The sequence below is a fragment of the Hyperolius riggenbachi genome, chromosome 9, assembly GCF_040937935.1.
Source record: "Hyperolius riggenbachi isolate aHypRig1 chromosome 9, aHypRig1.pri, whole genome shotgun sequence".
In the NCBI taxonomy this organism is placed as follows: Eukaryota; Metazoa; Chordata; class Amphibia; order Anura; family Hyperoliidae; genus Hyperolius; species Hyperolius riggenbachi.
In genome coordinates this window covers 30,154,964-30,227,052 of record NC_090654.1, presented here as the reverse complement: position 1 = coordinate 30,227,052, position 72,089 = coordinate 30,154,964, and the positions used below count along the sequence as shown (strand labels likewise).

General features: G+C 45.4%; 1 protein-coding gene across 2 annotated transcripts; it reads left to right on the top strand.

Annotated features, from left to right (window-relative positions):
- Nucleotides 1-28,700: 28,700 nt before the first annotated feature.
- On the top strand, nt 28,701-66,519 carry FCER1G (Fc epsilon receptor Ig). 2 transcript variants are annotated; one of them, XM_068252314.1, is made up of 6 exons: nt 28,701-29,304; nt 49,603-49,697; nt 51,461-51,517; nt 52,741-52,809; nt 62,924-62,944; nt 65,133-66,519. In XM_068252314.1, exons 2-6 carry the CDS (start codon nt 49,611-49,613, stop codon nt 65,193-65,195), a joined length of 297 nt encoding a protein of 98 aa, XP_068108415.1. In that variant the 5' UTR covers nt 28,701-29,304; nt 49,603-49,610; the 3' UTR covers nt 65,196-66,519. The 2 variants fall into 2 exon arrangements, with proteins under 2 accessions (XP_068108415.1, XP_068108414.1); XM_068252313.1 differs by having other exon boundaries at nt 28,704-29,224.
- The last annotated feature ends 5,570 nt before the right edge of the window (nt 66,520-72,089 follow it).

Genomic DNA, 72,089 nt, shown 5'->3' with positions numbered 1-72,089 from the left:
TTGTTGTGTGTTGGAGGCTCGGCTCCCCCCTCCTCTCCTTCCTCCACAGATACTAGCTGCGATTCTTCACCTGCAATCTCACAGACAGGGACATCTCCTCTACCACTGCCATGTCTGTGCTGCTGCCACTGCTACTCCTGTTCCAAGGTCAGTACCTGTCTCATTGCACCGGCATCCCCACCTGCCTGCACCCCAACACCCTCATCCCCCTGGGAAATTGTCTCTGGAAGGGTACTCGATGGATGAACTTAGTGTAAACTTAATTCCCTTCTTACCCTCTTCTCTTATTATCCAGACTTTATAATATAAAGGTGTTGCATGCAGGGTTGTAACTAGAAATCACTGGGCCCCCCTGCAAGACTTTGGATGCCTGGCTACCTATACTAGGGAAACTAGACCTGGCTAAGCTATGGGCACCTATTTCTTGCTCCACATGCAATGTTTACACCCTCGTCCTGGGTGCAATTTAGCCTAGAAACTGCCCTGGCCCTAGCACATCTTTTGGGGGAAAGTTAATATGAGAGAATCTTATTTTTGGGGAAACGGCATATAACTGTCTGAGATTCATGTTTTCTTTTAAAAGATTATGTATGTAAGTATAAAAGACTTTCATACTGTATTATTGTGCTGTTTTATATATATTGTAGATTCCTAGTGTGTTATTTTGCTGTGTCTGGTAGTGTTGTGTTGCGGTGTTGTATTTTGTGTAATAGAGATTTATGTTTTGTTGTGCAGTATTGTGTATGTAGTGTAACAAAATGTCATACGTGTTTTTTTTCATGTATGTGTACTATAAATTTGTGTTGTGTGTGTTCAGGGCCGGGCCGAGGCAGAGGCTGGAGAGGCTCCAGCCTCAGGGCGCAGTGTAGGAGGGGGTGCACAATTCATTCAGCTGTCATTTCCAATTGTGTTTTAAGCAGAAAGAAATAAGAAAAGGGGATACATGACAGTGACTGCAAGCCAGATAACTAGAGATTAAAGTGTTGGGGAGGTTGGGGGCCCTGTGGCCCTCTTAGTCTAATAGCAATCAGTGTGTGACGGCTGGGGTGGCAGGGATGGAGAGGCACACTTTGCTGTCTCAGCCTTGGGTGCTGAAGGACCTTGTCCCGGCTCTGTGTGTGTTAGAGGGTTGTGCTGCTGTGTGGTGCTGTATTGTGTATTTTAAAGCAGTAGGATTAGCCATACTATGCCAGGAAAAAAAACACACATATATAGGTAGATAAATACTTGATCTACTTACATAAAACATGTATTGTCCTGTCCACGTATTGATTTCAGTGAATGTTATATAGTAAATTAAGAGAATTCTGTTCCTGGTGGGGCCATGTCTTTTGCCTACAGTTTAGGCTAAATCCTGATGTCATTTCTGCCCTTTACTTTTTTTCTTTTCTCCTTCAAGCGCAGAGTCACCTCAGCCTTGCTTATAAACACAAGTGAGCAGAGGATCATGTTTCAGCTAGGCAGCTAGGCAGGGAAATAAATGGAATAGGAGGAATATATTATAGGTAAAAAGAACCCCCAGCATGCAACTGTTTGGCACTGACTACTAAACAGCCAGTGCTCCTAAGGTATATGATAACTCCAAATCATAACAGCAGAAAACGTTTTGAAAGTTTTGAATGCAGGATAAGCATCTTTATCACTTAACCCTCCTGGCGGTTTAAAAAAATCCGCCAGGGGGCAGCAAAGTAGTGTTTTTTTAAAAAAAAAATTCAAAGTCTCGCTACATGATAGCCGCTGCTCAGCAGCATCCCCCCAGCCCCTCCGATCGCCGCCGTCGGAGATCAGGAGATCCCGTTCAAAGAACAAAGACGGGCGGGATGACGTCACCGACGTCGTGACGTCAAAGGGGACTCCGATCCACCCCACGGCGCTGCCTGGCACTGATTGGCCAGGCAGCGCCATGGGGTCTGGGGGGGGGGCGGCTGTGGCGCGACGGATAGCAGCGGATCGGCAGGTAGCGGCGGCGATTGGATGCTACACGCAGCTAGCAAAATGCTAGCTGCGTGTAGCAAAAAAAAAAAATTATGCAAATCGGCCCAGCGGGGCCTGAGCGGTGCCTCCCGGCGGCATAGCCCGTGCTCAGCACGGGCTTACCGCCAGGGAGGTTAAAGAGGAACTCCAGTGAAAATAATGTAGTAAAAAAAGTGCTTCATTTTTTTACCATAATTATGTATAAATGATTTAGTCAGTGTTTGCTCATTGTAAAATCTTTCCTCTCCCCGATTTACATTCTGACATTTATTACATGGTGACATTTTTACTGTGGGCAGGTTATGTAGCTGCTCCTAGCTGTTTTGGCTGTTAGAGACAGCTGTAAACAGCTATTTCCTGTCTGTGAACATTGTTACATTGTGGCAGTTTGCCCAGAGTACCGCGGTACTCAGAGCTTCTTGTGGGAGGGGTTTAGCACAAAATCAGTCATACAGCGCCCCCTGATGGTCTGTTTGTGAAAATCATTATATTTCTCATGTAAAAGGGGGTATCAGCTACTGATTGGGATAAAGTTCAATTCTAGGTTGGAGTTTCTCTTTAATACACTCAGACTAGTTGCTGTTGAAATTTGATTTTTTTTATGGTGACAATCCCGCTTTAACCTTCCTGGCGTTATTTGGGGTCTAAAAGTCGTGCAATTTTTTCACAAGCTTTTAGACCCTAAAAACAATTAAAAATACCATAGAGAGATCTGCAGCAGCTCCTGCATATAATTCCCTTAGGCACGGGATTAACCCGCTCTGAGCTGTGGATTTCCGTCCCAAGCCCAACTCGGGATTACTGCTAAGGAGGTTAAGTTAAAAAAAAAAAAAAAAAAAAAGCACTTCAATTTATGCTTCATACACACTTGAGATAAAAGTCTTTGGAAAAGGCAAGATCACAGACCAATCTTACCCCCTTCCATGTAGTATGAGAGCCGTACCTACACAGTCTTTTCTATGGAGCTGAACTCCCCATCAGACAGAAATCTTTGCAGGATGCTGCACACACAGATGCTGTACAGACACAAAAGATCATTATCTGCAAAAGATCTGTTCCTACAATAGATCCATTCCTGCAAAATGCATTCATAGTCTATGATATCTGCAGATCCTCATACACACCTGGTTTAACAGACAATTATCTGCAGATCATCTGCAGATCAGATCCACCAGGATGGATTTTCAGATCTGCACATGATTGCCAGATATGCAGATGAAGTCTGTTAAACAAGGTGTGTATGATGATCTGCAGATATCATAGACTATGAATGCATTTTGCAGGAATGGATCTATTGCAGGAAGAGATCTTTTGCAGATACTGATCTTTTGTGTCTGTACAGCATCTGTGTGTGCAGCATCTTGCAAAGATTTCTGTCTGATGGGGAGTGCAGCTCCATAGAATAGACTGTGTAGGTATGGCTCTCATACTACATGGAAGGGGGTAACATTGGTCTGTGATCTTTCATTTTCCAAAGACTTTTATCTCAAGTGTATATGAAGCATTACCTGGGGCTTCTTGCAGCCCCCTTCAGTCATCCTGTGCCCGTGCTGTCCAACTGAGAACCAGAGCCGGAACAAGGTCCTCCGGCACCAAAGTGGGACACGACGAGGAAGAGTGTGGCAGGCCAGCTTTTAGGGGGTCACCACTGCTGGCTGGAGGGTCTCGGAAAGAAGGCCGCGGGCACAGGATGACTGCAGGAGGCTGCAAGAAGCCCCAGGTAAACTGTTTCTTTTTTTGTTTGTTTTTGTAGCTTTAGATTTCCCTTAAAATGCATTTTATTGATAAGAAGTGAAAATATTACCTAGAAGAAAACTGCTATACTTATTTCCTTTTAAATAATACATATTGCCTGGCTGTCCTGCTAATTCTCTGCTTCAAACACCTTCAGCCATAGCTGCTGAACAAGCATGCAGATTAGGTGCTCTGACTGGATCAGCTGTATGCTTGTTTCAGATGTGTGATTCAGACACTACTGATTCTAGAGAAATCAGCAGGACTGCCAGGTAACTGGCATTGGAGATAAACATGGCAGCCTCCATATTCCTCTCACCTTGCGTTCTATTTAAAGATCACATACTGTCAGATCAACATGGATCTTATCATTACATCGTAAATAAGACAACATTCGGAAAAACTTTGAGAATTGACGTTATGGGGTTGATTCACTGACCAAAATAGCGTGAGTAGTCTCCTTTTACTCACGCTATTACATCAGCGTGCCTTAAAGTGAACCTCCAGACTAAAAATCTACTCAGCAGCAATGAAAAGGCTTGGTGCTTCTTTAACAGTTTAACAGCATCAGAACTTTGTTTTTCTTACCCAAGCCTCATTTTTATCTGCACAGATGCTAAGCTCTGCCCCATCATAGAAAACTGCCGGGGCATTTTTCCCCTGATCCTGTGCAAAGCATGATGGGATTTTTGATGTTGTTCTCCTTGCCTAGCAACTGGGAGGGGTAATCAGGACACAGGTCAGTTGGAACTGTGTCTCATGCTCCCTGTCACCTCCTTTCAACCAAAAAGATGGCTGCCCCCATGAAATCACAAACGTTTGCCTGTTCTTTTAAAACAAGGTGGGTAAGAGATTATATTACCTATCTATTCTATCTATATATATAATAGAGTAAGTGCCTCAACCTTAAAGCAAGAAGAAATACTTTGCATGAGAAAATGTATGCGTGCTCAAACACCAAGTTTAACCCTAGCAAGTCTGGCTTTGAAAATCTGGCCTAATTGGCTATTCATGAGGCAATGCTCATGCAAATATGCATTTGCTTTCGCATGCCAAACTATGCACGGTCAAAAAACCGTGACCCTGCATAGTTTGGCATGCGAAAGCAAATGCATATTTGCATGAGCATTGCCTCATGAATAGCCAATTAGGCCAGATTTGCAAAGCCAGACTTGCTAGGGTTAAACTTGGTGTTTGATGTGCGCATAATTTTTCTCATGGAAAGCATTTTTTGCAGTTGTATCCTTTGGAGGCAGGTGGTGGATGGCTTGCTCTGGTGGTGTGAGTCCTGGAGTGAGTTGTCTGCGCCTGTCCTCCCTCCCCCTCCCTGGAGTGTTGTATGTGAGCCAGCCCTGAGCTCTAAACCCTGGGTGACCCATGCTTCACTCCTTTCTCATGTGGTGCCCCCAAGTTAATGCGCATTTAGCAGAACGCAATGGACGTTAAGGTAAGTGCCTGTTTTTAATATTGGGAGGTGGGTGCGGACGGCTCTCCCGGCGCTGGCCACGCTTGGGGGGGGGGGGGGTTGCCTGCGCCACCCAGCCTCCCCCTCCAGGGTGCTGTTGTGGTTCCCAGGCAGTGAGAGAGCCTGGGACCCCGTGGTCCACCGGTTGTATAAAAAAGGGGCATTGGGAATCCTCGCCGTGGCGCTCCTGGATAGTGATAATGTAGCATGAACTAATTCCCGCAGGGCGACCGCTTTGCAGTATTGGTTTTTTGACCCTGCATAGTTTGGCATGCGAAAGCAAATGCATATTTGCATGAGCATTGCCTCATGAATAGCCAATTAGGCCAGATTTGGAAAGCCAGACTTGCTAGGGTTAAAGTAGAACTGTAAATACATTTTAAGCACACCGCGCTGGTCCTGCCCGAGTCTCCGTTCTCCCGCCGCCAGCTCCATTCCTAGACTTCAAAGTCGACGCCAGCGCAGCCCTGCCAAGCGTATCTTTTCTTCGCGTTCCCCTCTGCAATAGCATGCGCAGTGGCCCGGCGGCGGAATCGAAAGTAGCTGGCGGCGGGAGAACGGAGACTCGGCCGGGACAGGGCGGCTGCTGGGGGCTTGCAGAAGCCCCAGGTAAATGAAACAGTGTGCTTAAAATGTATTTACAGTTCCGCTTTAAAGAGTAACTGTTAGCCCCCAAATTGAAATTTAAAACACTATTGCAATGTTTTATTTATTATATAAGTGAGCCTAAAAGCCAATGTAGAAGTTAAAAATCAATCTAATTTTGTTACTATGTAACCTTTTCCCCCAGCTCCGGACGCAAGCCGCATATCAGATACTGTAGCATGCAGAGCATGCCTATGTCTGGCCGACCCCCCTCTCCCCCCCAGGACCAGGTGCCAATATATTCTCCCCACCGCAGCTGACCGCTCTGACACGGAGAGAGAGCGGCAGCACTTCCAGAGCAGCACCGCAGAGCAGCCGCCGCCGAGTCACATGTGAGGGAATCACATGTGAGAGAGATGCACGGCGCCGGCTGCTCTGCGGTGCTGCTCTGGAAGTGCTGCCGCTCTCTCTCCCTGTCAGAGCGGTCAGCTGCGGTGGGGAGAATATATTGGCACCTGGTCCTGGGGGGGAGAGGGGGGTCGGCCAGACATAGGCATGCTCTGCATGCTACAGTATCTGATATGCGGCTTGCGTCCGGAGCTGGGGGAAAAGGTTACATAGTAACAAAATTAGATTGATTTTTAACTTCTACATTGGCTTTTAGGCTCACTTATATAATAAATAAAACATTGCAATAGTGTTTTAAATTTCAATTTGGGGGCTAACCGTTACTCTTTAAACTTGGTGTTTGAGCACGGATACATTTTCTCATGGAAAGCCTACTTCTTCTTCTTGCTTCAAGGTTGAGGCACGTACTCTATGAGGCCTGGAACCCACTACAATACGGTATCGCTAATCGCAATCGCTAGCGTTTTGTATGAGCAGTTTGTAAGCGATTTCATGAGCGTTTTAGGGAGCGATTTTAGAAAGAGTAATCAATTTGCCAGTGGTTGTGTAGCGATTAGCAATTAGCGTTTTAAAATCTGATTGGTCCTTTCAATTACTTTTAATTTTGTTACAGTGTACATTAACTTTAAAACGCTAGCAAAATCGCTCCGTGCAGGTTTTGATGAGCGATTACGCCAGCGATTATATACTTTACATTGAAGCGCAAACGCTAACAAAATGCTGCATGTCCTGCATTTGCAATTTTGGTAATCGCGATCGCTTCTGTGGAATTTGCACCATTCATTTACATTGGCAGAGCCTTTAGGGAAATCGCTAGCGATTTCTCACGCTTCCTAAACGCTCAAATCGCTCTAGTGGGTTCCAGCCCTCAAGGTTGAGGCACGTACTCTATTACTGTAGATAGATGCGGCGTATGCTACAATGCGGGTTGGCTAGTCTATTTTAATTAACATAACCAGGGCCGGATTTGTACTTACCAGTGCCCTAGGCCTGCTGTCACCAAGCGCCCCCCAACCCCCCCTCCCGCCACCACCACCACCAAAAAACATTCTGTCCAACTATCTGACTAGCGATCACTGGTTTGAATGGGCTCATTTCAGTTGTGCTGCTGTCCCCCTCATTGAACAAAGAATCAGTGGATGCTCTGTCCTCTCACGATGGAAATTTGCGCTCCTACTCGAATGTGCGCAGCAGCCGATAGTGTTCTGGGAATGCATACTTGAGAAATTACGCTGATGTATGATCGGTACTCGTCAAGAATACATAACACTGTACCGGCCTTGGTTGCTGTGCACATCTGGGCAGGAGCAGAAAATTACAGGGAGAGCAAGTGGCCAGAGCATGCGCTGCTTCTTTATCCTCTGTGCGGCTGACTGCAGTTGGAGCCACAAACAGGTGGCAGGGCAGTGCAATGGAGAAAAGCCCAAACAAAACAGAGAACAGGTAAGTAGCAAACATCCTGTCAAGACCCACTTTGGATGTTTGGTTGTAATTAGTGTGGACCTGAACTCAGAACTTCCTCTCTGCTCTAAAAGATACTCAACAACATAACCTTTAAAAAAAAAACATTTCTTTGTTACAGCTGATACAAATCCTGCAATAAATAGACAGTGTGTCTAATTCCTACTTTCATGGAAGCAAATATATTAACATCTTGTGCTTTAAAATAAGCTTATATGCTGTGGCAGTCAGGTGACACAGGGAAGATATCAAATTTGTGATTAGACACAGATGTGGAAAAATTCGAAAGGCTCTCTAAATACACACATGGTGCATGTCTCTGCATGGTTTCCTTCTGTCCTGTGCAAGAGTTCAGCTCCACTTTAAAGCATCTGAATGACATTTATTTATATTTGCCGAAAAATCTACGTATCTCTTTTGAATGCTGAATGTACATATGGCGGTGTGCTTTAACATATAGACAGTATACGGGGACAAAGTCTGAAGAAGGCTTATTAGCAGAAAGATTACTCTTTTTCTTTTAAGTCAATAAATGGTATCATCCTGATTCAAAACTCTCTGCTTTTGCTGATGGCTAAGATGGTACAATGCTTTACTGCTACAGGAAAGCAGAAGGATGCCAATTCATACACACTAGCATAGAGGTAGTAACAGCTCAGGCGACAGTGACAGTGTAGCAATGAAAGGGAAGCATACAGCATTTTTATTCCAGGCTGCAGCAGTTATCATAGATGGTCGGAGATGAAGGACAGAAAATGAGTCAGGAAAGAGTTAACTTAAGCAGAGAGGAGATCACTGGCTAGAAAGAAAAAAAAAAGCAATAAATTAGGCCTAGATAAGAAAGTGTAATTTACAACTGCTGGGGTCAGACAGTGTCACAGCTCTAAAAGAGAAGGCGAAGAAACTAGCAGAAATGTTTGTGAATGCCTGCATTAGAACTCAGCGGAACTTAGTTTTATCTTCTTTGTAATGTAAATCCCTGGTATTTCTCACATCCACTTGTACTGTATGTCGATCCATATAAATAATTGGATCATCAGGTGACAGTTATGATTGATCCTGATTGTTATAACACATCAGGAAGTAAGAGGTGCAGGGATTGGGGAACTCTGGAATTCCTCTATTAGTGCAGAGCAGGGCGCTGGCTGGCTGCGCTGCGGGAACAGAGGAGATGATTTACTTTGACATATGACCTCTTCTCTCTCCAAGTCATGCCGCCCTTCTGATCTTATCTGATTTTATCGCCCTAGGCCGTGGCCTCTGTGGCCTTTGCAGAAATCCGGGCCTGACGGCCGTGCTGGACTGGTGCGCACCATGGCACCATGGCGAGAGTGCAGGTTTTGGTGGCTTTACAGCCCATATGGTCGTCTGGCTGATGTAGCTGAATGACAGAACAGTGACTGTCCAGCTGATCAAATTTGGTCTGACCACAATGAAGCAACAACCTTATTATCTTTTGTGTGCCCCCCGAGACACTCATCTAGGCGCCGGTCATTGCTTCATTGTGATACGCAAGCCCCTTCACCACGGCAAGGTAATGATCACGAAGGGGAATGGGCGCATGTACATGCCTTTTCTTTTGTTGTTGCAGCTGCCCGCAGTGCAGCCAGAAAAATTAGGCAGTCATGTACACGCACCAGAAAAATTATTACAGCGGCCGCTGCTAGCAGCGGCCTAAAAAATTCAGCAATCCGCCTGGAGTCCCGGACCCTGTTGGTGGTGGCGGAGAAGGTAGTCAAGCGGCCTGCAGGCAGACATGCTGTGTGGAGGGACTGAGAGCGACTTAGTCTTCTTGGGGCAGGCCAGGCAGCCAGTCACACGGCGTGCAGGCAGAGATGCTGTGTGTGCGGGGACTGACTTAGTCTTGGGGTGGGCAGCAGCCCTCCGGGATCCATGCCTCATTCATTTTGATAAAGGTGAGGTACTTAACAGTTTTGTGACTTAGGCGACTTCTCTTCTCAGTGACAATGCCTCCAGCTTCGCTGAAGGTCCTTTCTGACAGGACGCTTGCGGCAGGGCAGGAGAGAAGTTGGATGGCAAATTGGGACAGCTCTGGCCACAGGTCAAGCCTGCGCACCCAGTAGTCCAAGGGTTCCTCATCGCTGTTCACAGCAGTGTCTACATCCACACTTAAGGCCAGGTAGTCGGCTACCTGCCGTTCCAGGCGTTGGTGGAGGGTGGATCCGGAAGGGCTACGGCGAGGCGTTGGACTAAAGAACGTCCGCATGTCCGACATCACCATGAGATCGCTGGAGCGTCCTGTCTTTGACTGTGTGGACACGGGAGGAGGATTAGTGGCAATGGTACCTTGCTGGCGTTGTGCTGTCACATCACCCTTAAAGGCATTGTAAAGCATAGTTGACAGCTTGTTCTGCATGTGCTGCATCCTTTCCACCTTCAGGTGAGTTGGTAACAGGTCCGCCACTTTGTGCCTGTACCGAGGGTCTAGTAGTTTGGCCACCCAGTACAGCTCATTTCCCTTGAGGTTTTTTATACGGGGGTCCATCAACAGGCAGGACAGCATAAAAGACGACATCTGCACAAAGTCGATTCCAGATGTACCATCCATCTCCTCTTGCTCTTCCTCAGTGACGTCACGTAAGTCAACCTCCTCCCCCCAGCCGCGAACAATACCACGGGAAGGTTGAGCAGCACAAGCCCCCTGCAACGCCTGCTGCGGTTGTTCTCCTGCTGCATCAGTGATTTCACCAATAAATAATTCTTGCGAAGTGTCAAATGCAGCGGAAGTGGTGCTAGTAGTAGCGCTGGTGGCTGAGCAAGATGATGAGGTGTTCTGTGTCGCTAAATACTCAACCACGTCCTGACAATCTTGGGAGGTGATGGTACGTGCCTTCTTCCGAGCACTGTACTGTGGGCCAGGTCCACACGAAATTACATTTACACGACCTCGCACAGACCTACCGGGTGGCCTTCCTCTGGCTCTGGCACTACCTCTTCCTCTACCTGTTTTGTCCATATCGGGTATGCACGGAGTGGTATATCACACTGCGTGCACTCACGTAGGTAGGTGGGTTCACTTAACTGCACAGGTATGCGCACTGATGCGGTGGATTCACTGAACAGAACAGGTATGCAGTGGCGGGTTCACTGAACACAACAGGTATGCAGTGGCGGGTTCACTGAACAGGAATACAGTGGCGGGTTCACTGAACAGAACAGGTATGCAGTGGCGGGTTCACTGAACAGTACAGGTATGCAGTGGCAGGTTCACTGAACAGGTATGCAGTGGTGGGTTCACTGAACAGGAATGCAGTGGTGGGTTCACTGAACAGGTATGCAGTGGTGGGTTCACAGAACAGGTATGCAGTGGTGGGTTCACTGAACAGAACAGGTATACAGTGGCGGGTTCACAGAACAGGTATGCAGTGGCAGGTTCACTGAACAGGTATACAGTGGCGGGTTCACTGAACACAACAGGTATACAGTGGCGGGTTCACTGAACACAACAGGTATGCAGTGACGGGGTCACAGAACAGGTATGCAGTGGCAGGTTCACTGAACACAACAGGTATGCAGTGGCGGGTTCACTGAACAGGAATACAATGGTGGGTTCACTGAACAGAACAGGTATGCAGTGGCGGGTTCACTGAACAGTACAGGTATGCAGTGGCAGGTTCACTGTACAGGTATGCAGTGGCGGGTTCACTGAACAGAACAGGTATACAGTGGCAGGTTCACTGAACAGAACAGGTGTGCAGTGGCGGGTTAACTGAACAGAACAGGTATACAGTGGCGGGTTCACTGAACACAACAGGTATACAGTGGCGGGTTCACTGAACACAACAGGTATACAGTGGCGGGTTCACTGAACACAACAGGTATACAGTGGCGGGTTCACTGAACACAACAGGTATACAGTGGCGGGTTCACTGAACACAACAGGTATACAGTGGCAGGTTCACTGAACACAACAGGTATACAGTGGCGGGTTCACTGAACACAACAGGTATACAGTGGCAGGTTCACTGAACAGAACAGGTATGCAGTGGCAGGTTCACTGAACAGAACAGGTATGCAGTGGTGGGTTCACAGAACAGGTATGCAGTGGCAGGTTCACTGAACAGAACAGGTATACAGTGGCGGATTCACTGAACACAACAGGTATGCAGTGGCGGGTTAACTGAACAGGTATACAGTGGCGGGTTCACTGAACAGAACAGGTATACAGTAGCGGGTTCACAGAACAGGTATGCAGTGGCAGGTTCACTGAACAGGTATACAGTGGCAGGTTCACTGAACAGGTATACAGTGGCGGGTTCACTGAACACAACAGGTATGCAGTGGTGGGTTCACAGAACAGGTATGCAGTGGTGGGTTCACTGAACAGGTATGCAGTGGCGGGTTCACTGAACAGAACAGGTATGCAGTGGCGGGTTCACTGAACAGTACAGGTATGCAGTGGTGGGTTCACAGAACAGGTATGCAGTGGTGGGTTCACAGAACAGGTATGCAGTGGCGGGTTCACTGAACAGGTATGCAGTGGCGGGTTCACTGAACAGGTATGCAGTGGTGGGTTCACTGAACAGGTATGCAGTGGTGGGTTCACAGTACAGGTATGCAGTGGTGGGTTCACAGAACAGGTATGCAGTGGCAGGTTCACTGAACAGGTATGCAGGTATCCAGTGGGCTCACTGAACAGAACCGGTATGGTGGGCTCACTGAACAGAACAGGTATGCAGCCAGGAACAAGCTAAGCCTAACTAATCTTTCCCTATGAGAGACAGTCTGCAGCAGCTCGCCCTACTCTCACTAACGCAGGCACACGAGTGAGCGTAATGGCCGCCGCTGCCTGCCTTTTATTAGGGGGGGGGGGGGGGGAGAGTGGCTCCAGGGCTAGTGTAGCCCAATTGGCTACACTGGGCCTGCTGACTGTGATGTAGAGGGTCAAAGTTGACCCTCATGGTGCATTATGGGGTGAACCCCCCCCCCCCCCCCCCCCCCCAAAATAAATAAAGGAAATTGTCAATTGCTGACAGAAAAAGTAAATAAAAAACTTAAAAACACTACATGACTATTTGAGCTTCTTAAATCATAAGGTTTAAAACAGTGTTGCTTGCAAATTTTCGCCTAAGTCATTTTCGTATCGAAAATCCCGTTTTCAAATTCAGCGAAATTTCGCGAAAATCTTCACAAATATTCGCGTTTTCGACCAGCATCGAAAATTGCATGCGGACGCTTCTGCGGAAAAATGTCCGCAATAATCCGCATGGAAATTCATTCTATGCGGACGCCTTTATGCGGAAAAATGTCCGCAATAATGCGCAAGAAACTTCTCTGTATGTGAACGCTTATGCCCTTATGCGGAAAAATGCCCGCAATAATATGCAAGTATTGCGAAAATGACGGGCATTAGGCAAAAATTAACGTGAAAAAATTTGATAGAAAAATTCGCCTGTCGAAACGAAATTAGGCGAAAATTCGGCAAAACGAATTTTTGCATTTTCGCTCATCACTGGTTTAAAAAGACTGTTTGATCCATTGATACAAGGGCATAAAAATGTGACAACAATATATTTAGAAGGTAGGGTATAGTGAGCGCCAATTGGTAGCCTATAGCTGTTGGTGAAGACATTGGGGTCTCATGTTTTTAAGTTGAACATAATTTACATATTGGAATATGCAATGGCTTTGAAAAGAAAAAATGTAACATAAACATATTACATAGAACTAATGTGTAAATAAAAAACCTATAATAATAGTGAGATGAAATATTTTTTTCTGATTTAGCATTTAATTTGTACTCTGTATGTATACTTGATTTTTTATTTCCTATTTGGACTCATGTTGATGGGATGCAGTCAGGAACAAGGAGGCATGGGTCTTGCCCTCAAAAAATATCAAAACAAAAAGAATAAAAACTCGTCCACCATGGCTATACTGTTCTCTACAACCCACAAAGCATTGCAGGTACTAATCCCCTTATATATCCTGCCCAAAACACTCATTAAAATAGTATTTTAATTATGAACAAATATTTTGGTAAGGGGCTCTTTAAATCTGGCCAAAAGTAAGCTAAAAAACGCAACCCCCCCCCCCCAAAAAAAAAAATGCTTAGAAAATGCGTGCTTAAAAATGCACCGCTCAGTCCCGGAAGGTGCTAAAAAAAACCTTGCATTTGTGTTTTCGCTTTTAGGTGTGAATGAGGCCTTAATATCTATTCCGGTCATCTAAAATTTATAAAAAGGAGAAAAAAAATTGAGGCATGGCAAGAGGAGAGCAGGGTACTTATTAAGAAATCAGTATACGAAAACAACTCGGCACAAAATTACCGTATATACTCAAATATAAGTCGGCCTTGTGTAAAGTCGACCCCAATATTTGACCCTCTTAAGCTGGAATTTTTTTAAAGACTCAAGTATAAGTCTGCCCAGCAAAGTTAATGGCTGAACTTGGGGGCCAGGAGGTGTTAATGACTGCACTGCATAAAGTATTGTAGCCATCAACCCCTCCTGGCTCCCAATGCAGCCATAAACTCCTCCAGGCCCTGCATCCCCCCTATCATTGTGGCCATACCAGGACCCCAAGTATCTGTTTCTCCTTTTCAAGCGAGACTGAACTCAGAACGTCCTCTCTGCTCTAACCAATACGCAACAGCATAATGACCTTTAGGGCTCTTTCCCACTAAGACGTTGCGTTAGATGCGACGTTAAGGTCGCATAACGTGCCCCTAACGCAACGCATGTGAGCTTTGAAGTTGGACAATACATGCGTTATGCATCTCTTGATGCGTACTTTTTGACGCATACTATCGGACGAAAACGGTGCATGCGGCAAATAAATAAAAAAAGCAGTACTGCGCATGTGCAAACATCCGAACGCAGCCACATACGAGTATAACACACAGCATGCTGCACTTTCATTTACCGTGCTGTGTTATACTCCAACGCAACGTGGGCACTGTGTACAGCCCATTCATTTAACATTGCTGTCAGTTGGGCTGCGTTACAGGCTGCTCTAAAGTGCGCCTGTAACGTCCCACTGTGAAAGCAGCCTAAAATAAAAAACATTTCTTTGTTACACCTGATACAATTCCTAAAATAAATCTGAACACTTTATTCTTCCTGATTCATGGAAGCAGGCATATTGTTGACCTCTGATGCTTTCAAATGTGCTCATCTGCCATCTCTGCCATGGCAGTCAGGTGATACAAGGGAAAGATCAAATTACAACTTGTGAATAGACATAAATGAGGGGTAATTAAACAGGCTAAACTCTCTAAATACATTCAGGGTGAATTTCTCTATGTTATCCTTCTGTCCTGTGCAAGAGTTCAGCTCAACTTTCAGTGTGGCCAGTCCCCCTGCCTCCCCCACCCATCCCATTGTGCCCAGTGTTGTGGCGGTGCTGGGGTGATGTTTTACAATACAACACTGGAGGTGGTATAGTTGCATAACGCTGTGCGACGGTAAGGGAGTGAGAGAGTGGCAGCCCCCCTTCTCCCAATCCTGGCTATAGGGTGAGAAATGTATAACTGACTTGAGTATAAGGCGACCCCCCCCCCCACTTTTATACTTTGAGTCAGTCCTAAATTTCTTGACTTATAGTCGAGTATATACAGTAGGCTTTCTTTGGGTCATACATTTTGTTAAGAATTATTTTTTTCTAAATGCATTTCAACTGGAATAATAGGAAGAAAAATTCATCATTTCTCATTTCAGTTTTCGGCCATTATAGTTTTAAAATAAAACGCGCTCCTGTGGATAAAACCACAAAATTTTATTTGACCGTTTGTCTCGGCTACTACAATATTTAAATGATGTCCTTAGTACAATGTATGATGACAACATTTTATTTGGAAATTAGTCGTTGAAATCTCGAATCAGTTCATTTTGGCGCGCGGCTCTGAGAGCTAAGCGCCAAAACTGGGCGCCGTCATAGCAGCAATGCTACAATGCGCGCCCCACGTAATGGTAATTTGGGGCTCCGGCGGCTGACCCTGAATTACATCTCCCTCCGAGTTGCGACAACTCGGAGGGGGAATAGTATTTAACGCCGCCCCGGAGTTTAGCAGCAGAGGGGAGAGCCGTCATTCAGCTCTCCCCACGCCGTACTGAGCGGCGCCGATATAATATGCACCCGTTGAAATCTATGCCCTGTTTTCATGGCTATCTGGCTGGTAGGACGTAGATTTTAACTCACCGCTGCTGCGCGCATCCGCCGTTTTCGTTGCTCTCGCCTCTGAATCCCTGCCGTCTCCCGTCGCAGCACACTCACTCTGCCTGTCTCTCTCACTCGCTCTGCCTGTGGTTGTGGCGGGTATGTGCGGCGATCGCCGGGATTCTGCCGTTTCTGTACCAGCGGTCTCTGGTCCTTAACCTTCCTGGCGGTAACCCCGCCGCGGTAACCTTCCTGGCGGTAACCGATCACCGCTATCCGTTGCGGCGCGCGGGCCCCCCCCCCCCCCCCCGACCCCGTGCGCTGCCTGGCAAATCAGTGCCAGGCAGCGCCGAGGGGTGGATCGGGACTCCCAATGACGTCACGACATCGGTGACGTCATCCCGCCCCGTCGCCATGGTGACGGGGGAAGCCCTCCAGGAAATCCCGTTCTTTGAACGGGATTTACTGATCGGAGATCACCGAAGGCGATCGGAGAGGGCGGGGGGATGCCCAGGGGCGGACTGACCCGGGGGGACGGGTGGCATTTGCCCCCCGGGCCGCTGCCTCCTCACACATTCAGGGCCGGTGGGGCAGAACTAATTATCTACACAGGTGTCGGCTGCCGACTCCGAGCATAACTGCAGTGTTGCGACTGCTCGATATACAGACTAAGCCCCGCCTCCAGCAGTAGCTGTTCCTCAGTGTCCAGGCATTGGGTGAGACCTCCAGCTCCTCCCCGATGCAGAATGGTCCAGGATGGCTGCTCTGGAGTCTTAACTCCGCCCCTGGCCTGGAGCTGTCAGAGGAGAGGCCGCAGCAGTGCTAATACACGCCATGTGCTGAGGGAATTGGAAGAGAACCTTGGCTGCAGGGAACCTGTGAACATCCGCCAAAATCGTGGCGAAGCTCCGCCCCCAAAATTACCGCGAAGCTCCGCCCCCAAACCGGGTCAAAGCTTCGTTCCAAACCTTGGAGGTATTCTTGAACTCTGTCTGTAGTGGTGAGTTACATCACCCTTCTTTCACTTGCAAACTCTGTATTGGGGGGCTCCCTCTCTCCAACCACATAACCTGGGAGTTTCACAGGCTACCTATACTTGGGGGGCTTCCCGATGCCTATCCTGGGGGGTTTCCCTGGCTTCCTCTATGTGGGGCTCTGTGGCTACCTGTACTTGGGGGGAGCTCTCTGGTACCTATCCTGGGGGGTTTCCTTGGCTGTCTTTATGTGGGGCTTAGTGGCTACCTATACTGGGGGGGGGGGGGTGCTCTCTGGTACCTATCCTGGGGGGTTTCCCTGGCTGTTTTTATGTGGGGCTTTGTGGCTACCTATACTGGGGGGGGGGGGGGGGGGCTCTCTGGTACCTATCCTCTGGGGTTTCCCTGGCTGTCTTTATGTGGGGCTCTGTGGCTACCTATACTGGGGGGGGGGCTCTCTGGTACCTATCCTGGGGGGTTTCCCTGGCTGTCTTTATGTGGGGCTCTGTGGCTACCTATACTGGGGGGGGGGGCTCTCTGGTACCTATCCTGGGGGGTTTCCCTGGCTTCCTCTATGTGGGGCTCTGTGGCTACCTATACTTGGGGGGCGGGACTATCTGGTACCTAGCCTGTACCTAACGCTAACCTCACCACCGCTGCAACTAACGTTTACCTCATTGCTGCCTCACCACCGCTGTACCTTACGCTAATCTCACTGCCGCTGCACCTAACATTAGCTTCACCGCTGCACCTAACGCTATCGTCGCTGCTGCACCCAACGCTAACCTCACTGCCGCTGCACCTAACGCTAATCTCATCGCCACTGCACCTAACGCTGCTAGCCTCACTGCCGCTGCACCTAAAGCTATGGTCACTGCTGCACCTAACGCTAACCTCACTGCAGCTGCACCTAACACTAGCCTCACCGCTGCACCTAATGCTATCGTCACTGCCTCACCTAATGCTAACCTCACTGCCGCTGCACCTAACGCTAACCTCACTGCCGCTGCACCTATTGCTAATCTCACTGCCACTGCACCTAACGCTGCTAGCCTCACTGCTACTGCACCTAAAGCTATGGTCACTGCTGCACCTAACGCTAACCTCACTGCCGCTGCACCTAACACTAGCCTCACCGCTGCACCTAATGCTGTCGTCACTGCCTCACCTAATGCTAACCTCACTGCCGCTGCACCTAACGCTAACCTCACTGCCGCTGCACCTATTGCTAATCTCACTGCCACTGCACCTAACGCTGCTAGCCTCACTGCTACTGCACCTAAAGCTATGGTCACTGCTGCACCTAACGCTAACCTCACTGCCGCTGCACCTAACACTAATCTACCTAACGCTAAAGTACTCTATTAGATTGAGATCTGATGACTATGGAGGCCATAGAATTACACTAAACTCTTTATGTTCAAGAAACCAGTTTTAGATGATCTGAGGTTTGTGACATACATTATGCATTATTCTGCTGGAAGTAGCCTTCAAAAGCCATCAGGTGCACTGTGGTCATGAAGCAATGGGTATGGTCAGCAACAACATCCAGGTAGGCTGTAGGCTTTAAACAAAACCTAGGTGGTACTTAAGGGCCCAAAGTGTGCTAAGAATATATCACCCACACCATTACACCACTACCAGCAGCCAGGATCAATCTTATTGCTTTTTTAACCCAACCGCCCATCAGAAAGCGACCAAATGAAACCCCCCCCCACCCCAAGCAGCACCTGAAAGTGTATTCTGACCCTCATTTTAAAATGTTTGTTTTGCAAGAACTAGTTAATGTAACTGTAAAATGTATTGCGTTTTTACGCTACATATTTTTATACTACATACAGTGGGTTGCAAAAGTATTCAGCCCCCTTGAAGTTTTCCACATTTTGTCACATTACTGCCACAAACATGCATCAATTTTATTGCAATTCCACGTGAAAGACCAATACAAAGTGGTGTACATGTGAGAAGTGGATCGAAAATCATACATCATTCCAAACATTTTTTACAAATAACTGCAAAGTGTAGTGTGCGTAATTATTCAGCCCCCTGAGTCAATACTTTGTAGAACCACCTTTTGCTGCAATTACAGCTGCCAGTCTTTTAGGGTATGTTTCTACCAGCTTTGCACATCTAGAGACTGAAATCCTTGCCCATTCTTCTTTGCAAAACAGCTCCAGCTCAGTCAGATTAGATGGACAGCGTTTGTGAACAGGAGTTTTCAGATCTTGCCACAGATTCTCGATTGGACTTAGATCTGGACTTTGACTGGGCCATTCTAACACATAGATATGTTTTGTTTTAAACCATTCCATTGTTGCCCTGGCTTTATGTTTAGGGTCATTGTCCTGCTGGAAGGTGAACCTCCACCCCAGTCTCAAGTCTTTTGCAGTCTTCAAGAGGTTTTCTTCCAAGTTTGCCCTGTATTTGGCTCCATCCATCTCCCCATCAACTCTGACCAGCTTCCCTGTCCCTGCTGAAGAGATGCACCCTCCGAGCATGATGCTGCCACCACCATATTTGACAGTGGAGATGGTGTGTTCAGAGTGATGTGCAGTGTTAGTTTTCTGCCACACATAGCGTTTTGCATTTTGGCCAAAAAGTTCCATTTTGGTCTCATCTGACCAGAGCACCTTCTTCCACATGTTTGCTGTGTCCCCCACATGGCTTGTGGCAAACTGCAAACGGGACTTCTTATGCTTTCTGTTAACAATGCCTTTCTTCTTGCCACTCTTCCATAAAGGCCAACTTTGTACAGTGCATGATTAATAGTTGTCCTATGGACAGAGTCTCCCACCTGAGCTGCAGATCTCTGAAGCTCGTCCAGAGTCACCATGGGTCTCTTGACTGCATTTCTGATCATTTGCTCTCCTTGTTCGGCCTGTGAGTTTAGGTGGATGGCCTTGTCTTGGTAGGTTTACAGTTGTGCCATACTCCTTCCATTACTGAATGATCGCTTGAACAGTGCTCTGTGGGATGTTCAAGGCTTTGGAAATCTTTTTGTAGCCTAAGCCTGCTTTAAATTTCTAAATAACTTGATCCCTGACCTGTCTTGTGTGTTCTTTGGACTTCACGGTGTTGTTGCTCCCAATATTCTCTTAGACAACATCTGAGGCCCTCACAGAGCAGCTGTATTTGTACTGACATTAGATTACACACAGGTGCACTCTATTTAGTCATTAGCACTCATCAGGCAATGTCTATAGGCAATTGACTGCACTCAGATCAATGGGGGCCGAATAATTATGCACACACCACTTTGCAGTTATTTATTTGTAAAAATGTTTGGAATCCTGTATGATTTTCATTCCACTTTTTACGTGTACACCACTTTGTGTTGGTCTTTCATGTGGAATTCCAATAAAATTGATTAATGTTTGTGGCAGTAATATGACAAAATGTGGAAAACGTCAAGGGGGCCAAATACTTTTGCAACCCACTGTATATTTGTACACAAGATAGATATCCGGTACATTTGGGCTGGGGCTGCTGTAAAAGGGCCTCTAGGTTTTGTTTTCCCCCCAGGCTAAAAGGTCCCAGTCCTCCCCTGGGGATGCCACTGAACAGCGGCTATCATGTAGCGAGCCCAAAAAAAACAAAAAAAAAAAAAACTGCCGGGCTGCCTCCTGGCGGAATTTTTCATACCGCCAGGAGGGTTAAAGAAACACTGAAGCCAGTTTAAAAACGGCTTTTTACCTTTTATTTATGTGAGGCATGTATGCCCCTGTTAAAACGCCACCATCCCGCGGCAGAACGAGGAGTCTTTACCCCCCAAATCCGCCCTGCAAAATCCACAACTTTCTTGGTCGTAGATTTTGCGCTCATGGAAGCAGAGCTTCCGGCTGCAGCTCTGCCTCCATTCCTGTCAATCAGTCGCGGATCTCCGCCTCTCTCCCGCCCCTCTCACTGAAGGAAGACTGAGAGGGGCGGGGGGAGGCGGCGATCAGCGCTGATAGAAGCATGTAGAGGCAGGGCTACAGCCAAAAGCTCTGCCTCTCACGGAAGCGCTCCCCGCAGTGTGCCCCAGGGGATTTGGGGGGTAAAGACCCCTCCTTCTGCCGCGGGATAGCAGGGTTATAACTGGCAAACATGCCTCACATAAATAAAAGGTAAAAAGCCGTTTTTAAACTGGCTTAAGTGTCTCTTTAAGGGGGGCAGAAACCGCTGGTACTTAAGTGATTAAAGGAGTTATCAGCCTAAAATTAACAAAATAAGCGCTACTTACCCGGGGCTTCCTCCAGCCCCAAGCTTCCAGCATGTCCCTCGCCGCAGCTCTCCCTTCAGCTGTTCGCCGTTACTCCTTCCTCGTCTCCGGTGATGATGTCATGCCGACCTCCAGGCTTGTACTGCACCTGCGCGAGCGGCGCTGTCAATCACCGCTACGTTGACCTGGAATCGGGAGGGAGCTGCGGCGAACGGCTGCGTGCAGAGCTACGGCGAGGGACATGCTGGGAGCTTTGGGCTGGAGAAAGCCCCGGGTAAGTAGCCCTTATTTTGTTAATTTTAGGCTGATAACTCCTTTAAGGTGTATTTTTTTCCATTTCGTGTTTCTTTACTATATTACTAACTAGTTATCTAAGCCCGTTTAAAAACGGGCTAGGTCTGCCACTGCGCATGCATGAGCACGTGCCCGCCCTGTGCGAGCACCTGGCCGACGCGCGCAAGCACGCCTGCCCAACGCGCGCACGCCCAACGCACGCCCGCCGTGCGCAAGCACACCCACCCGCCTGTCCACCCGCCCGCCCCACGCGCGCATGGCACATCATCCCTTGCCGCACGTCACTCCCCCTCAGTGTCTCTGCATCCCTGCACATGCGCAGAGCGCATGTGGGACACGGGACGCAGAGACAGTTGGGTTTTTATATACAGAGATTACACGCCCTTATTTGAATAACTAATATATCCTCATGATATACATATTAAAAAAAAGTTTAGTACCTAAGGTAACTTTTTATGCTTTTTATTTAAATGTCAATTTTTTTTTTTTTTACAAGTATTTTAAATGTAAGTAGATGTAATTTTACTTTTTGACCACTAGATGTTCCCTACTTTATTCCTGTGCACTGTGAACAGTACACAGGAAGTTTTATTCGTGTGCTTTAACTTTCAGAATCACCACCGGCATCTTGCTGATGCCATTGATCCTTCGTTACAGGCACTCTGATCGGCTTTGGGAACACCAGTTCCCATTTACCGATCAGTGTCCTATCATACAGCGGTGAGAACGTGCACGGGAGCGCGCATACGCAGTGGGTAATTGCGGCGGAGTACATACAGTATATCTAGGCCCCTGGAGCTAAGATAAGGTCTCAAGGCATAGATATACTGTGCGCGGTGCAGAACCTGGTTAACCATCTTGTTGGGTTAATGCTAGGTTTTTTTTCCTACATAAGACTGGCGTTCCCAATTACAATGCATTTTGCTACAATCTGAAAAATCGCGGACAAACCTGGAAAATGATGCATGAAAAAATGCGATTGCAGAACGCTGGAGAGCCTGAAATCGTTAATACACTTGTATGTATGTGATCACTTCCTAATAGTATGAGTTGTTGTATGAGGTTCACATATGTCCCAACTGTCACGATTTCTCTGTGACACGAACGATTTGCTGGCTGTGTCACGGCGTCACGGGGCAAATGTCCCGACCTCTTCACAGAGAAGGAGAGTTTGCAGTGACTGTGTCACTGCCCAGAGCCTCTGCGGAGACCACTACAATACATGCTTGACATTACACTGTGCAGCCTTTCCTCACACTTTATCACTCAGTTCATCCTTATGCCTGGTACACACCATGCCATTTCCCATCAGATAGATGGGTCAATAGATAATTTCCTACAGATCCGATCGGATTTCTGATCGATTTTCTGATCACTTCTATGGGAAATTGCATAACATAAAACATCCACAGCAGGCTGAGCAAGGATTGCTTTTGAAGTTTACAGAGAGATCGATCTCTACACTGGCTATCTAGTCAAGACAAAGACAAGATAAATAACATTTATATTGCGCTTTTCTCCTGGCGGACTCAAAGCGCCAGAGCTGCAGCCACTAGGACGCGCCCTATAGGCAGTAGCAGTGTTGGGGAGACTTGCCAAAGGTCTCCTACTGAATAGGTGCTGGCTTACTGAACAGGCAGAGCCGAGATTCGAACCCAGGTCTTCTGTGTCAGAGGCAGAGCCCTTAACCATTACACCATCCAGCCACCACTAGTCACAGACCATGTGACTAGAGAGGTGGATATCTTATCTTTCAATTTATGTGCACAAATATAAAGTATGCTTGCAGTGGCATACTAGAAACCCTATACATAGCAATCATATTGGTTGCACTTGCGTGTGCCATTGCTGTTTTTAATAGCCCATGTGGTACAAGATCCTTAATTAGGGTTAGTTGTGTGATTTTATGCATTTACAGTCCTGGGACTAGAGTTATGCACTTGTATAGGGGCTAGAACTGTGTTAACATTTCTTATAGGTGGAGTTTTTAGCCATAAATCAGGTATTTAATATTTCGCACATATCAGTCTTCTATCTTATTACTTAAAGAGACTCTGAAGCCACTTTAAAAATCAGTTTTTACCTTCAAACGCAGCATTCCTGCGGCTGAACGAGGGTTTTATCACCCTCAAATCCTAGGGCAAAAATCCACGACTTTCGCATCAATCCAAAGCACATCGCTGCCTCTCCCCCGCCCCTCTCAGTGAAAGAAAACTGAGATGGGCGGGGGGAGGCGGAGATCCGCGGGGATTGACGCGAGTATAGGCAGAGCTACAGCGCTAAGCTCTGCCTCTAACAGGAAGCGCTCCCCGGGGATTTGGGGGTGATAAAACCCTAGTTCAAGTATTAAAAACTGATTTTTAAACTGGCTTCAGACTCTCTTTATATATTCATAACGCTTCATGTATTGCTCTAATTTATATACTTAAATACATATAGGGTTGATTCATTATAAAAAATAGTGCAAGTAACCTCCTGTTACTCACACTATTTCATCAGCATGCTTTGTCAGTTTTATCATGCTACACACACTATTGGCCGCATAGCGTGCATAATCAACCCCAGTGATAGGCGTGCACGCTATACTGCTGTATTGCAGCATAGTGAGCGCTAGTAACTTTATGCCCGCTCCACTCCTCTCACCCTGAGCCCCTTCGGGTCCAGTCACATTAAAGGACATGATCTCCGCACTCTGATTGGCCCAATAGGATGCCTGCTGTCACTTGACATGCAGCCTATTGGGCCAATCAGAGTGCAGGGATCACGTCCTTTAAAGAGGAGCTGTTAGGTATAAGGTCTCAGAGAAAATAAACACATATATCAGTAGCTAAAGATTGGCTGTACTTACATTACATATGCATTTCACTGTCCACGTTTGGATTTCACAGAATTTGTATATAGTATATGCAGAGATAGATGCTCCTGACAGTTCATGGCAGGCTCCATGTTTTTCTGTCAAATGTGTCTTCATGTCCTGCCTGCTTCCTGATCACAGATAAGCTCCTACTTGAACAACACAGTGTGCAGTGAATATTAATGAGCCATGTGGCTAGGAACAATAGCTGACTCCTGCAGAGTACTCTGCCCCGAGATTTATCAGTGCTACACGCTGGACTGATTAGAAGCTTCTGTAACGTCTCATTAGCAGCCGAGGGGAGAGCCCCAGAATGCTTTGCAGTTTAGTATGCGGCTTGCGTCCTTATGGTTCTATAACAGCCTTTCTGATAAGCACACATCAAAGGTAACTGAGATTTTTATCTTCACTAATGGCTTTTGGTCTTCCTTCTAAACTGTTTAACACAGGAGAATAGAGGTTTAAATTAGCTTCTGCAGCCTGACAGTTACTGACTGGACCCGAAGTGGCTCAGGGTGAGAGCAGTGGAGCGGGCGTAAAGTTACTAGCGCTCACTATGCAGCAATACAGCGCCTGTCACTGGGGTTAATTACGTGCGCTACACAGCCAATAGCGTGCATAGTGTGCTAACATTGACATTTAAAGCACGCTGATGAAATGGCATGAGTAGCTTAGTGAATGATCCGCATATGTGTGCTGTGATTATTCTTTAAATAACTTGCCTGCCATTCAGGGGTTGAGTCCTGGGTGAACTTGGGTGGACAACGTCCACCTACTTTTATTAGAGGGGGGACGTCTTCCACCCTAGCATGTGGAGGGGAGGCCTGCTGCCACAAAACTTAGTTTGGAGGGGGGGGGGGGGGGCAAGGAAGGTGGATCCCCAGGTGAGGAAAGGGGGGAGACGTCCCCCTTTCCCCACTGCTCCTCCTTCACTGAGCTGCCACCCCTCCCTCTGGGGACACCTATAACCTGGCTAGCTGAACTGGGGACACTTAAAGACTAGGCTACCTATTCTGGGGACACCTATAGACCTGGCTACCTATTCTGGGGACACCTATAGATCTGGATTAGAGATGGCCCAAACCGTTCGCCGGGCGAATCTCTATGTACCCTGTACTACTTCCGGGTCGCTATGACCCAGAGTAGTACGCCTGCGCTGGCCTGGCGATGCGCGTCCTAGATCGCGCTCCTGTTGCCGGGCGCTCTCTGTACATGTGCGTGACGTCACTCATGATATCACGCACATGCGCAGAAAGTGCCCGGCAACAGGAGCGCGATCTAGAATGCGCACCGCCGGGCCAGCGCAGGCGTACTACTACGGCTCATAGCGACCCAGAAGTAGTACAGGGCACATAGAGACAGAGATGTTCGCCGGCGAACGGTTCGGGAACCGTTCGCGACATCTCTAATCTGGATACCTACATTGGGGGCACATTTTTTTGGGAGAACTGTTGCCAGATTATCTGTATTTTTGGGGAACCACTGCTGCCAGAATAAGTGTATTTTGTGGAACTGCTGCCAGATTGTGTATGTTGGGGGAACCTCTACTGCCAGATTACATCTATTTTTGGGGAAGCATTGCTATGTTATCAGTATTTTGGAAGAACCCCTGCCAGATTACGTGTGTTTTTGATGAAATGCTGTAAGATTACATGTATTTTGGGGGAAAACCTTATTGCAGAGCTCAAACTTCCCTGGCAGACCTTTTACACCCCTGCTAAGGTCATGTATATTTGGCCCCACCCATGACCACATTCTGTTGTGTGACCACTCCCATTTTTCGGTGCGTGGGGGGGGAGGAGAGGGAAGGTGAGTCTCTGGGTCGGGGGTGAGTCCACTCACCTCTTCTCCCAGGACTAGAACCCTTCTGCCATTGCTCCGTGTGCCAATCTCTGCATAGGATGGAAGGGGAATTTCACAAGAAACTGGAAAACCGTATAGGGAGAGGGTCGGGGGTTTGAAAAATTGGGGCGTGGTTAGAGGCATGGCAGGGGCTTGTCTTAGTTTTGCTTTTTCCTGGCTCCAAAACTTGTGAGGTATGGGTTCACTGTAATATGTTGGCGCTTTATAAATACAATAAATAAATAAAATAAATAAATAATAGTGTTAGTAATTTTTATCTTCCCTTCTTCTTCTTACAGGAGTCATTCCTACTGTGGAAGGCTTCACTTTATGTGGATGGAGGAACCAGTCCAAAAATGGAAACCTGCTACGATATCGTGGCGGATATGGGGGCGAGGTGGTAACAGTTGAGAACTCAGCAGAGGCATTGACAGTCTCCGCCCCTTTCCTGCCCTCCAGTAATTTCACTCTGCAGCCACTGGTGGGATTATTTAGATTCTGTTTCTACTGGAAACCTTGTCAGCAAATCTTTAATGTCACATATGGGATCACCTTGTATTACTTGATCCACACCAAAAACACTGCCAGGAGTGATAATTCCCTTCCGCCACTCATTCTCCCGAGACAGGGTTGTGACTCCTCTAACCGTTTGATAAACGTTACGTTTAATGAGATGAGAGCACCATTTAATGCGTGCCACTATGTCTACCCCATCCCGGCCCAAAGATGCGGTAAGTGTTTTCATATTAACCACTTCACATCCAGCCCTTATTTCCCCCTTATGGACCAGAGCAGTTTTGACATTTTAACTATGTCCTTATTTAATCAGCAATAACTTTATTCATACTTATGGCACCTCAATGAAATATATATCATTTTTTTCAAGACAAAATAGGCTTTCATTATATGTCATTTTTCTCTTGAACACTTTTGTTTTCTATGCATTTTAATAGGAAAAAGAGGGAAAAAAAATAGAAAAAAAACATTTTTCAGCTTTAGCAATTCCAGTTTAAAGGACAACTGTAGTGAGAGGGATATGGAGGCTGCCATATTTATTTCCTTTTAAGCAATACCAGTTGCCTGGCTAGCATGCTGATCCTCTGCCTCAAATACGTTTAGCCCCTGAAGCATGCAGCATATCAGGTGTTTCTGACATTGTTAGATCTGACAAGATTGTTATTCAGACACTACTGAAGCCAAATAGGTCAGCAGGGCTGCCAGGAAACTGGTGTTGCTTAAAAAGTAAATAAATATGGCTGCCTCCGGATCCCCCTCACTTCAGTTATCCTAATAATAAAAATAAAAACTGCTACTGTAGACAAAAAACACACATTTAGTTTGGCTTTTTCTAACGTTTATCACAAAACCTAGATTATGTTCCTGTCACATTTATGGTGATGATATCTGAATCTGAAATAATACTACAGTGGGTATTTTTCCCTATGAACTGAGCAAAAAAAATATTTTTAATGGTAAAAAAACTTTTTATTGGCTCAGGGAACATATATTACCTTTCACCTATTAGTGCTGTATCAGATAGTGCCAGAGGTGTGCAAAGGAGCAATGCTCAACTGTGCACAGCTGTGTTTCAGCTACTAGACGTATATCTGCGTCCTCATGGCTTAGATGAAGTCACAGAGGACGTAGATATACTGTAGTGGTGGATTAATCATGTGACATCCTCAAGCTATCGCGAGAGATGGACGATCAGATGCAAATGATATGCAGCTTAGATTTGGGTGAGTTGGACAAGTTGCATTAAAGAGGCCCTATAGTGACCTGTAGTAGAATACAGTAAATTATTCAGGATACACAGTTTTATGGTTATTTTCCTAGTTTCAGCATCAGAAACACTTTCTATATCCAAGTACAGCTTTACTGTATGTTGCTATGAAGCCCCACCCTTGCAGCGATCTTTAGCCTAGGCTAATTAGCTATGTGGAATTCTCTACCCCAAGCACTCTGGAAGACCAGGTATTATTTGTACTGGCTTTGGAACACTGTGTGCAAATATTCCGTACAGATGACCTGCCAGGACTAAAGATATCACCACAAGTGATACATTGCAGAATGTAAATCAGGGAGAGGAAAGATCTTACAATGGACAAACACTGACTGTAAAATCTATAAATGAATAATGTAAACAATAAGCAATTTTCTTCATTACGCTATTTTCACTGCAGTTCCTCTTTAAAAATGCATGCAAGCTGCATCTCATTGACCTGCCTCTAGCAGACGTCAGCCAATAATGAAATTGGTAAGGTATGTAGGGTTCAGTTATCAGTTATCAGTTTTGCTTGTGAATTTTTGCCAAAGTTTTTTTTTTTCGCAACTAAAATGCTATTTTCGATTTCCAGAAATTTCGGTGAAAAATGGGCTTGTATTTTTGCATGTTTAGCGAAAAATCAATATTTTTACCATAAAAATGATAAAAAACGATATTTTTACCACAAAAAATCGTGAAAAGCGTGACCACACAGAAAAACAATGTTGTTACTGCTACAATATTCACTGTGAATACTCGATATTTTTACAGAGAAAATTCATGAAAAGCGCAAAAAAATAACAAGAATTAACATTATTTTTGCAAAAATGAATGCAAAAAGAATATTGGCATTTTCAATTAATGCAATTAATTCAGGCAGAGCTTACTAAGGCCTCTTTTCCATGGGCAGTTGAACTGTGTGCTCAGCAAGCAGTTACCAGGCAGCAGTGAGCAGTTGCCAGGCAGCAGCAAGCAGGTCACTTTTATTCAGGTTTTTTTTTTGTTTGTTTGTTTGTTTTTTTACTTGAGAACTCACTATTGCAGAGCTCTCATCATCACCCAAGACAGAAAAACACGTCAGCTGATTTACCCCTCCTTGTTCCACTAGATTAGAAGCTCCAATGCCACTTGTGGGGGGAGTGAGCCTTTTTAAGGAGTAACAAACATTTTTGTATTTGCTATAACTATGATCTGAAGGGGATTTTTTTTGTTTAAATTGTGGTTCCCTGACAGTAAGTGACCTCCCTAAAGTCCGTTGTTGTTCCCCAGATTAGCATTGAACTTCAGCATTGTTGTGTTTCTAAGCCAAAAAGGGAAGTGTCCATTTCCTGACTGAGAATGGTCATATCTTCTTGAGAAGTATCGGACAAGGAACCAAAAGTGAGAGAAGTTTGAGAAGTTTTGTGTTTGGTGGCCACGCTTAGCGCGAGAAGCGTTTCCTGTGCGGGCGGCTGGACAGTGCCAATAGCAGCCTCTCTGCATAGACTCTCTCTCTCCGGTCTGCAAAGCATCTGCCGTGCAAAACTTCACTCTCGTGTGTCGCCCAAACGTGAGTATCCAAGTCTGCTGGGCTGCAGCTTTCCTGTAGACTTTGTTTCTTGTGAGGAGGACCCAGAAAAGGGGAAGAAGGTAAATGTGACTTTAAATGAGGAAAAAAATAACAGACATGTATAGTTTTTAACTATTGGATAAATTACAAACAGATGTGACTAACCCTTTTTACTGGCTGACCCAGACCTTATTTAATTCACGTTTTCTCCTAAGTCTTTCCCTAAGAGATAATTTTTAATCTGCTATGATAAAGAAAACTTTTCTGCAACTGAAAAAGTACAAAAAATACTGTCAAAATTGGGGTTCTCTTACTTGCTGGTGGCTTAAAAGGTATTTTATTGGCAAAGTGTGAAAATGTCACCTAGAAGAAAACGTTGAATAAAGGCCTTATCTCTGTATGGTACTTATGTCATTCTGTTATGGTGGACGTCTTATTCTATTCTTATTCTAATTATTATTATTGATTTACAAAGTGCCAACGTAATCCGTAGCGTTATAAGAAACAAATAGGGTACATAATAATATAGGCAATGTACAAAAATACAAAATTGGTACAAAATAGAGAATTGGTAATTACAGAGACAAAAGTAAAATGACAAATAAAATGTATGACAATTTCCAAGACACAAAAGGGCGAGAGAACCATGCCCTTGCGAGCTTACGGTGTAATGGAAGGTCCGCCATATTATGTCTCTACATTAAATACAGACGTATGGGGCTAGGGGGTCGAAATACTGTAATGGTAATGCTGAATGAAGTTATAACTTTTATACTTCCAAGTTCCAGTGTGAAAAAATACATACTTTTTTTGTGTGTGTGTGTGTGTGTGGGGGGGGGGGGGGGATTGATTTGTTTAACCACTTCAGTAGGACGTTGGAGTACAGTCTGCAAATTGGGGCAATCTAATTTGTAAACGACGTGAACCGGCGGATAGTAGTTTAGACTGCAGATTGCAAGAAATTTAAGTTTAAATTTCATTTTTCCGCCTAAAACGTTTCTCTGCAACACTGACTGCTGGGTGTTGTAGTATAACAACAAGGCGAGAAATGTTATGGAAATAAGCTATTTTTCATCTGAATGTTGCACCGCTGTTATACTGTTGATGGTGAAGTTTTTAGGCATTGGTGTGCACTCGCTCTGTTGCTCTTTGTTTATGTGTGGGTGTTGTAGTATTATGGCTGACTGTAGTATAAATGCCTCAAGTGCTATGAAAACAGCGCAGGAAATGTGGGCGCAGCCGGCGCCACCACAGGCCGTAATAGGTATTACGGCTATAGCGGTGCTCAGTGAGCAATTTGGGCGCCTTCAAAAGACGGAGCTCAAATGACGTTTACAACACTGTAATTTAGCAGCTGAATTACATCATTCCCCACCATCCACGTGGACCTGGAGGGGGAATAGTAATTAACGCCCCCGGGACTTCTGCAGGAGCAGGGTAAGCTATATATCAGCTGTATCCTGTGCCCAAGTCTGCCGGCGGCTATTTCATAGGTATGCTGAATGCTGATGCCTGACTGCTGGGTGTTGTAGTGCGATGCCTGACTGCTGGGTGTTGTAGTGCGATGCCTGACTGCTGGGTGTTGTAGTGCAATGCCTGACTGCTGGGTGTTGTAGTGTGATGCCTGACTGCTGGGTGTTGTAGTGCGATGCCTGACTGCTGGGTGTTGTAGTGCGATGCCTGACTGCTGGGTGTTGTAGTGCGATGCCTGACTGCTGGGTGTTGTAGTGCAATGCCTGACTGCTGGGTGTTGTAGTGCGATGCCTGACTGCTGGGTGTTGTAGTGCGATGCCTGACTGCTGGGTGTTGTAGTGCGATGCCTGACTGCTGGGTGTTGTAGTGCGATGCCTGACTGCTGGGTGTTGTAGTGCGATGCCTGACTGCTGGGTGTTGTAGTGCGATGCCTGACTGCTGGGTGTTGTAGTGCGATGCCTGACTGCTGGGTGTTGTAGTGTGATGCTTGACTGCTGGGTGTAGTAGTGCGATGCCTGACTGCTGGGTGTTGTAGTGCGATGCCTGACTGCTGGGTGTTGTAGTGCGATGCCTGACTGCTGGGTGTTGTAGTGCGATGCCTGACTGCTGGGTGTTGTAGTGCGATGCCTGACTGCTGGGTGTTGTAGTGCGATGCCTGACTGCTGGGTGTTGTAGTGCGATGCCTGACTGCTAGGTGTTGTACTGCGATGCCTGACTGCTGGGTGTTGTAGTGCGATGCCTGACTGCTGGGTGTTGTAGTGCGATGCCTGACTGCTGGGTGTTGTAGTGCGATGCCTGACTGCTGGGTGTTGTAGTGCGATGCCTGACTGCTGGGTGTTGTAGTGCGATGCCTGACTGCTGGGTGTTGTAGTGCGATGCCTGACTGCTGGGTGTTGTAGAGTAATGCCTGACTGCTGGGTGTTGTAGTGCGATGCCTGACTGCTGGGTGTTGTAGTGCGATGCCTGACTGCTGGGTGTTGTAGTGCGATGCCTGACTGCTGGGTGTTGTAGAGTAATGCCTGACTGCTGGGTGTTGTAGTGCAATGCCTGACTGCTGGGTGTTGTAGTGCAATGCCTGACTGCTGGGTGTTGTAGTGTAATGCCTGACTGCTGGGTGTTGTAGTGTAATGCCTGACTGCTGGGTGTTGTAGTGCGATGCCTGACTGCTGGGTGTTGTAGTGTAATGCCTGACTGCTGGGTGTTGTAGTGCGATGCCTGACTGCTGGGTGTTGTAGTGCAATGCCTGACTGCTGGGTGTTGTAGTGCAATGCCTGACTGCTGGGTGTTGTAGTGCAATGCCTGACTGCTGGGTGTTGTAGTGTGATGCCTGACTGCTGGGTGTTGTAGTGCAATGCCTGACTGCTGGGTGTTGTAGTGCAATGCCTGACTGCCTATAGTATAATGCCATGCCACTGGGTTTGAGTATAATTGTGACGCACTTGGTTCCTCCATAGTTTCTACAGCCTCACCCAAATATTTGCATGCGTAATAATGTATAGAGCAAATAGCATAGGATGAATTTGTTTATGTTTTGTATATTTTTTTTTGTGCCTTTTTTTCCTTTATTACTTTTTACATTCCTATCGTTGGTTGGTTTTTAGACTTATTTTTTTGACTCTTGTCTTTTTAATTTTTAGTATTTTTTAGTTTGTGAATATCTCTCATTCTAATCTTAAAAATGAATAGGCTTTATTTCAATTAATCTGAATTATTTCTCATCCTACCTAAACCTTTATTCAATTTACCTTTTCTCAGAAGTTTTCTCACAGGAGATAATTTTTCACCCTCATTTTAGAAGAACTTTTCAGCACTCTGCAATTTAAAAAAGTGCAAAGAAATAGGTTGAAAAGTGCTATCCAAATTTTTCTGAGTTTTTTTTCTTGCTTGCTTGCAGCTTAAAGGGCATTTTATTGCTCAGGGGTTAAAATATCACCTAGGAGAAAATTGAACAGGGCTCTTTCTTTCTGATATAGGTAGGAAACGTTCGAAGCGGGTTACAGCGCTCAGTGCCAAAACTAGGCGCTCCTTAGCAGCAATGTAATGCTGCGTGGGGTCCGTAAGGGTAATCAGGGGCTTCCGGTGGTTGTCGGACCCCAAATTTAATTCCCCTCCGAGTTGCGACAACTCAGAGGGGGGATACTATTTAACGCCGCCGGGAAATTTTGCGGCAGTAGAATCTCATTAGCAAACTAAGTCCTCAGGCCCCAGCAAATGTTCCTGTGTAAATATACAATAGATGACCAATTCTGATATAGTACATTTCTGATAAGGCAGCCATACACTGATCGATTGCCACTAGATCGACCAGCAGATTTTAAGCGGATTTTAATTATTTTATCCTTGTTGGCGCCTCTGTGATACCAGTTTTACTATTGATCTGTTTGTCAGGTTCAACCAGAACAAAATAAAATAAAACACCATCCTTAACCTGTCTCAGATGATCCAGGGGAAGACATAAAACCTTACAAGGCCTGGGTCAATTAGCCTTAAAAGACAAATTCATTCTGGACTCCAGATGGCAATCAGATAAATCCCTGGATCCACTCTCTTGGGTATTACCTAGTACCAGTAATTATAGCTGTGGATGCAGCTCAATGCAAGGAAAAGCCTCTAAGCCCTCTTTATATGCAGATATAGAGTTTGCCATAACTACTTCCCGAGGTAAGCTATTCCAGATTTTAACCACTCTCAGGGCTGGAACCCACAGGAGCGCTTTTGGCAGCGTTTTGGCAGCACTGCGATACGCTAGCAGTTTGCCAAAACGCTGGGCTAATGTTAATGGATGGGGCAACTTCCACAGGAGCGTTTGCGTTTCTCAGAAACGCAAACGCAGGACCTGCAGCATTTTGGGAGCGTTAGCGCTTCAATGTAAAGTATTGAACCGCTAGCGGAAACGCTCAGCAAAACCTAAACTGAGCGGTTTTGCTAGCGTTTTGCGGTTCAGCACACTGTAACAAAATGAAAAATAATTCACAGGACCAATCAGGATAAAAACGCAAAACGCTACGCACCCGCTGGGCAAAAAAATACAATGTTGCAAAACATGACCAAAAACGCACATGAATCCGCTTGCAAACCGCTCAGACAAAACGCTAGCAGTTGCGTTTTGCGTTTGCTGATTTCAGTGGGTTCCAGGCCTCACTGTGGAGGACCTCTTTCTAAATAGATGGTGTTTTTCCTCCATACGCAGATCATATCCCCTTGATCATTGTACAACCTTAGGGACAAAAAGCTCATCTGCCAAGCTTTTGTATTGCCCTCTGACGTATTTATATATGTTAATCTGGTCACCTCTCAGATGCAGTTTTTCCAAGCTTAAAGTGGTCTGAAACTCAGTATTTCTTCTTTGTTCTAAAAGATTATTTACAGCATAACATCTACTACCACTTAAATGTTTTGTAGCAGAACAGCATTCCAACAGTTAAACATAGAACTTTGTTCTTCTGCGGAAAGCTCTTTGCAGCTTTTGGCCTCATTTTATTTGTTTATTTTATGTATAAAGCGCCAACATATTACGCAGTGCTGGACATTAGTTTAGGTTACTTGTGTGCAAGGCTTGCTTGTGTATTCGTTACCCGCCCTCCTCCCAGAGTCTTCAGACACTCCCACTGAGGTCTATACTAGGAAGTGCATTGTCTTATGTCATTAGGAGGGGGAAAGAAAGGGAAGAGGAGGAATAGATTATAGATAAAAAGACCTCCCAGCATGCAACTGTTTTGACAGCTGATGGTCCTGGGGGGAATTAGGTTGGAGGGGGGGGGGCAAGGGTATTGGTTTGGTAAACAGATATGGGTCAATGAGCTGCTCATGATTGGGATGGTCAGTAATGGCCCATACTCACGAGGGACTTTTGTCGCCTCAACACGCGGCGCGCGCGTGTTGCGGCGACAGGTCGCCCGTGAGTATGGGCCGTCGCACGCGCGCGCGCTCCCGAACTGTCGCCCGTCGCTATGTCGCCATGCGATTGAAACTTTCAATCGCATGGCGACAGTCGCCGCTGCCCCCCCGCCGCAACTGTCGCTAGTCCGCGTGAGTACGCGGACTAGCGACAGCAACCTCCATTGAGGTTCACAGACCTTCCGGCGGGGGGAGGAGGAACGTCAGCGACAGCTTCCGCCTTGCCGCTGGTCCCTCTTCCGCATGTGTACGCGGAGGGACCTGGCGAGAAGCTGTCGCCGGCCTGTCGCCCACACGCTCACGTGTGCTGGCGACAGGCGAGTTTTGCAGCCCGTGAGTACGGGCCTTAAGAAAGGATTCAGAGTTGATGGAGAATTATGCAAATTCTTTAGGCCAATATTTGCAACTTGAAATTAACTATTAATTGTTGTTATGCCAACGTGTGCTTCTATCAACGCACTGCATGTTCCATGTGCAGCACAGCTGAGGAAGTGTGACAATTAATGGTCCCAATTCACTTAACAGTTTAGACTAGTCTACTGATGATTTTTAAGCTACGTACACACATGCAACAACAATCGTTCATTATGAACGACGAACGAACTTTTAATTGAAGAAAGAACGACCTAAGTAAAGTTAGTTTTAAAAGGTGTGTAACGATCTGATCGTTAAAACGAACATTACATCACGTAAAGCAACTATTGCGCTTGCGCATAAAAATGAAAAATTCCATGGAGAAATAACGAAATGCGCATGTCAAGCCTAATACGAACGACCGTTTCCAACAATGTACTACTTTTGCAAACAATCATCGTTGGAAAAAATCCGCCAAGCTAGATCGTTCATTTTGAACGATCTAGCTCGTCCGTCGTTAGACTTCATGGTCGTTGGCTGCTTTTTTTCAAACGATCGTCGTTTGAAATGATCGGGGAACGATTGTTTCAAACGACTATAGTCGCATGTGTGTACGCACCTTTGGTCTACTGATGGTTTGGTCAGTTGCATCAAAGGGGAATTCACTATTACCAAATGTTTTAGACTTGTTTTTAGACCTGGTCTAAAACATTAGACCAGGTGGGTAAAGTAGGGGAAATTATCAAAAGATGCAATTCACAGATGAGTAGCTATGACTGACATCCTTCTCCTCTGATGAGCTCTCCTCTGCATACAATTAAACTCCTGCATAATTCATTCAAAAGGTTCCATCCTCAAATCTAAAGGTGCGTACACACGCACTACTGCCGGCAATGACGAGTCCGCTGGACCCTCCTGCTGAACGTCCGCCCAGCGGGAGGGTCTGAAAGACCCGTCGTTGCCGGCATTAGTGCGTGTGTACGCACCTTTAAATACCTCACAGAATTACTTTACCTACAAGAAATCAGCTGGTCTAATCTCTGTCAGAAAAAGTGGGCGTGGTTACTCCTTGTTTGCCTTTGTGAATTGTGTAATTACTGAATGTTAGACCAGGTCCAAAACGTTACACCAAACCATCAGTAGACTAAAAAACATCTGTAGACTAGTCTAAACTGCTTAGTGAATTGAGGCCATTTGAATCGCACCACGTTACAGTGTGCAACGCCGTGCCTGTTTTAGCAACTAGCAAGTGGAAGAGTGTAGTTTCCTGATGAGGTGTGAAAACTTCTCCTGTGAGGAGAGGAAGATAAGGGCTCGTTCCCACTATCGCGAATCTGCATGCGTCCAACGCATGCAGATCCGCACATGTAATGCAAGTGGATGGGCCTGTTTCCACTGTAGCGTTGTTGAGGTGCGTTTTTTTCAGCGGTAAAAAAACGCACAAAAGAGCCAACGATTTCGCCTGCGTCGGGAATCCGTGCGAATCGCCGCTAATGTATTTAATAGTAAAAACGCATGCGTTTGTTACATGCGTTTTTACCCGCGATTTCGCGTGCGATTTCGCACCTTTTTCAATTTTATTTAGCCCTGGCAGTGTCATGGTTAATTTCGCATGGCACCCTGCCATGCGAAATCGCATGCGAAATCGCGGGTAAAAACGCATGTGGAAACTCATCCGCATGCGTTTTTACAAGCGTCGGAATGCGGCCGAAATCGCGTCGCAACAGTGGGAACGAGCCCTAATAGAATTGGGGTCAGGGCAGTTAAACAGAGCGGATACAATACAGGCAGTTCCCTGCTTCAATGACTCCAGTTACAATCTTTCATACAAACAACATTTTCCCCATGTACAAAATTTAAATGACTTTTTTTTTCATCACTTATTTTTGTTGTTTAGTTTTACTGTTGCATAAACTGTTCTAAGTAGTTTAAAACAAATTAAAAGCAAGTCGAAAGCAACCACAAAACATTTTCATGGTTAAATTATATGTCCAAATCCAAATTTGTTGGAAAGTAAATTTATTTAAGTTTCTACTGCGAATAGGGACTAAGAGAGACTGAAAAGCCCTCCTACTAAGAGGCAGTGCTTAGTGTGATGCGCCTTCTGGAGGTTGGGTTCATATATAACATAGCGTTAAAAAGGTGCGTTTTAGGGGAGTGCGTTTGCGTTTTTGAATTGCGTTTTTATTGCGTTTTGCATCTGCGAATTGCAGGTGCGATTTTACTGCGTTTGTTTGCAGTTTGGTGCGTTTGCGCCCGCTAATTGAAAACGCATTCGTGTTTTATATGCATTTTGAATGTGTTTTTTTTTACCTGCCCTTTATCCAAAATAACCAGGAAGTAAAGAGGAAGCAGAAATACATCATCAACATTTAAAAAACGAAAAAAAAAACGCATAAAAAAAGCATGGAAAACGCATTAAACTGCTATGCATATGCGTTACCATAGACTTTCATTATGTGCGTTTTGGCAGCCATCCTGCATAATATGTAACAAAACCAGTGTTTGCGAAACGCATACTGTAAAACGCAGTGCTCCGCATCTTTTACTGCGTCCCATTGACTAACATTGCTGCATAAATCGCAGCGTTTTACGCAAAGCTAGCATTTCTGCTATGTGTGCACCCAGCCTTAAAGAGGAACTGAACGTCCCCTGGGGGGTACTCACCTCAGGTGGGGTAAGCCTCAGGATCCTAATGAGGCTTCCCACGCCGTCCTCCGTCCCTCGGGGGTCTCGCTGCAGCCCTTCGTACAGCAGTGACGTCAATATTTACCTTCCCGGCTCTAGCGCAGGCGCTCTGGTGGCTGTCCGAAGTAGGCGTAAATACCCGATCGCCGTCGGGTCCGCTCTACTGCGCAGGTGCAAGTCTCTGGCGCCTGCGCAGTAGAGCGGACCCGACTGAGATCGGGTATTTCCGTCTACTTCGGAGCCGACAGAAGCCACAGCGCCCCCGCTGGAGCCAGTAAAGGTAAATATTGAAGTCACAGTCTGGTCTGTCGCCGGCTGTTCGGAGGGCTGCAGCGAGACCCCCGTGGGACAGAGGACGGCGTGGGAAGCCTCATTAGGATCCTGAGGCCCCCACCCGAGGTGAGTACCCCCCAGGGGCGTTTTTTAATGTTACAGAGTCTCTTTAAGCAGAAGGTATTCGTGATCATTCAGCTTTAAGTGAGCAACTGTACTATCCCACAATGCATCACTACTGAATATTCAAATTATATCTTTATGCCCCTAAAGCCAGGCTTATTTGCATATTCAGTAGTGATGCATTGTGGGAAAACACAGTTACTTAAAGTAATCATCAGGCGAATTTAAAGTAAGCTGCGGACAACGTGGCCGTGATTGAAAGCGGCACTTGCCGCAGGCGCAGTAAGGGCGACCTCTCGATCATCCCCTGCACCATGCGGCGACAGCGGGGCAGCATAGGTGACAGCGTGGGACAGTCGGCTGCAAGAGGCTGGAGAAAGCCCCAGGTGAGTAAAGCAGATTTCCTAAATTTGCCTGATGATTCCTTTAAAGTCATTGGGAACCGCTTATAAAAAAAGAAACCAGATACTTACCTAAGGAGAGGGAAGACTCTGGGTACTCTCCCGGCGCCCTCGATGCTGCGCTGTCCCCGGGAGCAGTTGGTCAAATACTGCTACTTCTGCCAGTCGAAGGTGACTTCGGAAAGTCTTCTGGAGCCAGAGTACTCCTGAAGACGGGACGCCCCATACTGCGCACGTGCGAGCTCCCTCTATCGTGCAATCGCGCATTCGCAGTATGGAGCCTCCTGTCTTCTGGATAAAACAGAGAAACCGAGAGCCCAATATAGTGTAGTATGTATTGGATCAGGGAGAATTAGTGTGGAGTAAGTATTATACTTACAAACATGGGTTACCGTTTAGGCAACCACTATATAGGCAGGTGGGGAGATTAGACCTGTCCCCACTCAGGATTAAGATGTCGCTCTCTGAAGAAGGAAAGGAGGGTTTGTCACCCTTCCAACCACCAAGGGTGGATATCTTGACAAGTAGATGTACAGAGGCGCCAAAAGGATAAAATATGCTAAAAAATTTTAAATATTCGGGTGGCGGCGGTGGACCGGCCACTCAGAAATAGACTCGATGCTGTCGCTTAAGATAAAGACAATTTATTCACATACTCCATGAACAGGACCGCAACGCGTTTCACGAGTATATTCCCGCTTCCTCAGGCAATAAACAGATAGGAGTACACAGTACAGTCTCCAGGACCTTGAGACTGTACTGTGTACTCCTATCTGTTTATTGCCTGAGGAAGCGGGAATATACCCGTGAAACGCGTTGCGGTTCTATTCATGGGGTATGTGAATAAATTGTCTTTATCTTAAGCGACAGCATCGAGTCTATTTCTGAGTGGCCGGTCCACCGCCGCCACCCGAATATTTAAAATTTTTTAGCATATTTTATCCTTTTGGCGCCTCTGTACATCTACTTGTCCTGTCTTCTGGAGGCCTTGGTTCCCGAAGACTTCCGAAGTCCCCTGCAGCGGGATATTTGAACGGGGGAGCCAGTGCTGCACCGAGGGCATCGGGAGAGGAGAGGGAAGGCTCATCAGGACCCAGAGTCTTGCCTTCCCTCTCCTTAGGTAAGTATCTGGTTTATTTTTTTATAAAGCGGTTCCCAATGACTTTAAAGCTGAATTATCACAAATACTTTCTATTTTAAGAAGGCAAATCACACCAAGCATTGCTTTTTAGTAGGAGAGCCTTTCGGTTGTTTTTAGACCCCTATACAGCGGTCGAGTCCTGCGTGGACGCGGGTGAACGGCGTTCACCCACTTTTTCTTCAGAGTGAACGCCGTTCACCCTGGCTTGTGTGGAGGGAGCAGGGCAGAGAAGGCGAGCTATGGGGACAGTGGAGATGGGCGGACATCTCCCCCCCCCCATCCCACACCTTTGTGCTCTCCTTCCTGCCTCTCTCCCCTCCAGCGTTGTTAAGTGTCGGGCCGGCGGCGAAAGTGGGCGGAGACTTTCCGCCTTCTTCCAGCCGCAAGGGACTCTGCTCTGTGTGCGGCTAGAAGACCAGACTAGCCGCACACAGAGTGGAGCGTCCCTTGCGTCTGGAACGAGGTAAGTCTCCGCCCACTTTCGCCGCCGGCCCGACACTTAACAACGCTGGAGGGGAGAGAGGCAGGAAGGGGAGCACAAAGGTGAGGGATGGGGGGGGGGGGAGATATCCGCCCATCCCCACTGTCCCTATAGCTCGCCTTCTCTGCTCTGCTCCCTCCGGGTGGGGGGCTGGGGGCACACCTGGGTAACCTGGGCACATATACCCCTGCCTACATATACTGGGGACATATACACCTGCCTACCTATACTGGGGACATATACCCCTGCCTACCTATAGTGGGGACATATACACCTGCCTACCTATACTGGGGACATATACACCTGCCTACCTATACTGGGGACATATACACCTGCCTACATATACTGGGGACATATACACCTGCCTACATATACTGGGGACATATACACCTGCCTACATATACTGGGGACATATACACCTGCCTACATATACTGGGGACATATACCCCTGCCTACAAATACTGGGGACATATACCCCTGGCTACCTGGGCACATATACCCCTGCCTACATATACTGGGGACATATACCCCTGCCTACCTATAGTGGGGACATATACACCTGCCTACCTATACTGGGGACATATACACCTGCCTACCTATACTGGGGACATATACACCTGCCTACATATACTGGGGACATATACACCTGCCTACATATACTGGGGACATATACACCTGCCTACATATACTGGGGACATATACACCTGCCTACCTATACTGGGGACATATACCCCTGCCTACCTATAGTGGGGACATATACACCTGCCTACCTATACTGGGGACATATACACCTGCCTACCTATACTGGGGACATATACACCTGCCTACATATACTGGGGACATATACACCTGCCTACATATACTGGGGACATATACACCTGCCTACATATACTGGGGACATATACACCTGCCTACATATACTGGGGACATATACCCCTGCCTACAAATACTGGGGACATATACCCCTGGCTACCTGGGCACATATACCCCTGCCTACATATACTGGGGACATATACCCCTGCCTACATATACTGGGGACATATACACCTGCCTACATATACTGGGGACATATACCCCTGCCTACATATACTGGGGACATATACCCCTCGCTACCTGGGCACATATACCCCTGCCTACATATACTGGGCACATATACCCCTGCCTACATATACTGGGCACATATACCCCTGCCTACATATACTGGGCATATATACCCCTGCCTACATATACTGGGCATATATACCCCTGGCTACATATACTGGGCACATATACCCCTGCCTACATATACTGGGCACATATACCCCTGCCTACATATACTGGGCATATATACCCCTGCCTACATATACTGGGCATATATACCCCTGGCTACATATACTGGGCATATATGCCCCTGGCAACATATACTGGGCATATATGCCCCTGGCAACATATACTGGGCATATATACCCCTGGCAACATATACTGGGCATATATACCCCTGGTGACATATACTGGGCATATATACCCCTGGTGACATATACTGGGCACATATACCCCTGGCTACATATACTGGGCACATATACCCCTGGCTACATATACTGGGCACATATACCCCTGGCTACATATACTGGGCACATATACCCCTGGCTATATATACTGGGCACATATACCCCTGGCTATATATACTGGGCACATATACCCCTGACTACATATACTGGGGACATATCCCACTGGCTACATATACTGGGCACATATACCCCTGGGCCCTGGCTACATATACTAGGCAACTATACCTCTGGCTACATATACTGGGGACTACTATACTCATGGCTACTTATACTGGGGACACCAATAGACCTGGGTACCTGGGGGTACCTATTTTGGGGGAACTGCTATCAGATTATCTGCATTTTTGTGGAACCGTTGTTATGTATTTTGGGGAACAGCTGCCAGATTATGTGTATGTTAGGGGAACGGCTGCTGCCAGATTACGTGTATTTTGGGGAACAGCTGCCAGATTATGTGTATGTTAGGGGAACGGCTGCTGCCAGATTACGTGTATTTTGGGGAACAGCTGCTAGATTATGTGTATGTTAGGGGAACGGCTGCTGCCAAATTACGTGTATTTTAGGGAACTGCTGCCAGATTGTGTATGTTTGGGGAACCACTACTGCCAGATTATATGTCCTTTGGGTGTTACGTGTATTTTGGGTGATCCGCTGCCAGGTTTCGCGTATTTTGGGGAACTGCTTCCAAATTATGTGTATGTTGGTGGAACTGCTGCTGCCACATTGTCTATTTTGGGGGAACCACTTCCATATTATCTGTATTTTGGAGGAACTTCTACCAGATTATGTGTCTTTTTGGTGAAATGCTGTCAGATTACATCTATTTTTGGGGGATACGCTACGGCAGAGCTCAAACTTCCTCGGCAGACCTTTTACATCACTGCTAAGGTCATGTATATTTGGCCCCACCCATGACCACGCCCATGGGGTGCTTGACCACGCCCATTTCTCCGAGTGAGTCCACTCACTTCTTTTCCCAGGACTAGACCCCTGCCCCTATACTTTCCTAGCAGTTTGGGTCACCCTGAGCTGCTTGGTTACTCTGTTGTACTGGTCCAAGCCCCTATCCCATAGAGCCATATCAATCCCCGCCATGCATGGAGTAAAACAAACTTACGAAATGTATTGTTTACGTGTACGCGTACACTTGTATTTAAAATTCTATAAATATTCATCAAAGTGATTCTTTGAGTACTGGAACTTTATTTTACATAATGGCCTCAATTCACTAAGCAGTTTAGACTAGTCTACGGATGGTTTTTAGTCTACTGATGGTTTGGTGTAATGGTTTAGGCCTGGTGCACACCAAAACCCGCAAGCAGATCCGCAAAATGCTAGCAGATTTTGAAACGCTTTTTCTTATTTTTCTGTAGCGTTTCTCCTAGCATTTTGCGGTTTTGTGAAACGTTTTTGGTGTAGTAGATTTCATATATTGTTACAGTAAAGCTGTTACTGAACAGCTACTGTAACAAAAACGCCTGCAAAACCGCTCTGAAGTGCCGTTTTTCAGAGCGTTTTGCGTTTTTCCTATACGTAACATTGGAGGCAGAAGCGCCTCTGCAATCCAAAAAATGCCTCAGCCCGGGAGTATACGTTTCTGCAAAACGCCTCCCGCTCTGGTGTGAACCACCCCATTGAGATACATTACCAAGCGTATCTGCAGCCGCAAGCGGCTGCAAAAACGCCAAAAAACCCGCTCGGTGTGTACCAGCCCTTAGACCTGTTTTTAGACATGGTCTAAAACATTGGGTAATTAGGTCGGTAAAGCAGGGGAAATGAGAGCTCATCAGAGGAGAAGGATGCCAGTCATAGCTACTCGTTTGTAAAGTGCATCTTTTGATCATTTCCTATGCTTTACCAAATGTTTTAGACCAGGTCTGAGGGCTTGTTTCCACTGTTGCGACGCGATTTCGGCCGCATTCCGACGCTTGTAAAAACGCATGCGGATGCGTTTCCACATGCGTTTTTACCCGCGATTTCGCCTGCGATTTCGCATGGCAGGGTGCCATGCGAAATTAACCATGACACTGCCAGGGCTAAATAAAATTGAAAAAGGTGCGAAATCGCACGCGAAATCGCGGGTAAAAACGCATGTAACAAACGCATGCGTTTTTACTATTAAATACATTAGCGGCGATTCGCACGGATTCCCGACGCAGGCGAAATCGTTGGCTCTTTTGTGCGTTTTTTTCACGCTGAAAAAAACGCACCTCAACAACGCTACAGTGGAAACAGGCCCATCCACTTGTATTACATGTGCGGATCTGCATGCGTTGGACGCATGCAGATTCGCGATAGTGGAAACGAGCCCTGAAACATTCGGTAATAGTGAATTCCCCCTTGATGCAACTGACCAAACCATCAGTAGACTAAAATCCATTAGTAGACTAGTCTAAACTGCTTAGTGAATTGAGGCCATTGTGGGATTGCCTTTTCATTAACCCATTCTGTGGTAGAGTATTCAGGATACATATAAATGGGCATAATATCCGCGCAAAAGCCAAAGAACCAATAAGCTTGCCAAAAGTTAAAGTCCTCAGAAAGACTCCATTCAGATCCAATAAAACAACTTCAGCGCTAAATGGTACTCCAATATTTAATTCCATCACCAACACCCTTCAAAGTGCAGGCTTACCGGCTTCCAGAAAGACCCAAATCATAAGGTCTAAGCGTTAGTTGTAACCACCATGATCACAGTTTCCGGGATTAGTCTCAAACTTCCATATGCCCGCCGTCCTCTTTCATACAGCATAGATGCTCCCAGCATATGTATAATAGATTGAATAAGCAGATCTAAGTGTGCTCCATTTAAAAAGATTCACTATTTATTATGCATAGGAACATATACAGATACTCACTTCCGGGCCCTTGTGACAGGGACCTGCAGTAGAATAGCGCGTGTATACAAGTATAAATCAGTGGGATGCTGCTCTCCCATCCGCCATCCGTCCGCCCGACCAGGTTTCGCTAACGTGTCATCAGGGGCTCGTAGAATCGGAATGGCTAGAGGACTGGTACTTAAAGGGAACCAGAGACGTTGGGGGAATGATTTTATATATACCTGGGGCTTCCTCCTGCCCCATACGCACGGATCGCTCCCACGCCGCCGTCCTCTGCTGCCTAGATCCGCCGGTACTGGGTCTCGTCATTGCCGCCAGTCGGCCGGCAGACGCGGCCAATTGTCCGCATCACACGGGGCTCCCTCCATATACGTACGCGTGAGGCTGCCTACTGCTCAGCCGCATGCGTACGGGTATGGAGGGAGCCCCTGTGATGCGGACAATTGGCCGCGTCTGCCGGAAGTGACAGGACCCGGTACCGCCGATCCAGGAAGCGGAGGATGGCGGCGTGGGAGCGATCCAGGCTTATGGGGCTGGAGGAAGCCCCAGGTATGTATAAAAGCTTTCTCTATTTTTTTTTAACGTTCCTCTTTGGTTCCCTTTAAATAGATATTCAGGATACATAACAGAATGGCGTCAAAGTTTTACTGAATATAAGTTAATGAATAAAATCGCATTTTTTTAGCAGTATTTATTTCTAGATTATTTAGTCAGTGTTTTAAGAGAGGGGTGGAGCTCCAATGACCAATTTTAGGTTTTTCCTGTAGCAATCTACATTTATTGGTTCCCCTCAGGGCAGTGGCGTAGCTAAGGAGCTGTGGGCCCCGATGCAAGGTTTACATTTGGCCCCCCTAAGCACTCTATACATAACAATTGATACGGCGTACCAAAACCTGCCAAGGACAACTACAGTGTCAGAGGAGCAAAAAGGGGATGGGGAACAGCTTGTTAATGATTACTACTATTCAAAGCATCTATAGAAGTGATTATTACCAACAAAGGGCCAATAGAGAGCTTATACTGTAGCTGAGGGAGGGCCATTCGAGGCCCCTCGATGCGGTCGCAAATTCGCAACCTCTGCAACCCCTATTGCTACGCCCTGCCTCAGGAGTATGCCTCCTATAATAAATATTTTGGTTTATTTTGCAATAATAGCTTTCAGTTCCTTCTGGTATACTAGGTTCCTGCCATGAGCATACAGTAGAGTCCCGGTTATAAAGAACTCAACTAACTAGAAATCTCAACCAACCAGTACAAATCGCCGGCAGCACTCAGTGGTGAAGTCCAACGTCTTAGGCTGTTTGTGGGCTGTACTGTGCTTAAGACTGGGTTACACGGCCCCCCAAGGTTAAAGGGGCACTACAGTGAAAAACTGTAAAATTTAAAATATGTGCAAGCATATACAAATAAGAAGTACATTTTTTCCAGAGTAAAATGAGCCTTGCTGAGAATCCCCCATATAAAGATGGACTAGTTCTAAACCTGTCACTACTGTCAGATTTCTACTACCTACTGTAAGTGACAGCAACATAGGAGAAAAGCAATTTATGGCTCATTTTACTCTGGAAAAAAACCATACTTCTTATTTATATATGTTTGCATATATTTTACATTTTACACTTTTTCGCTGTAGTGCCCCTTTAAAGCGGACCTGAACGTAGAACTTCCCCTCTGCTCTAAAAGATAAGCAACAGCATAATAACATTTCTTTGTTACAGCTGATACAAATCCTGCAATAAATCTGTAGTGTGTCTACTTCCTGCTTTCATGGAAGCAGATATATTGTTAACATCCTTTGTTTACAAGTTAGCTCCTCTAGCAAGGGCTGCCGAGATCAAATTACAATTGTGATTAGTCACAGATGAGGGGGAATCAGACAGGCTAAACTCTCTAAATACATACAGGGTGAATTCTTTTTATGTTCTTCTTCTGTGCTGTTGCAAGAGTTCAGGTCCACTTTAAAGTGCATGTTACTTGCGGTTCACTTTCTTGCTTGCATTTGTTTCTTAATGCTCCATCAGAGCTAGAAATCATGGAACATCAGTTGGAATTAATGCTAATATCTGTAGATATTATTGAATATAAATGCAAATTTCCTTTGCTGGTCATGTATAGTTCTAACAGCTTTTGTATTTTGGATGCATTCATCTGGTGCAGTTTTTCTATGTGTTTTTACATTGATATGTTTCATATTTATGTGTATACATTGTATTGAATTGATGTGAATCACTTTTTAACATGTCTCTTTAACCTATTTTGGTTCCTGGACGTAGAAATTACGTCCAGGAACCATGCGGGTCCCGCGCCTGATCGCGCGTGTGCACGTGTGCTCCCGGCCCGCGGTTCGTTAGCTAGGCAATCAGTGAATCGGCTATGGTGCCCGATCACTGATTCCTCTCCCCGCTGAAAAAGCGGCAGCTTCTCTCGGAAGCTGCGCCTTTTCTGGCTGTTACCTCCCCCATGCGTCGCTCTAAGCGTATGTTACGCTTAGAGTGACGTCATGTAAACAAACTCATGGCCGCCATCTTGTGGCCAAAAAGTAATACTACAACTAAAAATAAAAAAAAATAAAAATCAACACACATTTAAATTATAAACCTATTGTTTACATCCCACCCTCCCAAAACTACCCAAATAAAATGTTTAATATAAACAAAAAAAAACCATTACAATTAAAAAAAAACATGTAAATATTTACCTAAGGGTCTAAACTTTTTAAATATCAATGTAAAGATGATATATTTCTATATTTTTTTTATATTAAACTTGTAAATAGTGATAGATGCAAAACGGGAAAAAATGCACCTTTATTTCCAAATAAAATATTGTCGCCATACATTGTGATAGGGACATAATTTTAACGGTGTAATAACCGGGACATATGGGCAAATACAATATGTGAGTTTTAATTATGGAGGCATGTATTATTTTAAAACTATAATGGCTGAAAACTGAGAAATAATGATTTTTTTCCGTTTTTTTTTTCTTATTCTTCCTGTTAAAATGCCTTTACAGTAAAGTGGCTCTTAGCAAAATGTACCCCCCAAAGAAAGCCTAATTGGTGGCGGAAAAAACAAGATATAGATCAGTTCATTGTGATAAGTAGTGATAAAGTTATAGGCTAATCAATGGGAGGTGAACATGTCTCAAGTGAAAGCGAATGGGTTAAGATCATGGTCGACACCCATGGGTGTGTCTACCAACCTATATAACCTGTGCAGATACATATAGTTGTAAGCTATGATTAGGGCTGGTTCACACTGACGGCAGGCGGCGTTGGGGCGGCCAGGAAGTCACGTCGTCCTGTGACGTCTCGTTCGGTGGCGGCAGTATGGAGATCGTCGCAATCTGCGTTTCTCGCCACGTCGGCTAGCCGTCCCTGGACGTCACATGAGGCTTCTAGGGACGGCCGAAACGACGCGTTAAATCGGGGTCGGAATGCCGCGTTTATGCAATCGACGGTACCGTGCAATGCTAAACTTGAATGGGAGCGTTTAGCCGATGGGTCCCAAACGCTTGGCGGTAGACGCCGCCAAGTGTCCGTGTGTCCTTAAGGAGCCATTCGCTCCGATACGCGTGAGCTTTTATCTGTGTGCTATAATGTTGGATTAAAGAATAAAGAATTTTCTACTTCACCTTATCTGGTGCAGCTGGATATTTCTTCATTTGTAACTAGTCCCCTATACTTTACTAGTGGTTTTGGGTCTCCCCAAGCTACTTGGTTACTTTATTAGCAAACTGGGGAAACTGAGCTATACTGAAAAGCCTTGTTCGCATTATAGGCATTTTTGTAAAATTTTAAGCGCATTTTCACAATCGCCCTGAAATCGCTTGTGCAATGATTCTCTATGAGAGCGTTTATATCAGAGCAGTTCGTTTGCGATCTGCTTTGAAAAGCGATGCTTGGGCCATTTTTGAGGCGATTTTCCTCAATGGAGGGTATAGGAAAAATGCAAAACGCTCGCAAAATCGCTTTGGCAAGTGATTGGATGAGAGTTTTTTAAAAAAAATACATTGTAATTATATTTTCCGGATTTTTTTTTCGGATCAAAATATGGACGCGCTCTGCAAAAGCGCTTACAAAAACGCCCACAAAAACGAGCGAACGTGCAGAAAATCGCCAGAAAACGCTTTAAAAAAACATGGAAGTAAAAGCCCACCGCGGACGGACACGCGAGCCAAACGCAATGTGAACAAGGCCAAAGAGCTGAGAAGTGATCACTAGATATATTTTAATCTATAAATACAGCAGCTATGCAATAAAATGCAGTGGCAGCTTTCAGAGCAAATAAACTGTACTTTGGGAATTTGTAATTTCTAAACAGACAATATTACTTTCTATAATCCCACTTACTTACTATAATCCCACTTTAATATACTTTCAGTTACTGTATTTTCACATTTAATACAGATTTCATGGTAAGTATGCTGTGTGGGGTACAGTACTGTATTAGCTAGGCCTATTTTTAACATCGAGTCTCAAGCAACCAGAAAGCATACTTATCCAGCAACAGCCAATCCCCAACAATTGTCGGATAATTGAAAGCCTACTGTGTTTTGGTTTCATTTCGGTACCTCTTTCGATATTTTCATGTCCTAATAGTCTAAAGCTACGTACACACATGCGACAACGATCGTCCGTTGTGAACGACGAACAAACTTTTAATTGAGGAAAGAACGACCTAAGTAAAGTTAATTTTTTGAAAAGTGTGTAACGATCTGATCGTTAGAACGAACGTTACATCACGTAAAGCAACTATTGCGCTTGCGCATAAAAATGAAAAGTTCCATGGAGAAATAGCAAAATGCGCATTTCAAGCCTAGTACGAACGACCGTTTCCAACGATGTACTACTTTTGCAAACGATTGTCGTTGGGAAAAATCCGCCAAGCTAGATCATTCGTTTTTTAACGATCTAGTTCGTCCGTCGTTAGACTTAATGGCCGTTGGCTGCTTTTTAAAAAAACGATTGTCGTTTGAAACTATCAGGGAACGATCGTTTCAAAGGACTATAGTCGCATGTGTGTACGCACCTTTAGCTTCTTTCTGTGATCAAAGAGGTTTTGGCTCCTCCTCTTTGCTTTTTGTTAATATTTTGAGTTCCTCTTGGAGTTCTCGATGGTGGGAAATTGAATCTGCGTTTCTCCTCTATACTTGTAGCTTCAGCAATGCAAGAGCCGGAGATCTGCTACATCTTGGATGCCATACTCTTTGTCTATGGAATTGTACTCACCGCTCTCTACTGCCACCTGAAGGTGAGGATATTACTCCACATCGAAAGGCAAATGGCATCGTTTGTGAGCATTTGGTGCTGTTAGCAGAACTGTAGTGAAAATTACATAATTAATAAAATTGCTTATTTTTACAATATTCATTTATAAATTATTTAGTCAAGATATTAGCCCTCCCTCCTGGTAATGGATATTAGCCCATACACCCTCCAAGTATTTGATATTAGCCCTCCCTCCAGGTAATTGATATTAGCCCACCCACCAGGTAATTGATTTTAGATTGACTTAGATTCTTAGATTTATTGACTTAGATTAATTGACATAGTCATGTCACTGACTGTCCTCTGCGGAGCTCACAATCCAATCCTACCACAGTCCTAGTCTAATGTCCTACCATATTATTATTATGTATTTATATATCACTGACATCTTCTGCAGCACCTTACAGAGTACATAGTCATGTCACTGACTGTCCTCAGAGGAGCTCGCAATCTAATCCATGTCATTTGTATGGTAACTAGGACATTACTTTATATTAAAGGGGGACTCTATGCAAAATTTTACTGGGTAGCAGTGTTTCTTAATTACAATGCTGCTAAGTTCATGTACATTTGGCCCTATCCATGATACATCATGACCACGCCCACCTCCCGATGCATGGTCATGCTCTTTTTTTCACCACAATCATGGGATGTGTGGGCCCAGGTTGAAATTTCTCTGGTGGGCCCCCGGGGTCCCAGTCCGACCCTGCATACTGCTAAGGGTTAATTAAGTATTCTCAGTGTGTTATTATGGTTAGTCGTGCGCTGAATCGCACGTGGTGGCAAGCATTTGAAATTGTTTGTGGTGAATTCTTTGGAGTCAGAACGCTCCTCTCAGCTAGTCAGTTCATAGATTGTGAATCCACATTGGGCATCTATGCACAAAGTGACAGCAAGACCGAGTTTCTGACTCTGAGCGATTAACCCAATCACGGTTCGGCGCTTGCGGTCCTTGACAGCGAACGTTCCATAGGATTAGCATTGCAGTGCTGTAAGCTGCGTTATATAACGCAGCTCCGCAACGTCTCACTGTGAATGTAGCCTCAAGCTTTCAGCTGGGTGCGCACATAACATAATAGGAAAGGGCACCTTTTATGCACTGTGCGGTTTTTTGTGTGTGTGTGCGTTTTTAGTGCATTTTTGGTGCGTTTGTGGTTTTTTCCACATATGCGGGTTTCAAGTGTTTTGTGTGCGTTTTACGCATTTCCATATACAAAAAGCATGGGTTTTGTGTGCGTTTTCAATGCGTTTTTACACTGCGTTTTATGCAAATCACTTGGAAGACAACAGGAAGTGGAAATAATCACAAAACTTTTTAAACGCATATACAAACGCATACAAAACGCAATACATTGCATTCCCATTGGCTTCATTATGTACGTTTTTAATGCATTTTTGCATATAATGCAACAAAACCAGGGTTTTTAAAAACGCACGCATAAAATTCTATATGCGTTTTTTTTTTCATGCGGCCCATATACTTCCATTAGCAACAAAAACGCAGCGTTTTCCGCAACACTAGCGTTTCTACTAAGTGTGCACCTAGCCTTTCTTCAGTGTAAAAAAAGTTTATATACTGTATATGGTTGCCAGGTAAGGTTATGTTTTTATGAATATATTTCATATACAGCTTAAAAGCCACTAGAGGGCGATGGTACTTCTGTGTCAGCTGTCCACTAGAAAAAACACAGATGATGTTAGGATGTTGGTGTTCCCCAACCTGAAGTTATTTTTATTTGTTTTTAGATAAAAACCACCAGGGAGAAGAAGAAGAAGAATGATCCTGGATCCGCACTGTACGAGGTAACAGCTCCCCAAATTCTCATTTAATGGTAGCTGTATCAGTAGCAGAAATGGGGAGGGGTGAAGGAAAAGGTGGGGGGGGGGCTGTTAATTGCACCAATCAGGATGGGAGAAAATATTCAGAATAGGAGGACTGTGAAGCGCAACAAATGCTTTTCTTTTTCTGTATACGTGGTTTAATTGCTGTAAAAAGGCAAATTCTTTATTTCAGCTCTAAACATGACCGCTATCTATCAACGTCAAACCTTTCTTTGGTTTACTCCTATATTTTTATAAGGTATATCTAAAAAACTGCATAACCTGTAACCTGGTAATGTGCTGCATGTTACATCTGCGATCGGCTATCTGCCTGGTCACATGCTGCATGTTACATCTGCGATCGGCTATCTGCCTGGTCACATGCTGCATGTTACATCTGTGATCGACCCGCAGCCTGGTCACCTGCTGCATGTTACATCTGTGATCAGCTCTCTGCCTGCCCACATGTTGCATGCTACATCTGTGATCGGCTATCTGCCTGGTCACACGCTGCATGTTACATCTGTGATCGACCCGCAGCCTGGTCACACACTGCATGTTACATCTGTGATCGGCTCTCTGCCTGCCCACATGCTACATCTGTGATCGGGTATCTGCCTGGTCACACTCTGCATGATACATCTGTGATCAACCCACAGCCTGGTCACACGCTGCATGTTACATCGGTGACCGGCCCTCAGCATGCTCACACGCTGCATGCTACATCTGGGATCAGCCTCTGCCTGGTCATCACTGCATGCTACATCTGGGATCGGCCTCTGCCTGGTCATCACTACATGCAACATCTGTGATCAGCCTTCTGCCTGGTTATCACTGCATGCTACATCTGGGATCGGCCTCTGCCTGGTCATCACTACATGCTACATCTGTGATTGGCCTCTGCCTGGTCATTGCTGCATGCTAGATCTGTGATCGGCCTCTGCCTGGTCATCACTGCATGCTACATCTGGGATCGGTTCTCTCCCTAGTCAACGCTGCGTGCTACATCTGTGATTGGCCTTCTGCCTGGTCATACGCTGCATGCTACATCTGTGATCAGCCTCTGCCTGATCATCACTGCATGCTACATCTGGGATCGACCTCTGCCTGGTCATTGCTGCATGCTAGATCTGTGCTGTACTGTATATTACATTTGTGATTAGTTCTCTGCCTCAGAAAAAATAATGTCTGGTTCATTTTTTCAGCACCTCAAAAACCCAGATAAACAGATCTACAGCGAAATTGGGAAAAACGAGGGAGCCGTTGACATGAAGGTGAGGACTCCGCACAAGGCCAAATTAAAAAATTACCTGTGTGTTCAAAACATATCATGGGGCCGGTTTCACTGCTTACATTTTACTGAGCTGCATTAGATTTCTGAAATGGAAAGTTTTTGCGATGTTAAAATGTAGTAAAACATGAAAAATTGGCAACAAGTCATAAATGACAAAAAATTAAGAAAAGAAATTTGAACTGATATAGCCTTGTGGGAAGTTCCACCAGCCACACTCCACTTAAAGAGAACCTGAACTGAAAATAAAAAGTCAAAATAACCATACACAGGTCATACTTGCCTCCTGTATAGTCTACTCCTCAGGGCTCGTTTCCACTATCGCGAATCTGCATGCGTCCAACGCATGCAGATCCGCACATGTAATGCAAGTGGATGGGCCTGTTTCCACTGTAGCGTTGTTGAGGTGCGTTTTTTTCAGCGTGAAAAAAACGCACAAAAGAGCCAACGATTTCGCCTGCGTCGGGAATCCGTGCGAATCGCCGCTAATGTATTTAATAGTAAAAACGCATGCGTTTGTTACATGCGTTTTTACCCGCGATTTCGTGTGCGATTTCGCACCTTTTTCAATTTTATTTAGCCCTGGCAGTGTCATGGTTAATTTCGCATGGCACCCTGCCATGCGAAATCGCAGGCGAAATCGCGGGTAAAAACGCATGTGGAAACGCATCCGCATGCGTTTTTACAAGCGTCGGAATGCGGCCGAAATCGCGTCGCAACAGTGGAAACAAGCCCTCAATCTCTTTCTCCTCTTCTGTGTCCCATTTGTCCACTGTGATCAATGGAATTCTCTGTCCTCCATATTAAAAATGGCCATTACCCCATAACAGCTTCCTGGTCAGCACACTGTTAAACTGTAATATCACCCACTTGAGCCATTGGGAAACATGGACATTACCTTGCACATTCAGTTGTAACTGACAGCAACTGGTATATTTTACTTCTGAAAAATATTGTCAGAACTGGAAGGGATCATTGTAAGAAGAAAATGGTGAGCTTCTGAGAGGATCTGACGGTGAGGTTAGTTTGTAATATTCATTTGCAACTATTTCATGTGTTTATTTTAAATAATTTTACTCGCTACAGGTTCTCTTTAAAGAGGTAAACCTTATCAAAAGATAGCTGTAGAGGGAAAACATAAATCGATACATTGCTAAGTGAGACGATAGATCAAGAAATGATTGATATTCACCATGTAATTTCGTACTGTTTGCTTGGCAGTTGGAAACGGCTATTATTTCCTATAATGAATGACGGTAAACTGTCAGGCCTTGGTCCTGACATCACACTGTGGGAGGGGTTTTACCACAATATCAGCCGTACAGACCCCCCCCCCCCCCCCCCCCCCCTGATGATCTATTGGAGAAAAGGCAAAGATTTCCCATGGGAAAAGGAGTATCAGCTACTGACTGGGATGAAGTTCAGTCCAGCATTAGACTATAACTGTCTGCAGGAGAGTAACTTAACTGCCCTGGGCCCCCCTGCAAAATCTGGCAATCCGGGCCCCTCCCACCATGTAACTATGTTTACGATGCCCCCCTCTTTCAATATGTGTGCATTCCCCCCCTCCCCCCCTTCCTCACAGATCTTGCAGAGTAGTGTGGCAGCAGCCAATCACTTAGTGGCTCCTGACAGTGCGTACTGATAGGTGATTGGCTGTATGGCTGTTAGTGCTAGCTACACTGAAGAGGAGGTGAAGAGGACCTGTCCCACCCACTGTCTACAAATGGAAATGGGAAGATCATTTGTTTAATAATACATATTATATATCACAGCAATGTTGTAACTGAATGCAGAAAGTCTGTTAACTGACCACTATTGCGAAATTTATAAAGAATAAAAACTAAAAATGATTTATACTGAATAGAAAGCTAGTAGAAGGGATAGTAAAGGGTTAAGAATGTTAAAAATAAATCATACTGCTGTTACATTCATGACAGCCTGCATGTCAGGGGATCTTACAGACAATTATACAGCGGGCTGCTAGCTGTCCAATGGCGTTTCAGCTAGTAGCAAAACTGTCCCCTGATTTTAGCCACTGTGCTATACAAAGAGAAGCATCAGCTATTCTGCTATGTGCAGAGGCTGTCTTCTGCTGTGCCTGTGTAAACAGGGAGGGGTCCTTGATCTACAAAGTATCTGCCTGGCTAAAATCAGGGAACAGTTTTACTACTAGCTGAAATTGGACAGCTAGCAGCTCGCTGTATAACCATCGGTAAGACCCCCTCACATGCAGGATGACATGAATGCGTACAGCAGTGTGATTTATTATCTAATTAATTCTTAACCATTTAGTATCTCTTTTACTAGCTTTCTCTTCAGTATAAATCATTTTTAGTTGTATTTTTTATAAATTTCGCAATAGTGGTCCATTAATGACTGAAGACCAAGGAATTCCCCCACACTACCCCCTCAAGCTGATTGCCCAGACTTTCTTACATTAGAAGATGAGAGAAAAACATATATCTTACTGGGAGAAGAGGAATCCACAGTGACAATCGCTGCACACTGTCACAGCATGCCTCAGACTGAGAGGAGCATAACGGAACTGTAAACCTAAAAATGTCCACAGACTGCCTAGCCATTGTCCCCCTACCCCACCCCCTTCATGTCCCCCTTTTCCCCCTTGCTTTGGCAATACTTGTATGAATCTTGGTCATGCCAATAAAGCTATCTTTGATTTGAACAAATGCTCACTCACTCCCAGACAGCGCTCTGCCATTTATATAGGTCTGCAGACTGCCAGACAGCCAATAAGATCTGCAAATAACTCACACCTATGTCTGCAATACCAAATCAAGCAGGAGCTGTGCAGTTCATGCATAGACAGGTGAGAGGGTCCGGTCGCACATAGTCGTAGACTATGTGACCAGCAGGGGGCACCTTGTGCAGGTATTCCTCTCATACCACCCTCCCTAACTTATCTGCATAGTAGGACCTGCAAACAAAAGTTTAAAAACACACACCGCTGGTGTACATGGGTTTTTATGCCAAGGTGTAAAAAAATATCACCTAGGAGAAAACTCAGGTGAAGTGAATTGCATATGGGCCCCAGTGTGTAATACAATTTTTTTCATTTTTTCCATTAGATAATTTAATTTCATTATTCTGTTAGATGGAATATACATTTTTTTCCAACATGTCTTATCGGATTTTTATCGAAAAAAACCAATAGATAATTGTTAGTTTTTTCTTGATCGAAAAAAAAGATTATTTTCACCATTTTGGTCGAATAAACGGGAAAATCAAACGTTTTTATTGTACCGTGTATGGGCACCGTATTAGTTTAAAACAAAACAACAACTTTGCAACAGTACGAATGTAAATATATGAGGCCGCTTTGCAGAGGGTGCTCTGAGGGCGCCTGTGCTGACTGATAACATCTGAGGTAGCTGAGGAGAAGCATTGTACTGCACAGGCCACACAGCGGGAGGAAGTGGTGACAGGAGCGCTGGACATGAAATGGTACTAACACACCTCTTCTGCTTTCATTCTCACGCCATCACCATATATATGCTCTGTGTGGGGCGTATATACAATCTGCACAGAGTTCTCCCCGTGTCTGCGTTGGGTTTCCTCCGGACACTCCAGTTTTCTCCCACATCTCAAAAACATACAGATAAGTTAATTGGCTTCCCCCTATATTAACCCTAGACCAGGGGCGTCTCTAGCCATTTTGTCACTCCAGGCGAGAAATCCTGTGGCACCCCCCCCCCCCCCCCCCCCCCCCGTGATTGCCCCCAGTCCCATACCCCGCACCCCTCATGGTGAACACCACTCCTGTGGTGAAGCCCACCCCCAAGACCCCCGAAAATCATAATGCAGCAGCGTTTCACCAGAAAATGTACTTATTGCGGCATGGGTTCACCAGAAAATAGTTGTTATGCAGCAGAGCGTTTCACCATAAAATATACTTATTGCGGCATGCACTCACACACACCACACACAGTATACACACACACACACACTATACACACACACACACAGTGTACACACACACACACACACACACAGTACACACACTGCACACAACATACACACTATACACAGTACACACACACACACTAGACATGCACAGCACAGTACACACACTATACACACACACACACACAGTACACACACTGCACACAACATACACACACACACACAGTACACACACTGCACACAACATACACACTATACACAGTACACACACACACACACTTTAGACACGCACAGCACAGTACACACACACACACACACACACACACACACACACACACACACACAGTACACACACTGCACACAACATACACACACACACACAGTACACACACACACACACACACACACACACACACACACACACACACACACACACACACACACACACACACACACACACACACACACACACACACACACACACACAGAGCACACACACACACAGAGCACACTATACACAGCACACAGTAGACATACACTATACACATACAGAGATAGGAGGAGTGGAGTGAGACTGAGAATAGCCTGAGATGGAGCAGTTTATCTGTATTGCAGTCCCACATTACACAGAGACTAGTTGCTGGTAATAGGACTGCTGTCCCTGCCAATCTCTTACACAAGTCAGCAAGCAGCCCTCCTGGAGTCTAGGGACTGTCAAAACTTTTCAACCTGTTTAAGACCTTATCTGCACATGCAGTCATTATAACAATGGAGAGAGATCAGACAGATTTTTTCCCACTGACCCTCCAGACGAGTTCTACATCATGCTGTGTATATTTACCAGCTAGCCTGCCCTCTAATTGCACTTTTATCAGCTAGCCTAGTATTTTACATTGCCTTACATCAACAAACCTGAATACAGCAGACACAGGACCAACCCTAAATCATTGAATGAAAGGCGGCCTGGGGGGAAGTCAATGCCTGGCTGCTACACAGTCTCTACATCCACGCAGTTAGCAGTAGCAGAGAGAGAGGGACTGAATTCTCAGGAGTTGGACTCAGGAGCTGATGATGCTGTACTCCTCGGATCCCTGACTAGGATGAGTGCCTTCTCTCACTGACTCATTCATTACTGTGGTTCTTTGAATCATTGAGCTGAAGTCCAGTCAGCCCCGCTGCTGCTGTGTAAACTGACACCTGAGTCAGCTGAGAGGCATTTCTTCTCTCACTACTCAGTGCAGAAGCGCCCTTGCCTCTTCCTGTCGCCTTAGGCGAAAATTTATAGCTGCCTAATGGCTCGTTCGCCTCTGCCCTAGACTACGATACTTACACTACATGATACAGACATTGACATAGGACTATGGTAGGGATTAGATTGTGAGCACCTCTGAGGGACAGTTACAGTAAGTACAGCAGTCCTCGGTATCTGGCACTGGTGGGGATCGCCTAATGCCTGATACAAAATCTTGCCGGTTGCTTGAGCAACCGACCGAAATAGCACAAATTTCCCGCTAAAACACTCCAGCGGTGTCTAGCAGTCTCCCTGCGGGCTCAGAACGGCTTTCTGGCTTCCCCGTGCACAGAAGCTGGAGTGTCAGCTGACCCGCATCATGTCATGTGACACGACAACTCCTGTAACAGGTGCCGGTGTAATGTCTGATTGCGCTGCCCGGAAGCTCCCTTCCACACTGAGTAGCACGCATGCTCAGCGTGAAGTTAGTTATGCTGCTGATGGTAAAATAATAAATATCTCCGCTTCCACACATCATACACTCCTCAAATTTTCAGGGTAGGGAGAGGATCACCCGAACGACCTCTATGCCAAATTGCAGCCCCCGAGCCCTGCTGGTTCAGGAGATAGATTACAGAAACCTATCTCGGGAACCAGTGGGGCTCGGGGGCTGCAATTTGGGATAGAGGTAGTTCGGGGGGTCCCCTCCCTACCCTGGACCCAGCCTGACAGAGACAGGAGGGCGGGGCCAGGGAGCCGGCAGGCGGCTGAGTGTGCGCCGGTTGCGCGTGAGCAATAACATGCGGCGGGTGGCGGCGAGAAACAGACCCTAGATACAGCTGCTCTGTGAGGGCCTCAGAGGTTGTCTAAGAGAATATTGGGAGCAACAACACCGTGAAGACCAAAGAACACACAAAACAGGTCAGGGCGGCTCTGTGCGGCGATTGGCCGGGCGAGACCACGTGATGCCGCATGCGTCCCAAGAGTACGCATCACGGCATCATGGACGCCAGAGTGAGCTGCACAACGCGGCTCACTCTGACGTCCACAGCAGAGAGCACCAGGCGTTGCGTTAGGGGCACGTTATGCCACCATAACGGCCCCTAAAACGCAACGTCCTGGTGTGAAACCAGCCTTAGTCAGCGTTTGCCCATTGTAAAACTTTTAAATCCCTGATTTACATTCTGACATTTATTACATGGTGACATTTTACTGCTGGATGGTGATGTAGCTGCTGCTTGCTTTTTTGGCAGTTGGAAACCGCTGTAAACAGCTATTTCCCACAATGCAGCAAGGTTCACAGACAGGAAACTGCCAGGACCATGGTCCTCACAGTCTCCTGTGGGAGGGGTTTCACCACAATATCAGACATACAGACCCAGCCGATGATCAGTTTGTGAAAAGGAACAGATTTCTCATGGGAAAGGGGGTATCAGCTACTGATTGGGATGAAGTTCAATTCTTGGTCACGGTTTCTCTTTAACCTATTTTGGTTCCTAGACGTAGAAACTACGTCCAGGAACCATGCGCGCTACCGCGGCCGATCGCGCGCGTGCACGCGAGCTCCCAGCCCGCGGTTCGTTAGCTAGGCAATCAGTGAATCGGCTATGGTGCCCGATCACTGATTCCTCTCCCCCGCTGAAAAAGCGACAGCTTCTCTCGGAAGCTGCACCTTTCCTGGCTGTTACCTCCCCCGTGCGTCGCTCTAAGCGTATGTTACGCTTAGAGGGACGTCATGTAAACAAACTCATGGCCGCCATCTTGTGGCCAAAAAGTAATACTACAACTAAAAGTAAAAAAAAAAAAAAATTAAAACACATTTACATTATAAACTGTAAAGAAACGCGGAAAAGCCGCCGCTTCTACTCAGAGCAAGGCGGCTGTTTCCGCGGATGGCATGGCGGATTCTGTACCTTGCTATTTTCTGATACCCTGTTGCCAAACTCTGCTAGTACCTGAACTATGTATTTGCCTTCTGACTCTGTACCTCGCTACCTCTGATACCCGTTGCCGAACCCTGCCTGTCTATTGGATTACGAATCTGTCTCCTGAATCTGTACCTTATCTGTCTGTGTGTTAACGACCTCGAGAACTGGCCTTACTGTTAGAGGCAGTTCCCAGATCTGTTAGTGACACCCCCTCATTGGTGTCACTCACGCTCTGTCCTTCCTACTCTTAGCCTAGCTCCTCCCCCGGGAGAGTCTAGGCCATAGGAAGGAACTTACTTCTGGGCAGTACTCCTTACTGCTCCTGCACCCCCTCCTGAGGTGCCGTTCTTGAAGTATATTGTTACACCAAACACTCTTACTACTCAGGTGTCCAGAGGTTAGTAGATATATCTGATTATCGGTGATACTGCAGATCATCTATAATCGGGTATATTCTGCATTCTCGGTGATACTGCAGATCACCGGTAATCAGACCCTCTCTGTGTTACACCGATCGTTACATAAACATATTGTTTACATCCCACCCTCCCAAAACTACCCAAATAAAATGTTTAATATAAAAAAAACAAAACCGTTACAATAAAAAAACAAACAAACATGTAAATATTTACCTAAGGGTCTAAACTTTTTAAATATCAAGGTAAAGATGATATATTTCTATATTTTTTTTTATTTTAAACTTGTAAATAGTGATAGATGCAAAACGGAAAAAATCCACCTTTATTTCCAAATAAAATATTGTCGCCATACATTGTGATAGGGACATAATTTTAACGGTGTAATAACCGGGACATATGGGCAAATACAATACATGAGTTTTAATTATGGAGGCATGTATTATATTAAAACTATAATGGCTGAAAACTGAGAAATAATGATTTTTTCAGTTTTTTTCTTATTCTTCCTGTTAAAATGCATTTACAGTAAAGTGGCTCTTAGCAAAATGTACCCCCCAAAGAAAGCCTAATTGGTGGCGGAAAAAACAAGATATAGATCAGTTCATTGTGATAAGTAGTGATAAAGTTATAGGCTAATGAATGGGAGGTGAACATTTCTCAAGTGAAAACGACGGAACACAAATGGGTTAAGGAGCACTGGCCCTTTAGTAGTCAGATATAATAAATATTTTCATGCTGGGGGTTCTTTTTATCTATAATATATTCCTCCTCTTCCATTTATTTCCCTGCCTAACTGCTTATCTGAAACATGATCCCCTGCTCACTTGTGTTTACAAGCAAGGCTGAGGTGACTCAGCGATTGGAGGAGAAAATAAAAAAAGTAAAGGGCAGAAATGACATCAGGATTTAGCCTAATTGTGGGCAAAATACATGGCACCCACCAGGAACAGAATTCTCTTCATTTACTATATATTATTCACTGAAATCAAAACATGGACAGTACAATACATGTGTTATGTAAGTAGATCAAGTAGTTATCTACTTGTGTTCTTTTTCCCCCTGGCATAGTATGGCTAATACTACTGCTCTATGTATTTTCTTAGGAGGAGGGGGTGGTGTGGGATGTGTTTATGGGTGATGAGAGTGATGAATGCGTGTACTCAATCCTATTTATATTATATTTTAAATGATCATTAATTGAAGGATTAGGATCTGAATTAAGTGACATGAAATGTTGCTATTTGCTTGACGAATAATATAAGGAATTGACATAGCCACACTCTGGCACCCTTTGAACTATGACCTATAACCCGATTAAGAGGAAGGAAGGAATGATTGATGAACATTATAAAAGAAGGATGGACAATGCTAGCCTCAGACGACCTAGAGTAAACCCTCCTGAAGAAGGCCAACGCTAATTGGCAGAAACGCGTAGAGGTTTCATTATCCTTTGGCTCAGATCGTGGACAATAGGCGAGCCGCGGTAGCGCGCAGCGGCCGCCTGTAAGCAGAGGTTCAACGGATCTTTAGCGGTGACGTCACCCACAATAGCCAAAACATAGACTGCAGCCAGCCAGAAGGAAGTGCGACGAGCGGACCCGTGAGTTTAACACACGGAAGTGACGTATGCGCACTTCAACTATACGGCGTGGAGAGCAGCGAGGAGACGGCTCACCATTAGACGGACCCTGGGTTTGCGGTGGTGAGACCCACAAGAAGGAGAGCATCTTGGAGCATAGCAGACCCATCCTTCGATATAGCAGACCTACTGCGGAATTGTAAGTGGAAACTTTTTATCTCAATTGGAGAGAAACCATGACTTTATAGCCTTTGGAAACAGATGCTTGCTGAAAACGGGACAGGTTCCCTATGAGGATTTCTGGAGATCCAGTATTTTTCAATTCCCCTTTTATATTTACATTTTTACACCATCCTTAATACGTACTTGCTCTTCCCCCTTTTTTGCACGAACTGATGAGTAAGGTTGAGGTAGAAGGGCCCTTCTATTTTTGAATGTGCATGAATGAATGGGCTTGGATGACCTGGGTTTTAACATAAGGTTGTTTGAGTATTTTATTGATCTTTTTTTCTGTGGATTTTAATATAAGGAACGGAGAATAAGAAGAAATTGAGTTACATACTTGAAGCGCGTGTTAGATCTAATATATTACTCTGACTTATTACTGCGAGGGTTTTAGGGGTCCCTCAACTAACAACGCAGCTCATTTTTAAGAAACTCCAGCGCTGGGTAGTACATATATATATATATATATATATATATATATATATATATATATATATATATATATATATATATATATATATATATAGTGTCTTCAAAGGCAAAAGCAAAGTTGTAAAAATATCACCAAGGAGAAAACTTAGGAGAAAAACTGAATTGCATATGGCACAGTCTGTCTAGCTATTTCCTATCTATCTATCTATCTATCTATCTATCTATCTATCTATCTATCTATCTATCTGTCTGTCTGTCTGTCTGTCTGTCTGTCTGTCTGTCTGTCTGTCTGTCTGTCTATCATAGCTGTCTGTCTTAATTTGATTTCTCTTTTAATTCTTTCTTCATTTTATTTTCAGACAGGAGAAGGTGTATACACTGTGAGTATAATTTCCTGTAACATATAATGTATACCTGGAGAGCAGTGATGTCATTCCTGTAAAATATAACATATCTGGAGAGCTGTGATATCACTCTTGTAAAACCTATCCAGGTGGTGATGATGTCATTTCTATAAAAAAAGAAAAGAAAAAAAAAAGGTACTTTTCCTTTAGCCGGGCGCATCCACTAGGTGGCGTTAATTACTATTTCCCCTTCCGGCAGCCATGGATAGTAGGGAAAGATGTAATTCTGGTGGAGTTTTATCGCCACCTAGTGGATGCGCCCGGCTAATGGAAAAGTGCCCAAAAAAATATCTGGAAAAATTTGACAGGAGAAATATCTTGCTCCTGTAAAATAAAATGTTTATCCAGAGAGCAGCTATGTGATTATTTGTAAAAAAAAAAAAAACTTAAACAACAACTGAAGCGAAAGGGATATGGAGGCTGCCATATTTATTTCCTGTTAAACAATACCAGTTGCCTGGCTGTCCTGCTGATATATTTGCTGCAGTAGTGTCTGAAATAGCACCAGGAACAAGCATGCATCTAATCTTGTCAGAGCTGACAATAATGTCAGAAACACCTGATCTGCTGCATGCTTGTTCAGGGTTTGTGGTTAAAAGTACTAGAGACAAGGTACTAGAGGCAAAGCATCAGCAGAACAGCCAGGCAACTGGTATTGCTTAAAAGGAAATAAATATGTCAGCCTCCATATCCCATATCCCTTTCGCTTCAGTTGCGCTTTAAAGGAGACAGGAGGCAAAGCTGAGAAAGAAAAGTTTTACTCACCGGATGCATCTTCCAGCCCCTAGAACTGTATCAGGTCCCACGCCGTAGCTCCGCTCCAGCCCCCGCTGTCCCCTTCGTATGATCGCCACCTGAGGCTGGGTCTCAGGCTTCTGCGCATGCGCGCCTCTCATGAATGAGCTTCTGTGGCTGGGAGAGCTCTGTGCTTGCTCAGTTCACAATGACTTGAGCACCCGCGCATGTGCAGAACACCACGACTCAGCCGCAGGTCACAATCTTACAGAGGAAACAGTGGCGGCCTGGAGCAGGGCAGAACTTCAGCGTGGGACCTGATAGACTTCTATGGGGCTGGAAGACGTCTCAGGTGAGTGGAACTTTTCTTTTTTTTGCCTCAGGAATCCTTTAAGTTAAGACTAGTGATTATCACAATCAGCTATTTTTCGCAACTAAGCCTATACGTAATTACGTTTTGTAAATTCAATTGATTTTGTATAATCATTTGTAATTTCGCGTAATTTTTACTTAATTTTGTGCTGAATTTAGTGGTGAATAGCAAGGCTCCAATACAAGCTGTTTTCACCAAAATTTGCATCATATGTTAAAGCGGATCCGAGATAAAAAATTAACTATAACAAGTAACTTGTCTATATCTTATCTAAAGTTTAGATAGTTTACACAGCATATCCGGCTGCAAGCAGCTTCAAACTTTTATGAATATTTATTCCTGTGATACAATGAGGGCAGCCATGTTCTGTTTGTCACATTGTCACAGGCTGAGGGCTGGAGATGCTATCAGCTTGCCTGCGTGTAAATTCAGTCCCCTCTCCTCCTCCCTCCTCCCCTCTGCCTCTGAAATCAATGGCCAGTAACCTCCTCCTCCTGCCCAGACTGAGCTCCCATAAGCCCTTGCTACTTGGGTCTGAGAGTGCCAAGGCTCTCTGGAGAAGCTGTGGGCGAGGCTTGTTCAGTTTATAGGGAATTAGAGTATTAAAACAAAACAAAAAAGTATTTGGCTTGAGGAATGCCCTATAAACTATATGAAAGGAACACAATTATGGAATCAGTAAAAGTTTATCTCGGTTCCACTTATAAGTCAAAAAAATGTTCTTTCAAAAAGACCTTGTTGTTTTTAAGGAAAATCGATACTAAAAATGCAAAGAAAAATGTTTTTTAAACTCAGAAAAACGACAAGTGTAAAACCATTTTTCCTTTGCATTTTTGAAATAGATTTTCTCAAAAACGAAATTACGAATGATTACAATTACAGATAAAATTAATTAAGATTTTCCCAAAATTTCACATTATGATTTAGCATCGTAATTGCGAAATTTGCACTCATCACTAGTTTAGACATGATTGCTTTGTGTCTCCTGCTGATTACAGCTGCGGATCACGAGAAGATATATTGGTGTTTATCAGATTGTTTTTCTGTATGTTCCAGGGACTCGGACAAACAGACAAAGCAACTTACGAGACTCTGCACAGAGGAGAGAAGATTAACTGAAGAGACGGATATACTCAGATCACTCAGGCCTCCATACATCAGGCGATGATGGGCAGATTCGACCTTGAGACAGATCTCTCTCTGATCCAACCTGATCAGAGTGAGATCTGTTGACTTTCCATACACTGCAGACTGATTCCCACTAGATTTCAGCATGAAATCTATCAGGAATTGCCCTAGCAACAACGCCTCGGCCGCCTGTCTCCCCCAGTGCCTGCAGCGCCATTGGGGGGACATTTTACACTTTGGGGACAGTGGCCGGTCTGTTGCGTAAGTTGGTCATCGCAAATTCGCAATATCGAACGCCATTACCCCTGTGCACCAGTTCGAGCACTTTTTACCGAGATTTTTCAGCATGTCTGATCAGTGCATTCGACTGATTTTGCCATGAAATCGATCGAATCATCAATCTGGCTGACATGTTGCATTACCAATTTTCATCCGAATTGAAAAAATCGGATAGTCGATCGCTAGATGTATGGCCATCTTTATCCAATCCTCCTTGTACATAGCAAACATGGGGGTCCCCGATACCCCTTCTAGTGCTTTTATATACAAAGTGGTTTTGGGGTTTTGTTTTGTTTTGTTTTTATACACCTGTATAGGAATGCTCAGTGAGCAAATAATTCTGACGCCTATGTTTTGGTCAGTTTATGCAACTTGAAAATGGACGTGTCAAATGCAACCTTTGTGACATTTTGATTGGTCCATTTTTGAACTAAATACATTAGCATAGGGTAACCATAAAACTTGCATCAGCTCAGAATTGTTTGCATCTAATTTCAAGTTGATGCAGGATTATGCAAATTTTGAATGCAAATTTGTGCAGCTTGAAAAATGGACCAATTGAATTTTACCTCAGCAGGATTTGAGTAGTTCATTTTCAATTTACAGAAATCTGCATACATAACTTGCATAATGTTGAATCAACTCGAAATTATTTGCATCTCATTGACCATCCCTACTATCAACTGGGCAAAAGGACAGGGCCAGGGCACACCAAAAAGCACTAGCGTAAAAGCAAACGCTAAGCGCTTTTTGAAGTTATTTTTTTGAAGGCGATTCTAGGCAAGTGCCTAGCGATTTTTTTAAGCATTCCTAGCAATTTTTGGAGCATTTTGGTGTAGTGTTTTTTATATTTTGTTACAGTACAGCTGTAACTGAACAGCTACTATAAAAAAAATGCTTGGAAAACCGCTCTGATCTAGCATTTTTCAGAGAAGTTTTCCACTTTCCTATACTTAAATAGACTCTGAAGCGAGAATAAATCTCGCTTCAGAGCTCATAGTTAGCAGGAGCATGTGTGCCCCTGCTAAAATGCCGCTATCCCGCGGCTAAACGGGGGTCCCTTCACCCCCAAATTCCCCCCCCCCCCGCAAGACTTGGTCGCTCCTGGAGGCAGGGCTAACGGCTGCAGCCCTGCCTCCAGTCGCGTCTATCGGCGGCGCATCGCCGCCTCTCCCCCACCCCTCTCAGTGAAGGAATATTGAGAGGGGCGGGGGTGAGGTGGAGATACGCGCTGACAGACGCGCGTGGGGCAGGGCTGCGGCGGTTAGCCCTGCCCCAACCAGGAAGCGCTCCCCCGCTGCACCGAGGGGATTTAGGGGTGAAGGGACCCCCGTTAAGCCGCGGGATAGCGGCGTTTTAGCAGGGGCACACATGCCCCTGCTATCTATGAGGTCTGAAGCGAGATTTATTCTCGCTTCAGACTCTCTTTAACATTGAGGCAGAATCACCTCAGAAATCAGCAAAAATGCTGCAGGACCCGAGTTTGCATTTGGGGAAAAAACGAACCGCTTTGGTGTGCTCCATCCCATTCACATTCACTAGCCAAGCGGTTTCCCCCCCCCCCCCCCCGCAAGCGTTTAAAAAAAAACCCCAGAACCGCTCTTGGTCTGTACCAGCCCTAATATCTATAACTGGCATACTTACCCAAGCGGGTCTCCCTAGATGGAAATGACTTCTGTGGATATTAGCCCTTGTCATGCCATAACCTCAGCATCATTGCAGAGATCAGAGTTCAATCACTTGATAAGGAGGGAGGTAAGAAGATAGTTCTCAGATAATCTTCAGGGATCCACTGTAGCTAATAGGAAAGGCCACATCGTGGAAAGCGTATGTAATGCTGCAGCACTGTGCAGGATCCTGACTGGATTGTGCAGAGCAGCAGCACGCTCATGAGTCATCACTGTGCTTGCTCCTCCTCCGAGCAAGCTCACATTGCAAGTCTGGCAGCACAGTATGCTCCTCCCTCTACAAGGTTGAGAACTGCTGTGCAGGAATCACAAGCACCATTTATACCTGCTGTATATCAAAATACATTTAATGCTTTGGGATTTCTTTCGTAATTAATGCATATCTGATTTGTACAATGTTATACTTGCTCAGAGGTTGTCTTGAATGTAAAGATTAATATATAGACATGTTTTATTTTGCTTTATTGAGCTATAGAGAGTAAAAACTAGCTACAGACTATATGTATATCCCAATGAGCATGAGGAGTACAATATAATACAATATATTCTGACTTGTCTCTTGAGAATCAGCCGCTACTAACAAAAATAAAGTATTCACATTTAAAAAAGAGTTTACAAGGGATTGAAACAGCATTAGATTTCTGAACTAATATTTAAAGGATACGCGAACTGACATGTGAAATGATGAGATAGACATGTGTATGTACAGTGCCTAGCACACAAATAACTAGGCTGTGTTCCTTTTTTTCTTTCTCTGTCTGAAAGAGTTAAATATCAGGTATGTAAGTGGCTGACTCAGTCCTGACAGGAAGTGACTACAGTGTGACCCTCACTGATAAGAAAATTCCCCTTTTTACCTCTTTCCTGCTCTCAGAAGCCATTTTCTGCTAGGAAAGTGTTTTATATTTGGAATTTCTTATCAGTGAGGGTCACACTGTTGTCACTTCCTGTCTGAGTCAGGACTGAGTCAGCCACTTGCATACCTGTTATTTAACTCTTTCAGGCAGAGAAAAAAGCATTAAAGGCAGAGGGTCAGCAGGGCTGCCAGGTAACTGGTATTGTTTAAAAGGAAATAAATATGGCAGCCTCCATATCCCTCTTGCTTCAGTTGTCCTTTAAGTCACTTCAGGCAACCTTTCAATCAGTAGTCTGTTTAACCAGCCTGGTGTTCTATTAAGATCGCCAGGCTGGCGACCGGACGGTTTTTGTTTAATTTAAAAAAAACGATTGCATGCAGCCAACTGAAAGTTGCATGAAAGCCCACTAGAGGGCGCTCCTAATGCGTACTTCTGATCGCCTCCGGTGATCAGAAGTAACAAGAAGGGCCGCGATGAGCGGAGTGACGTCAGCCGACGTCTTGACGTCAGCCGCCTCCGATCCAGCCCTTAGCGCTGGCCGGAACTGTTTGGTCCGGCTGCGCTGGGCTCGGGCGGCTGGGGGGACCCTCTTTCGCCGCCGCTGCGGTGGCGATCAGGTAGCACACGCGGCTGGCAAAGTGCCGGCTGCGTGTGCTGCTTTTTATTTGATGAGAATTGGCCCAGCAGGGCCTGAGCGGCACCCTCCGGCGGTAATGGACAAGCTGAGCTCGTCCATACCGCCCAGCAGGTTAATAGTCAAGAAACGTACAGAATAAGGTCTGAAAATGCTTCAGTTTTATTTTTATTGTTTGATTATTAAAGCTATAAATAAAGTATCTATTTAGGAAAAAACAAACTTAATTGCTTCCTGTGTTAACAATGCACAATCAAAGCTATTTTTTGTATTGTCGGTAATGAGCTGAGGGCAGAAAGTTTGTGAAATTTGATACTTCACATTTTAAGTTGTGATTTCAGGCAATATTACATCAATGTAGAAAAAAATGCCACCATCAGCATGCACACACAGAGGGCGTGACCTGAAAGCAGGACCGCCTCCTCCCCTCTACGCCCGCATAAGCTTCAATTCACTAAGCCCTGGCTCAATCGGTAAAGCAGAAAACAGCTGATTTTACAGAACATTTTGTGAAATGTCATTTCTTTAAGGCTTGGGAGGTAACTTACTGACTTGTGTGAGGTAAATACCTCAATAAATGTCAGTTTATCTAATCTAATCCCTACCATTGTCATAGTCTAATGTCCTGCCATATTATTATTAATAATTTCTTTAGCACTGACATCTTCTGCAGCACTTTACAGAGTACATAGTCATGTTACTGACTGTCCTCAGAGGAGCTCACACTCTAATCCTACCATAGTCATAGTCTAATGTCCTACCATATTATTATATTGAGCGTGGCCATGAGAGACCTTTCAGGACTCCACCCACTGAAAATCCAGGATCTCCCCCTGCTACATGCATACAGCCTGTTTTGGATTTATGTGACTGTAATATTATTATTATTATTGATTTATAAAGCGCCAACATATTCCGTGGCGCTGTACAAAGTAAGAAACAAACATGGGGTACATAATACAGACAATAGTGTACACTAATATACACGATACATAATTAGTGGCAAAATACAAAAATGATACAGAATACAGAATACAAACTACAGAATTGGCAATGACAGTGATAGAAGTAACATGATGAATAAAATGTATAATGATTTCCAAGACACAAAAGGGGGAGAGAGCCCTGCCCTTGCGGGCTTACAATCTAAAGGGAATGGGGGGAAACAAGAGGGGGGGTAGTATACGATAAAATATATAAAGGCAGTGTGTTTTAGGATACCTAGTAGGAGTGCAATTTGGTCTTAGGACAAAGGGAAGTGGCTTAAGGTAGCACATATGCTTGTCGGAACAAATGAGTTTTTAGAGCGCGTTTAAAAGTAACAAAGGTTGGCGAGTGACGGATGTGTTGTGGGAGGGGATTCCAGAGGAGGGGTGAAGCGCGTGCAAAATCTTGTAAGCGTGAATGTGTGGAGGTAATTCTAGAGGAGGACAACAGAAGATCATGTGCAGATCTGAGATTGCGATTTGGTTTGTATCTGGAAACTACTGAGGATATGTACCGGGGAGAGAGATTGTGGAGAGCTTTGTAGGTTAGGGTTAGGAGTTTGAACTGAATCCTCTGGTTTATTGGCAGCCAGTGAAGAGCTTGACAGAGAGGGTCAGCAGCAGGGCCGGATTTAGGCCAAGGCCACCTAGGCCATGGCCTAGGGCACCACAGGAGGAAGGGCACCAAAGAAGCAGGCTAAACTGGTGCAGCATTTGCAAGCTTGCATATGCTGCAATGCAGGGAGATCAGGCAAGTGCCTGACCGCGGTACTCTGCTGCTAGCAGCCTGTGCAGCTGCCACCTTGCTCTCTGTGCACGTTTGCATTGTGGCCGGCTGCTATGGACTTGGGCAGCATTGGAGACAGAAAGGAAGAGGAAGCTTCTGCGCTGGAGACGAGCAGAGAAATGAGTGACACAGATGGCTGCTGCGGTGTGAAGGTGAGCTGGCTACCTATACTGAAAGGTTGTGGGAAAAGGAGGGATTAAGGGAGTCATCTGGCTACCTATACTGGAGGGAAAGGGGGAGGAGTCATCTGGCTATACATACTGGAGGGAAAGGGGGGAGGGGTCATCTCACTATCTATACTGAAGGGGGGCGGCTGGTGACAGTGGCCTAGGGTGATAAAGAGTACAAATCCGGCCTTGGTCAGCAGAGGAAGATCGAGAAGAAAGATGAATGAGACGAGCAGCTGAGTTCAGTACCGATTAAAGCGGGGCCAGTTTGTTAGAAGGTAGTCCACAATGAAGTTCGTTGCAGTAGTCCAGACGAGAAATTATAAGAGCATGTATTAACATTTTGGTTGTGTCATGCGTGAGAAAGGGACGGTTGCGAGATATATTTTTGAGTTGGAGATGGCAGGATCTGGTTATGGAGTTAAGATGAGGAATAAAAGAGAGAGAAGAGTCGAATATTACCCCCAAGCACCGAGCTTTGGGAACTGAAGTTATAGGAGTGTTATTAACATTTATAGTTACTTCAGGCAGAGAGGTGGCCAGAGACGGTGGGAAAATGATTAGTTCCGTTTTACTCATATTAAGTTTTAGGAAGCGAGAGGACATGAAGGAGGATATAGCAGACAAGCAGTCAGGAACACATTTGAGGAGGTACAGTTGCGTATTGTCTGCATAATATTAAAAAGCTGACACATCATTGCATTCCAGCAGGCCTGGGAGTGTGGTTAGCTTACAGGGACAACAAAGAGATCATTTGATATTCAGCAGTGATGCATTGTGGGACACCTCAGAGCTCACTGCAAGCTAAATAATGGCAATTACCTTCTGTTTAAAGATGATCTGTATTGAGAAAAAACACCCCTGGGGGGGGGGGGGGGGAAGGGATACTCACCTCGGGTGGGGGGGCCTCTGGATCCTATCGAGGCTTCTCCCATCCTCTTCTGTCCCACAGCGGCAGCGATAGAGCTCCCCGAACGGCAGGGAAGTAAATATTTTCCTTCATGGCTCCAGCTCAGGTGCAGTAGCGGCACTCGTTTTGGAGATAGGCGGAAATAGCCGATCCCAGTCGAGTCTGCTGTACTGCGCAGGTGCAAGACTCTTGCGCCGTAGAGCGGACCTAACTGAGATCGGCTATTTCCGAGCGGAGAGCCGCAACAGCGCCCCCGCTGGAACAGGGAAAGGTAAGAATTGCACAGCCTGACAAATTGTTGGCGGTGCGTTCCGCGGGCTGCAGCTAGACCGCCGTGGAACACAGGAGGACGGGGGAAGCCTTGATAGCATTCAGAGGCTTCCCCCTCCCGCAGTGAGTACCCCCCAGGGGCATTTTTTTCAGTACAGAGTCTCTTTAAGAAGGCAAACTTCTGTTTTTCATATCTTAGTGAGCAGTCTTTTTGCGCTCTTTCAGCCCTTCACACAGTCCTAGGAGTTCTGGTTCACTATGAGCTTGCTAGGCAATTTCTAACTCAGTCTGTTTCAGGCCTGGAACC

Coding starts and splice junctions, on each gene's coding strand:
- FCER1G (XM_068252314.1), top strand. CDS start 49,611: ATGCAAGAGCCGGAGATCTGCTACATCTTGGATGCCATACTCTTTGTC. Junction 49,698..51,460: donor CTCTCTACTGCCACCTGAAG/GTGAGGATATTA, acceptor ATTTGTTTTTAG/ATAAAAACCACCAGGGAGAA. Junction 51,518..52,740: donor CTGGATCCGCACTGTACGAG/GTAACAGCTCCC, acceptor TCATTTTTTCAG/CACCTCAAAAACCCAGATAA.